We start from the raw sequence: 72089 nt of genomic DNA on the forward strand, positions 1-72089 counted from the left end.
CAGATGTCAAAATACATAACTTGAGCAGGGTCAGTAACGCATAGTTGTATAAGTAAGAGAAAGATGGAAACTGAGAGGAGTCACATTTTGAAAATAAATTGGAACTGGAAAACAATCCTAGAAACAATGCGATAAATACTTGTGAATCAATACTTGTCAACATGTTGTTTGTGCACATTGTGATTTCATTATTCAGCCAGCCGTGAGTAAAGCTCCATCTAAAGCTAGTGGTTATTTTCCTGCACTTTCCATAATCAAAGACTGTTGAAATTAAACGCGTGCGGAGTTAATGAGTGTTTTAGTTACCACTTCTGTTCAGATCTGCACCAGTAGTGTCTGGGGAACACAAACAGTAGTAGACTCAGAGCACCTGTAATTATTACTGCAAATTACTAAATTGACCTTGCCAGAAAAAATGGAGCAAAAATTCTCTTGTTAATTAATTTTCTCAAATGCTTTTGTAACTTGCTTTTATAGTATGGAGATAGGCCAGACAAAGAAAAGGCAGGCACTGGAGAGATGCACTTAGGGTGGTAAATGATGGATGAAGTATCGTTAGCCATTTGGGCATTGCATTTTTACATGTACTAACCTGAGGAATGCCACAATTATTAGCTGCTGATGTCTTAAGAGAATTGGTTAAAATGTTCTAAAAATGTTTAAAAATGATGGTAATTAAACAGGACTTATTTCTTTGTAACAGTCTGCAAGCGAGGGTTCTGGGTTCTGCTCTGGTGGCAAGCAACTTGTGGAATATTCGTGTTTGAGTTGGTTGATCTTGGAACAGAGCAGCTTCCCTTATTTGCCACTGGCTTGCAGATGACAGCACAGGTTTGAAAGCAGCATCTGCAGGTAATATGTGTCCTGGGGGAAGCAAACTTCCACTGCTTTGGGCCTTAGCCAGCACAGCTAAACGTAAAGGGACAAAAGCTTCACAAAGCAAGAGAAGAAAGGGTCACCAGATTGTGCTTCTGACCTGCTGTTCGGTTTCTGTTCTGCTTGCAGAGTTCCACAGCTATGCACTGCTGTGTGCAGGACAGTTTGCGAGATACTATGTTGATAAACTATGAAGTCAAGTTGCTGATAACATCCCGGGTGTGTTTGGAAATGCCAAAGGTTCAAAGGATCTTCAGGTATCAGAAAAGATGGACTGATGAGATTTTTTTTTTTTTTAATTGGCATTTCTTATAATCCCAACGGTCGCTGTGTTCAGTAATTTAATTTCTGGGGCCACAGGACTATGGGACCCTTTGGCTGGGCTATGGACAAGGCAAGTGCTGGTGGTTTGGCTGGGTCTGGAAAGGAGAAGGAAGAGGAAAAGCACTTCTTTCATCCTTTAAATCAAAGCCAATGGCAACCATTGATTTCATCAGGAAATTACTGCTACTGTCAGGAGGAACTCTAGGGCCATTCCTTCCCAAAAGCTCCTGTGCTCTAGAAGGGTGAAGGAACTGCTTCGTTTCACAAAGTTTCTTGTGTTTAATTTTCTGCTCTGCCTTCATTTATTCAGTGGAGACTATTGAACGGCTGTCCCTGCTCTTCCATACTGCAGTCATGCTGCCTCCTTGGCACGACTAGGAAAGGGTAAGCTCACCTGAGCCCTGCCTGCTACTGTCTGGGGCAGAACTGAGGCGAGGAGCTGCCCAGGGGCATGCTGGAGCTGGTTTATGCTTGCAGCAGAGTCCTCCTCTTGGCAGAGATTTCTAGTGCTTTATCAAACTGTCTGGCTGCATCAGTTAATTGCTTGTTACAAAGTCATATCAGAGTGCTTAAAGATTGCAATGCACTTGTTAATTTGATTCTTTGAATAGTTTAGGAGAGCTCAGCTGTGCTGGGGTAACACAAAGGCAATCTTACGAGGTACCTGCAGCATGCATGCCTGCCAACGGCAAGGGTAATCAATCAGCGTGTTGCCACCACTATTGATGTAGTCTGAGATGGAGTTTGACTTGAAAGATGAAGAGGAAATTAAGCATAACAGAGTGATAATAGAATGATCAATGCTGCTTGCTGCAGACTTTGCATGTGTATTGAAAAGGAAGATATTTTGTCAATGCTAGCCACAGATGTGTAAATGAGGTGATAAGTCTTATCTGAAATACAAAGCTAAATAGAAGTGCCTAGTGTGGTAGAGTTAACGTTGGTACTTTACTAACAAAGCAAGAAAAACAAGAAGGATGAAATGATATCCCAAACTTTCTCTTTCAAGAAAGCATAGATAGTTCTGGTCGTTGTCATGAAATTCCTTTTTCTCAGTATTTGAATCATGGTTCTGTTTTCTCTCATAAGCATTGAGTGTAAAGAAGGGATTAGGGGAGAAGTCATTTTCCTCTAGCACTTGAGTAGCCTGGGTTGTGAACTAGAAACCTGTTATCATAAAAACTCTTTCTTGTTATTGAAAGACTGCTCTCAATGGCAATAAAGTCATCAGTTTGGAACAAAATTTTTCTCTTCAATGGGATATTCTGTAGAAGGAGCCTTCGTTCAACAGCAAAAGTGGTGCTGAGTATCACGGGCCTCAGGTTCAGCTGTACCAAGCCTTTTGTTCACCAGAGTGTTCCTGAATGCTGATATGGGGAGGAACACATTTGGAAGTGTCTCACCTTCGGAGTCCTCCGCAGTCAATAGGCTTGGTCTCTGTAGCAGGCATATTTGCAAAATTCTGTTTGTGTAATGCCATTTTGATTTTTTTTACTATGTTGATAGTTCCCATAAGGGAAAATGAGATTTCTGAATGTCTGATTGCTTATAGGATCTAGCATTTATTATTTATTCTGCATGCTTTTATTGATGGTTGTTGCTAAAGAGGTATCCTCATCCTCGTGGGTTTTCTAGTGCTTTTGTAGAATGTCAAGTTCTCAGGAAGTCATTAGGGAAATCATTACGGATCGTCATCTATTTCCCATCCTTCCATGCATGTAAGAGGTTCAGTGTCACCCCAATTGTGTTATTTTCAGCCTTCTGACTTGCCGCAAAGACTAAGGGATGCATTTCCACACCCTGGCCTTTTTTCACAGCCTCTAATCCACTGTCTGAAATGTTCTTAGCTACTTTCCTCAATAATATCAGATGATGAACCAGATAATGGGATTACCATATCCCAATCATATGCTTTAAAATATCTTGTGGGGTCAAAATTTCATTAGTTTAATCTTCCATTGACCACCATATGAACTCTTTCAATTCACTGTGGCTTTTCTACAAAATTACATTACCTAGCAGTGGCTTGTATGAAATCTTTTTTTAATATTCTCGAATAGTCAGTAGGTTTTTAATACAAGATTTTATTCTAAAATTCCTTTTCCATGTAGTAAACTTTTACTTCTTGGCATTACCGTCCATTCAAATGTCGTGTCATTTACCTTTGTTTTTCATTTAATGTTAACCTCAGGTTAAACCCCATCACACGTCAGTCGCCGCTTAGCTTTAAATCTGTGTAGATACATTCTATAGAACTTGTAATTAATTGAATAGATATCCATAGTGAATCATAGCGGTCTTCGAATCCAGAATGACTGTAGCAGTCTGACCGCCACCTGAGCAATTCTATTTATGGTTTAGATGATGGCAATCACTGCCTCGTTGTTGGTGCTCTGAAATTGGCAGTCTTTGTCAAACCAGGAAGTTTTGAAGCAAACAGGAGAGAACTGAATTGATATTTGGGTAATCATTTGAATACGGAGGCCAATCACCAGTTCCAGAGATCATTTGAGTTTTAAAAGCCTTGGATGAATAGGAATTTTTCAGAGTACTCTATAGTGAATTAGGCATTCGGAGAGAAACTCAGCCTTGAGCAAGAGCTTGTCGTGAAGCCTCTGCTCCATCAGTGTCCTTCTTAGGTTCTGTTTTCAGCCCACTGTGAGTAAATGTCAATCTCTCAGTATATGACCGCGTAGTTCTTTGAAATTCATTGCATTCAAAATTAGTATTGTTGGGGATTTTCTTCTTTTTCCTTTACTTTTGTGAAAGGTGATTTTTAACTATATACATTTTCAAATTGGATGCAACCTGAGCCAAAACTCTGGAGTGTTTTCACCTGATATCTGGATTTGGCCAAATGCATTATTTTATATCTGAATTTAGAGATTCGTATAACAGATATTAGACTTGAGCTTTAGAGCTTTGAATGCATTTGGATCCTCTTTTTTTTTTGACAGATCACGCTTTTCCTAAACTTTTGTCTTCCTTCCAGGACATTTCAGTTGAGCCAATGCCAGTGCAGAGCAAGATCTGTTGCGATGATCAGCATGATCTTGCCTGCACCAGGTGATGTCTTCTGATAAGTGCAGCTAGAAAGGAGACTCCCTGCAGCACAGAGGCAAGAGTTCACCTTCTCTCCCACAGTGATCAGGCCAACGTGCCCCTGTCTTGTATCAACTGAGATATTCAATCTCTTGTGTTTGTGAAGGATGTGGGCTCCATACCCCTAATTTTTAGCATACCTTCCCCTCTTGAAGCATCGATGGTTGGTAATAACAGTCTCACAGAGCTGCTCTAACAATCCCGTATCTTTGAAATGAGCAAGAAATAAAGTACCACAGGAATCACATTAGGTAGATGACAGGCTTTAACTGAGCTGAGTCCTTGAAGAATTAGTGTGGTGATTATGGGAAGACTACAGCTGAGTGTCTTTTTAAATCAGGTAATTTGAAATTAACTCTCTTTTCCTTATCTAGTTAGTACAGTCCATTGTTCTGAATTTATGGCTCAGGTTGCTATCTGATGTTTAAAACGTAGCATTTCCCAGAGCGTCTCCTGATGAGTTTAATGTAATTTGAGACCCTCTCATTCTTGGATGCTACAATTGCAATGAGATTAGGAAGCAGAGTGGTTAAAATGAGTTTCCATTGCTGAAAAAGATATTGGTAGATAATTCAGAACTTCTCAAAAGAGAAAAAAATGTTAAAGATTAGAAGGCTGAAAGGAATCCATATTGAGAGACTACCTGCTGTCCAGAGCAAGCAGGGACTCCAGCTTCTTCAAGTTGCAGTTCCCTTTGCTTTCTGATAATATGCCAGATGTAACATGAACGTCTCCCAGATCAAGTGTTGCTTGATTAAAATGGGTTAGAGAAAAGAAATGCAGTGAGCACTTGCCACTTTCTCCTCGGTGGGACTCACCCTGCCTGCCAGGCACAAACAGGCAGCAGAGCTATTATCATTCAAATAGCAATGAGATGTGTGATTTAGGTTTTTCAGGTCTCTGCCTTTTATACTCTCATAATAGAAATCATTAGGGATCCACTGAAATATTCCATTTATCACAGTAAATTTAGATGACTGGTGACATTAAGTGCTGTTATGGGTCTGGGTCATGATTACTGCCAAGCAGAGTCTTGTTCCGGCTGAGTGAGTATGCATTAACTCGAATGGCTAGATTGTTATCCATCATGGCTGTTGAATAAGGCCCAGTTTTTCTAGCAGCAGGATGGGTAGGAAAGTGTCCAAGAGAAGTATCTGCCTCTTGTATCTGAGGATGAATTCAGAATCACGTCTTCATGCTTTTGCTTGGGTAAATCAAAAGTGTTTGAGCTAATTCAGCCTTTCCAAATTGCACTTTTCTGCTTCTGCATGCTGACTGAGGCCAACTCCTATTTATGCACTGGAGGAGAGTTATTACCTATGTGCCTAAGAAAAGGAAAGGAAGAGGCAGGCATCTCTGAAGCTAGGCAGTGATGAGGTTACAAGGAAATTACACTCCCAACTACAAACATACAGAATTATCACATACGATTAAGTGGTTTTCTCTTCTGTCATGCAGTTTATGTCCAATCTGTCATGGCAGCCTTGCTCTGGAATTTGAGTGAATCTCAGCCTTTGACTTCCATCCTCTCCAGACAGGTTTTTAGCTTGACAGCCAAAAATCAGGTAGCTTACAACATAAATTGACTATCTTGAGTTCCAAACACTGGCTTTACAAATTGCACTTTCATTATGTAAAATAAAGCAATTTATATCCATTGACAGTAGATACAATGCTTCAGTGCACGCTGTTTGGCTTGATGTATTTGATAGCTTGAAACTAGCTGCCTTCCAAACGGACAAGTGCTTGTCCTGCTGCATGATCCTTGTGTCTATAAGCACTAGCCTGCTCATCTTCCAGAATGAAGTAGGTTGGTTTTAAATTCTGAGTTTAGCCATTTTAATCTGGAATGAAATGCATGGATAAAAGAAGTTAATTTGTTTGTCTTACTGGTAAGCCTCAGGCTTCTGTTATTATAAGACTGCTTATCCGAAATAATAAATTCATCCACTTTTTTCCCTCTGAAACACTGGCAAGGTATAATTATATTATGATTTATTTTACAACCTCAAGACCAGAACCTGAAATATTTACTCGGGCAAAATTAGAAATCAAGGAGAGTAATCAATCGTTCACAACTAGGGAACTGTAATTCTTTCTGTGTCCATTTAGCAGACTGAGTACAGAATAACCCTGGTGTTAGGACATCTGACAAATGCAAAGAATAAAAGTCAGGTTTCTTGATTTCTAGTGCCCTTTCACTCTGAGCCTTATTAATACATCTCACCCTGAGTAACAGTCAAAAACAGTAGTTCAGCCTTTTTGGTACCAAGGATAGAAGATACTAGTGGAAATGGTGATAATTTGGGACCCCAGTGTCGTGGTTTAACCCCAGCCAGCAACTAAGCACCACACAGCCGCTCGCTCACTCCCCCCCGGTGGGATGGGGGAGAGAATCGGAAGAGTAAAAGTGAGAAAACCCATGGGTTGAGATAAAGACAGTTTAATAGGTAAAGCAAAAGCCGCGCGCACAAGCAAAGCAAAGCAAGGAATTCATTCACTACTTCCCAGCGGCAGGCAGGTGTTCAGCCATCTCCAGGAAAGCAGGGCTCCATCACGCGTAACGGTTACTTGGGAAGACAAACGCCATCACTCCAAACGTCCCCCCCTTCCTTCTTCTTCCCCCAGCTTATATACTGAGCATGATGTCATATGGTATGGAATAGCCCTTTGGCCAGTCTGGGTCAGCTGTCCTAGCTATGCTCCCTCCCAGCTTCTTATGCACCTGGCAGAGCACAAGAAGCTAAAAAGTCCTTGACTAGTGTAAACTCTACTCAGCAAGAACCAAAACATCAGTGTCTTATCAACATTATCCTCATCCTAAATCCAAAACACAGCACTCTACCAGCTACTAAGAAGAAAATTAACTCTATCCCAGCTGAAACCAGGACAGTATCCACCCCTTATTCCATACCATTTACGTCATGCTCAGGTCCCACATTATCCAATACATCCTCATTAACCACCACCCCACTTATTCTATGGACCACTCCTGTAAAATGTCTGTAAAATGTCCATAAACATCCACAAATGTCCACATAATGTCCATTGGGTTCATTTAGTCCGTGACTGGGCTCCATCGGTGATGGTGATCACTCAGGACAGGAGAGGTGGTGTGTTGCGTGGAGTTATTGGGCACCAAAGCCAGCTCAGGTCGGGTTACTGCTGCACTTGCACTGCTTCTTGTAAGGCTTCTCCTCCATTTGTTCAGGTGGTTCCTGCTATGGTAATTCCTATAACATGCAACTCAGATCATGGGTTACAACAATTTAAAGGTATTTCCATTACAATCTCCACCCCTGGCCCCTTTGGACCAGACCATTGGGTTTAACACTGCAATGGACTCCTCCCCTTGCCCCTGCTTCGGCTTGGACTTATCCACAGACTGTAGTCCCTTAGGGGTTTACCTGCTCCAAGCAGAGCCTTGTCTATGAGCCACAGTCTCTCCAGGGGTATACCTGCTGTGGCATGGATTTATCCACAGCCACAGTCACTTAGAGGTGCACCTGTTCGCACATGACCTTCTCCATGGGCCACAATGCTTTCAGAGATATACCTGCTCCAGCGTGGCCTTGCCCGCAGCCACAGTCTCTTCAGAAGTAAACTTGCTCCACCATGGCCTTACCCGCAGCCACAGTCTCTTCAGAAGTAAACTTGCTCCACCATGGCCTTACCCATGGCCACACGCTTTGAGGTGCTCCAGCATGACCTCATGCACAGCCACTGATGCTTCAAGGTGTACCTGCTGCAGCACGGACTTATCCACAGCCACAGATGCTTCGAGGTGTACCCTCTCCAGCGTGGACTTATCCTTGGGCCACAATCCCTTCAAGAAGTATACCTGCTGTGGCACAGACATAACCATGGCCACAGACTCTTCGAGACATACCTGCTCTGGTATGGGCTTATCCACGTCCACAGGCGCTTCGGGGTGTCCTGCTCCCACATGGACTCATCCACAGGTCACAGTCCCTTTGACTCGAGTTCACGCTGGAGTTCCAGCCTGTCCAGTACAGCAGTGCAGAAACAGCAGCGATGCCCTGGCCATCTGCCAGCCCAGGGCATGGCCGTTGTTGTTATCAAAATGTTCCCAGGCACAGCACAGTAAGATGATAAGCAGTTCAGCAAGTAGCAAAAGCAAAAAGCAGCCACTAACGAGCACTATACTCTAATATACAGTAAGGCAAGCAAGCCCCATGGCAAGTACAGAAGCCTGCTGATTAATACCTAAACAGCACTAACAGCTATAAATTCAGTCTAGCACATTCCAATTAAATCTGTCATTATCTCGAACCCTTCGAGCCCCACGTTGGGCGCCAAAAAGGACTGTCGTGGTTTAACCCCAGCCAGCAACTAAGCACCACACAGCCGCTCGCTCACTCCCCCCCGGTGGGATGGGGGAGAGAATCGGAAGAGTAAAAGTGAGAAAACCCATGGGTTGAGATAAAGACAGTTTAATAGGTAAAGCAAAAGCCGCGCGCACAAGCAAAGCAAAGCAAGGAATTCATTCACTACTTCCCAGCGGCAGGCAGGTGTTCAGCCATCTCCAGGAAAGCAGGGCTCCATCACGCGTAACGGTTACTTGGGAAGACAAACGCCATCACTCCAAACGTCCCCCCCTTCCTTCTTCTTCCCCCAGCTTATATACTGAGCATGATGTCATATGGTATGGAATAGCCCTTTGGCCAGTCTGGGTCAGCTGTCCTAGCTATGCTCCCTCCCAGCTTCTTATGCACCTGGCAGAGCACAAGAAGCTAAAAAGTCCTTGACTAGTGTAAACTCTACTCAGCAAGAACCAAAACATCAGTGTCTTATCAACATTATCCTCATCCTAAATCCAAAACACAGCACTCTACCAGCTACTAAGAAGAAAATTAACTCTATCCCAGCTGAAACCAGGACACCCAGTTACCTAGCTAATTGGGAGCACTGGACAAGGCGTCTTCCAACTTTACCATTTCCTTCCATGTGGATACGGCATATTGGTGGGATTTCTCTCACTGGTCAGATCTACTCCAAAAGCTACCGGTTGTGTAAGAGTGCGCTTGGTTTTGGGGGGAGGGATGTGTTACTGGGTTTTGCCCGTGATATTTTCCTCTTCCCCAGGCCATGCTAGGCATTCCTGATGGATAGCTGTCCTACTGTGTGTTTTAAGATCCCAACCAGTCACTACAACTTTGGATGTAAACGGAAAAACTTCTTATGGCATTTAACTGTATGAAGATACAAAAGTAGATTACAAATCAGCAATGTGTTCAGGGTAAGAAACTGCCCACCAAGGAACTGTTAATGTATGAGGAAACAAGCTGATTTGAGAAAGAAAAATGAGTATGTCTCTGAAAGACACTTTAAGAATTATCCCTATTTTCAAGTCTGAATCTTCAGTAACTGTAAATCAGTATGTAGCAAATGGTTTGTCATGTCTAATTCATGCTTAGTAAAAAGATCATAAAAGTCTCCAGATTCTGCATTCTTTTAATTTCCTTTTGTCTCAGGAAAACTAAGAACCGTCACCATAACTCTAAGTCTTGACATGTGTTTAGTTAACAAAACACTGTGTAACGTCAGTCCATAAGTCTTGCCATGAATAGTCAATTTTTCAGCTTCTTTCTTCAAGTGAATGATGAGCCTAGAATAATAAAATACGATGGAATCGATGTCAACCAAAATGATTATTCAATGAAAATTTAAGTAACTGAGTGGTCAGGTAACCGCACGTGAATTGCAGAATGAGGTCAGCTGCTGAGTTGTCAGTCATCGGTGTTTCATAATTTTGATAGGTGCTTAGGGTTCATTTTGTGGCCGGTTAAAAATGAGACATCATTGTGTCATCTTTCTTGTCCCGTAGAAATGAATTGCACAGATGCAATCTTGTACAGTTCATTTAAGAAATTATTAACTGAATCTGTTAGAAGTTGGTTTTATTTATTTCAGCAGAGTTACGCTAGTTTACATCAGCTGAGGTTATGATGAATATTTCCTTGGATCTTCCACAAATCACTGCACATACAGTATTTTGGGAATACATACCTGTGAATGTGAATAACAATTTCTGACTGTGTGGTTTTTGAGATATGCTGTGTGCGGCAGGACTCTAGACCCTACCTGTCAAATACATGCAGGTACATTTTGGCCAAAACACCCTGGAAATGGTGCTGTTCATACCTTTGATTTTGAAGTGGAACATTCACTGAAATTAGAATGATGCATGTGAAATTCTGAGCAGATCTTCTGCCTTCTGATTTTGGGTCTGTTAGGAAAGTTATTTTCCAGTGGGAAAAAAAACAACTATGCCATTTTATTCAGGCTACAGGAGCTATTAATCCTCAAAAATGGCTGTTTGCAAACAGTACTGTCTGGTAAATTCTTCCTTACAGCTTTTTTCAGCTGGCCTGCACAGAATACGGGTATAGATGCGCTCATCCCTTACGCTTTTACAGATGCTGCTCTGGCAAGTGTCATTGCAGCATTGTCCATCAAAAATGTCACTCAAGGGAAACATCTGCCACATCTGCCTGCCGGCATGAGCTAAATCATCTCACCGTGGATCGACTGTAGTTCATCCTTGCCTCTCCCTCTCTAAGAAAATCGTTAGGGAGCCACAGAAGTGCCGATAACTCGCCGTCAGTGACTTGCAGCAGGTGCTAAATACTGTAACTCTGATAACAGTTAATTTTTCACTGAGATCTGAAACTCTAGCAACTTTAGTCGTTGCTGAGGAATGGTTCCTCTGATTTTAAGGGATTGGATAGAGGAACTTGTGGGAACAGAACAAGTTAGGAAGTGAATATATGATTAATAAACATTCCATACTAGCCCTTAGCCTGGAGTATCTTGAGTTTAAACCTAGCTCACACTCTCACTTTTTTATGAAATGATGCTTAACACATGGACCTCACTGAAATTACGCATCAGTAAGAGGCCTCCCATGGCTTCACTGAACACTGCTTTGGTTCACGTTTCCTGAGAGAGGTACAAGGCAACGGTAAGTCGGGTACCGTAAATGGGATACGTAGGAGATGGAGAGCAAAGCAAAATAGAGATAAAAGGAACAAGGACTTTTAAGCTTGTAATTTGCCTAATCCCATTGAGATGAATGTTTCATGTACTTTATTTCTGATAAGTAGTCTTAACATTTTTCTCCTGCAGATTACCACTTTCTGTGGCTTGTCAGTCTATGCTGAGTTTCAGTCTGAAAGGATAGACAGTTGTGTGCTGCAAGACTGACATGAAATGTTAAAATTAATTAATTCAAGAAGTCAAAGTTGGTTCTTACATTTTCCTACACAGTCCAACTGCAGGGATGTACTGTGCAGACCTAAGACCCCAGTCCTGCTGCTGCCAATTTCTTAGCAGATCACTGCACCTGTGTCAGAACTTTCTTGAAGGCAAAAAGTGCCAACTGCTGGGTCCAGACCTTGCCCTGGGAAAGATCTGGCCCTGGAGCAGATGAGCAGGAACTTCCCAGGTGACCTTCCCCACTGCCAGAGAGTCGCTCCCGCTGAGGTGCCTTCGATCCCAAGGAGAGGCATGAACCGATGCATCGCTGTTCAGGTCACTAACGTTAGCGGCTTTGTCTGTTTAATTGGGACTCTCAGCAGAATGTGACTGCAGAGGGAGCCTGGAGGAAAGTAAGAGATCACTCGGGGGTGAATTGCAAATGTTTGAAAGCTTCACTCTCCCCTGGATAAATCCTCTCAGGAACTGCGACATTTGTGCTACTGCCGTTCCTGGCCAGTCATCTCCTGCACTGGGATGGGAAGTTTCTTCCAGTGCAGGAGAATATTTAATAGAAGTATACAAGAGATCTACTTAATATGTGGCATTTCTCTGTCATACAGCATGATACTAAATATTTTCCAGAGCTACTGAAGATATTTGGACATTTCAAAGGCTATTTTAGACCGTTTTCATAATTTTCTGCATGAGTTGAGTGCTAAACTCCCTAATTTTCTGTTGATAGCTGTCAAAGGTCCCTTACATACTAAAAATCTCTTTAAAATGTCCAGAACCTAAGCTACCATTGAAAGTCTTAAGTATTGTGTAGGAGGCATATCAGTTGCGCTCTGTTCGTGCCTTACGTTACCAAGAACTGTGTCTGTCATTGTTATCTTTTACCTGTTTATCAGAGTCCTGAATGCCACTGGTATTTCCAGTAGAGAACTTGGTGAGAGGTGCTGCTGAAAATGTAATACTTAAATATAAAAGGAAAACCTGATGTAGAATTGTATTAGGAGGTTGGCTCTAAATTCACCATCTTTCTCATATAAAAAATTAACATTATTTCAATATCATGCTAAATGAAAATTTATCTATTTCATTGTTCTTTTGAAGAATGTGACATTGCTGCCTAGTCAAGAACTGGATATAAGATTTCCATCAATATGTCAATAGTACATTGTTTCTACATTTAGAAACAGAGTGCCAAAAGCAAAGACTTGAACATGCATCTGCTTTGGATTAGGTTTACAGGCCATCATGGAAACACAAGGAAAGAATAAAGAGGCATTGCTTATAACCCAGAATAATTTGATTTCAGGTTTTGCATCCAAAACTCAGATCGTTACTCTCTTTTGAAAATAATTAAAGGTTGGCAGCACTCACAGTTATGCGAGAGTGACAATATCCTTTGTAGTAAGGGACTTTTGGTAGAACACGATGTGTCAAACTGATCTCGTTGTTCTCTTAGAAGATGGATCCTGCAGCTGGTAAGTCAGGGACAAGAACTTGAAATATGCTTTATTCTGTGCATTCAAGTTAAAATAAATGTTGAGTCTGCCAACAGTGTTCTTTAAAACACACATAAACACTTTTCACAGCATTTTTTTTATCAGTGGTTTGCTGAGTATCTCTGCAAACTTTGCGGCAATCTGATGTGTCAGCCTTTTCCAGTTGTGTCAGACTCTGGCCACCAGTGCAACAAGAGAGGTGCTTGATTTATAGAAAAATCCATTATTGTTAGCGCTAAGCTGTCAAAAAAATGAATAACACTGGTGCTTCCTGATCCCTGATGTCCTGTTGGAAGCTGCATTCCTCTGGGAGAGGTGGATGGGAAAGTATTGCTGTTGAGAAAAACTTTGTCTTACCGAGACAGCAAGTGGGAAGCCAGCTTTTGAGAACCTGCAAGCTGTGAATTCTTTTTCCTGAAAAAGAAACAAAGGATTTTGCCCTACTTTTCTAGAGATTAGCTTTTGTTTAATCTTCCAGTCTTCTGGCGTACTGAATCACTGACTACTCTAATAACAACATACTAGTTAATCCGTATGAAACATGTAGTGATAATTCAGCCTAAGAAACAATTCATGTTTTACTGCTGCCAGCTAAAAGCTTATGTTAAAATTTCTGCTGTTACAGAAAAAAAAGAAATGTGATTTTTTTTTTCTCCTCAATTTTCTTTTCTTTTTTCCAGTGAACTCTCAAATCACGGTATTCTCAGTTATTTCAGGCATCCTCATCATAGCTCGTCAGTTCTTACCGGGTTTCATTTTATATTCTTTTAGAGCAGACCAGAAGTCCACCCTTCCACTTCATCAGTAAACAAGTAAGAAAAGAAAACCTGTTAATTACACGTGGTGTTCGTGTCTGAAGATCTGATCTAGTTTCACATAAATCAACAATTCTAATTGTCTTGGGAAGAAAAACAGCTGTTTGGTAAAAAGAAAAAAAATCTATAAATAGAAAAAAATGTGCAAAATGTCTTTTTTGTTGATATGAGGAAATTTTTTTTTTTTTTAAAAAAGGACAGTTTGAGACCAAAATGTCATATCAACAATTTCTCTTAAGGACATTTCAGCAGTATTATGCTAGTTCAAAAGATATATATTCCTAATCTCCTGCTCTGTGCTCATTTTCTGCGTAAAACAGTCCTCCTAAGACTCCAGGTTCCACAACAGCAATCATACAAGCTGGCAAAAAGATAACTTTAAGTAAGTTTAAAAACTACCAGGCCAACAGCAAAATGTCTGAGCAGGCTGAGATGCACACTTCAAGCTGCTCTTCACGGACCTGCGCTGCTGCTTCACACTTGGCATGAGATACTTAAACAGCCGAGGGGCTTTTTCAGTACATTAATATGTAAGGGGCAGAAAAGTCGAGAATTGGGTCAGCAATGAGCTTTGTAACTTTAAGTCAGGTGTCAGCTTTGGTTTTCAGCTGGAATTTGTGAAAACCTTGTGTGGTGCTCTCCCAGGATTTGAATCTTCACATATTGTCAATAACGTAAGTAATGATCTTGCACCGTTCTTGAAATAGGGAAAATCTACTTGTTAAATAGTACTAACGATCATCCTGCTTCTACTGTTAACCTTACTGCGTATTTACTGCTGTCATGTGGGAGGGGAAATGGTCACATTTTTATGGTTGGGGACATGCCACACAAAAGGCAGGCTTGACAGTGCTTCACAGACAAGTCAGTAGTACAGTGAAAATCAGTGAGACCTGGTGATGACAAGCTTTAGGACTACGATTAAAGCCCCATATCCAAATGTGCTATTATGAGTGAGACATAGTGAGACAGCTCTCCTATATTGTACGTGTTCCACCCCAATTCCCTGTGCGTGGACTTGCCTTCTAACCTTCTCCGTTGTGCTTCATTTTTCTCTTTTTAATTTGCCTCCTTCAGATCTTCCCACTGACTCACTCACTAGCACATCCTTCTGAGACGTTTTAAAAATAGATGGCTGAAAATAAGAACATAAAATATAGAACATAAAACATAAGAACATAAAAATGTGGAACCACTAAGGCACATGGAAAATGTTCATAATAAATTGCCCTCCCTCCTTTACCTTTTGTATCGACTGTGAACTGAGCAGACGTCTTAATTCTCTCTACAGGTAAGACACTCAGCATACAGTGTTGCTGGACCTACGGAGAATTAGCGCTGAGTAACCCTGTGTCAGACTTCGATTCAGTCATTTCAGGGGCTTAATGTGAAGGCAAAGTCTGTAGGCCAGACTGGATGATCAAAATCATATTTTTGGGCTTCCACTTCAATGAAAGCGCATTTGGAGGTGCTTGTCAATGTAACGTGGTACAGTGATAACCACTGTGGTCAAGAATAATTGTTTTAAGAATTTCATGCTGTACTTCAAATAGCATTGGATATCACTACTCAGTGTAAAACCAAACCATTGTCAAAAATATGGCAATTATTGATAAAATAAATTTAATGTAATATAAAAACACGATGAAGGAATTTAAAAATCTTTTAAACACGGCATCTAATCTTTTGCCAATATAACGATGTGAGTTCATTTTCAATATTCCGTATTTTCCTATTGCTCTTACATTACTAACTCAAATTCTCTTTTGGTTTTGTAGTTAGATTTTTTTAATCTGGCTTACTTGTGTTTAGCTTCAACAGAGATTTATCTGCAGAGAAAAGGCTGAGGTCTAAAGATCAATTCATTTTGTTATGTTTTCTTCCCACCCACCTTTTCAAGTTTCAGAGGGATAGGGAGTAATTCGTTTGCTTTTCTGTATGCCTCCACACGTTGTATTTGCATTTGTAAATGACAAACTGCTAGCCTGATTTTTAATACTTCTGTAATTTGGTCCACTTGCTCTGATACATTGAAAAAAGAAGTAATTTGTTTCACAGGGAGCTCCCAGGTAGCTTTTGAGCTACTAGCTGGAGCTTCCATTCTGGAAAGGTACACATCGGTAATCAAGTTTATTTACTTCTTTCAGTGTGAATGCACTGTGGAGGAGGGCTGGTCCTGAGACCTGTCTGTGATTGATGCCTCTGGGCTGTGAAAGGAGCTAGTATAAAGTCTGTGACAAAACCCCCTGCCTTTTTTAAGAGGGGCAAAAAGGCTGAAAGTGAATTTCTCAGCGAGCGCATAACGCAGCATTCTTTTGCCGCACTATGGCCTGGGAAACTTACGGTGCCATTTTTTCCTCCCTAAGGGTATTATCTTCCACATAAAGATATATGTTTGGATGAGCGCCAGCTAAAGCTTTTCCCTTTCTCTTCTTCTTCCTTTTGGTTGCTTGCAGGACTTTACAAAGAGAGCTAGAGCCACAGCAAGTGAAGAAGCCTCTCTGTGTTCATTAATCAGGCTGGGGGATGAGTGCCAGCTGGGGATGGTTATAAATTGCTCGGAGCAGCATAGGAAGTTTGGGCAGCTGGGGCTGGGTGGTCGGTGTGGTGGCAGGCAGAAGGGAAAGCTCTTCTTTTCTGTAAAGAATTCAGGCTGGAGGAAAGAAGGGGGGCTTTCTCTGTCAATATTTAAAGTTAGAGCTAGTTTCTCTTGCATTATTTATTGGTTGTAGGGTTTCACGTATCCCTTCTGAGAGCTGGAGGAAAACATTGCATACAATTTCTCTACAAGGCATCTCTGCTGAGGTAAGCTAAGCTGAGGGTATTAATTAAGTTAGGGCTTGAATGTCTTGAAGGTAGAAGAAAAGCAAGCCTGAAGTCCAGTACACTGAGATCTGCCAATATCCTTATCTTAGTAGCTGACCAGGGCTCACATTCCTCTAAATCCTATTTCCAACATTTCTTTCTAGTAGAAACCCTGGGCTGAGTAATCTGCCCGATGCCGCTCGGATAGTAGTTTGACTAGCTACTGTATTCTGGAGGCAAATCATGCTTTTGGCAATGGGGCGTTCCCCTGAACCATGTTAGTCTGTCTACTGTGAATTAACCCCTACGTGTACAGCTAAAGGCAAACAACGGGGGCGGTTGGTTTTCTTTGGGTTGCTTGTAATATATGGAATAATCACACCTGACTCTGAATACTCATGCTGACTCTTTAAATCTTCTTTTTCCTTTTTTATTTCCCTTAACACTAGAATATGTTCCTGCCCTCTGGGTAAACCTGAATAAAACTTAACATTCATTTGCAGTCTTCTTGCCTTCGCGCTAAGCTACCCAAGATATTTTATTATTAATTTCAGTTTTCAGAACCTCAAGGCAATGCAGCACCTGTAAAGTCTCAAAACTAGCGAACGATGCCTATAGTTAGGAATGAGTGCGATGGTCTGCTGAGCTTAGAAATGTGCACAGCATTACATGGGTTTCTGTGACTTTGTCATGCAAAGTATCTTGTAGATTTGTTCTAGTTCTCGTTGCTTCCACTGGGGACAGTGCCGACCAGCTGAAGTAAAAGGAGGTTACAGAAGGGGATGTGTGAAGACAAAAGCATGACAAAGATCTCTAGGTGGTTCTGGGCAGGTGGTGTAAATCTGAGCATTTAGAATACAAAAGGATGCAAGTGGTAACTGAGGAAGAAACTAGAAAAGCTCACGTTGTATTTGTTGCAGTGGGCAGGATGTCCTTTGAGTCAACTGGAAATTGCTGTAGCAAGGAGCTCAGTCTGCAGAAGGAATCTGCCAACTTCTAATTGAATTGCACAAGATGCATGCTTGAAAGCCGGGGAGAGAGAAGAGGGGCACCGAGGAGGGGTATGCAGCAGCTCAAGGCAGCCACAAGAATCACTGTAACAAAAACCTTTCGGCAAGAGTTTCAAAGAGGCTAGAGTGGTATCTTCAGTGCCTGTGTCCGTGGTTGAACCACTTGTATACCTTGTATATGTCCTGGAGCAATCACCCATCGGGCAGCAGCGCAGGAAGAAAGCAGGAATACCCCTTGCTTGGTTTCCCCCTGGCGAGGCAGCGAGGCCTGGCTGCAGGAAGGAGGGAGGTCTTGCACCAACGTTTGTTTGAAGGAAGAAGCTGTGCTAGCCCTGTTACCCGTTATCTTGTCTCACCTCGGGGGCAGGATGAGAGTACAGTTGGCAACCATAAAACGTTGACAGCCACAAACAGCATTGTGGTGATGTGTCTAATGTGTTATACATAGTAATTTTTTTATAGGATAATGGCAAATAAAAAAAGTGACATAAATATAAAGTATACATTCCATCCTCCCAGAACAGCTTCTGGTTCTAACAGGGGAGGACCCATCCATCTGAGCACTGAGGTAGCTGCTCCTTTACCTTGCTAAGTGGTGCAGGTGCCACTAGATGGCTGTCAGACAGAAGGTGTGAGGACCTCTGGGAGAGCATCCAGGGCAGATCAGGATTCAATGCAGAGCGTTTACAAAGTGGTTTTGAGGTGGGGTCTGAACTATCAGAAAGCTTTGGAGGTGGGGAGAGACTTAATCATGCTGAATTGTGTTTGTATGATGCGAGTTGTCACTGTTAATTAGAAATGAACTGATGTTTTGGCTTGGAAAGCATCATTCAGAGGAAGGGTGCTAATGGTAGAGCACAAGTCTTGTGAGGAGCGGCTGAGGGAACTGGGGTTGTTTAGTCTGGAGAAGAGGAGGCTGAGGGGAGACCGTATTGCTCTCTACAACTGCCTGAAAGGAGGTTGTAGTGAGGTGGGGGTCGGTCTCTTCTCCCAAGTAGCAAGCGATAGGATGAGGGGAAATGGCCTCAAGTTGCACCAGGGGAAGTTTAGGTTGGATATTAGAAAAAACTTCTTCCCCCAAAGGGCTGTCAGGCACTGGCACAGGCTGCCCAGGGAAGTGGTTGAGTCCCCATCCCTGGAGGTATTTAAAAAACAGGTAGACGTGGTGCTTGGGGACATGGTGGGCTTGGCAGTGTTAGGTTAATGGTTGGACTTGATGATCTAAGGGTCTTTTCCAACCTTAATGATTCTATGGTCTGCTATGGGGTTTCATAGGCTGGAGGCATCTCTGTGAGCCACCGGTGTCAGGTTAAGTGAACTCTGATTTGGTTGTTCAGATGTTGAAGAGACAGAAGGTCCCAGAGGCAAAAAGGGCTGAATCACTGGAGCATTTTCGTGGTTTCAACTTAGTGTTATAATTTGTGTAACAGCATTGGAAGTGTATCTTAAAGCTGCCTTGTGATAATACAAAGTGTTTGTCTCAGAAGGCAGTAACAAAATTGAGAAGATGTTGAATAAGAAGGGGACAAGCACAGTGACTTGACTGTGGGGGTCCTATTTGGCCCCTAGTCTTAGGCTGAGATCTGGCTGGAACAGAGCTGGAACGGAGCCCCTGAAGAGTGAGGACATCATCCATCCATGTGTGCTTCACTTCTTGATGGACTGGAAGAGTAGGAGAAAATCCTGAACACTGATGTCTTAATATTGGCTCAACACCAAAGCAGTGTTCCTGCCGATTCAGTTACGCTTATCTGGACATTTGGCGCACACGTTAAGATGCTTCTTCGATAATTTTCTTCAGTCAGTAAAAGTACACCGAGTGGCTGTATTGGGAGGGAGGCCAATGCAATGTTACAAAGATAAACTCCACTGCTCAGATGTGCTACTGCAGGTCACAGCTGGGGAGATGGTAGCTTAAAAACGGACTGCCGTGGCACAGCGTATTTACTGATCCTCCAAAACCCTATGAATAAAAAATGGATTGCCCCCGTGCAGCACAAAAGGCATGAATGGAAAGAAAGAAAGAGGAAACTCTATATCTGTGGCAACCAGTGAGCTGTGGAAATTGGAGTCATTTCTTACAGGCAAACTCACTGGTTTCCTGAGGGAAAAACCTCCATTAGTACCTGTTGCTGTAGACCTGCTTTGCTGCTCTCTCATGAGACTCGGTCATGCAATTACAGTTCCTTGGGACAATTCCCAAGCATAAATTTTGGCAGGGTTAAGCTCTGCGCAGAGTCTTCAGCTTAGAAGGCACTTGACTTACCCACTGCGTCTTGGAAGAGGAAAACTTCCAAAACTAATATAAGCTTGATTATTCAACAGAAAAGCAGTTAGGAGAAATGAGTGCTATTGCTGTCTTGTTATGTTCAGGGTGCTCCAAGACATTTTGGCTGGTTGTTCTTGCTCTCTGAATAAAATGAGAGAATCGCATAAATATTGGCAGTCCTCAGTGCTGCTTTTAAAGCCAAAGTTGAACAAGCAAACAGCTATGACTATGCCAGCTTTTCTCTCAAATAAGCGTGCCCTTAAGGAGCAGGTTCAGCACCTCCTTGTAGTTAACATTGGAGTGTGTCCTCTCCCATGCACAGGAACCCAATGATTGTCTGACAGTGGTTTACAGGTTGGGATATTCTCTGCTCTTAGAGACCCTTTGGTAGCCCCTCTTCTCTGTTGGAAATGCGATGAATCAAGAATTGCATCCCTTTTCTTCCAGTTTCCCACCCAGAATCAGCCCCAGTGGACATCTTTGAAGGTTTTATGAAACTCCCTTTTGGAAATGTTTGGGAGCATTCGGTGTAGCCGTTTCAGAGTGTATGGTCTGTGATTTTTAGGAAGATCACCATATGTATAAAACCACAGCACGCAGCGGTAGGAGTGTAGATAAGAATGGAAATACAAAGGCTTGTGTTTGTGTCTGGGCTTGCAATTCTTGTCAACAGCTTGCAGGGGTCACAGTCCAACAAAACTTGTAAAGCCTGAAGTGTTGATCACAGTTGGTGGTAAAAGGAAGGTTGATCTTTCTCTTCAGCTTTCTGATTGACTTTTTTACATTTCAGAGTCACTTGATGGAGGAAGAGAATGACAGCGAACATACTGCAGCAATGTAGAAGTGGTTACAGCCTTATTCTCAGCTGTGGTAAGTTGGATTAAGTCTATGGATTTTAAGCGTGATACTGATTTATACCACATCAAGGCTGCTTTTCTTCTTTTCTTTGGTATCCCAAGCTGAGATACAGAAGCTGGCAGTGTGAAACACGGAGGTCTTTTCTAAAACCAGTCAGAATTTGTGTTACTTCAATGAAATAAAGTATAGTCAAGTATAAAATTCAGCTACCTTATTGTAATATTTAGTTGCACTTCTTAGAGTTTTCAGGTGATTCAAACTCTCTAGACTTTCACAAATACAAAGGCACTTGGCAGCTCACAGGAATTATCCGACAACCTGCAAAAATGGGCCTTTAATTTGCTGTTATTTCAACAAACAGTGATTAAGGGCCAGCAAACCTGTTATCCTGTACTGCTGACATATTTTGCTCTTTTGGGAGATAATCTGAAACTGATTTATCTGTTCTGTGTAGCGTTCCCTCCAATGTTCTTGCTCTTGAAATGCATCTCTGTGTTTGGTTGGTTGGTTTTTTTAATGCCACTTGTGTAATAACTCTGAGGAATGGACCCTTGGTTACAGTTTTGTTCAGAAATGCAGAATTCTGTAGACAAAATGCATTTTTAAGTTCTGTTAGAACATTTCACAATCTCTGAATCACTTATGGCATAAAGCTATTTGACCTTCAATTTCCCTTAGGTATCTTTGTATCAGTATGAAATTAGTTTAATTTGTTTAAGCATGCATGCTTACACCTTAATGAGCTGATAGCATTATCTTCATTAACTCTGGAAGTGACTGTACTAAATCCTGCTGACTGGAAGCACCATTCAGGGTATCAACCTATGTATCAGACTTGGAATTACAGATAGAGCTGGTTTCAATCTGTATGGTTTCACCCTCTCTTTCCTAAAAATATTCTGTAAAAAACATCATAATTGTGTTGTATGAGTCTATTAATGTACCTTTGCTGAACTGTGTAATGTTTTTTTTCTTTAATCATGAGTAGCTCATAGCTTTTCGTCTCTGAAGCTTTGAAATTTCCCGGAGTTTGTTGTCTTTGAGCTGAGATGATTTTTGTGAAACTCTCATATAAAAGTCTCTCAGAGGCAGAAAAGCTCTAACTAATTTGGTGTGGAACTAGGCAGTTAGGAAAGCTTCAGGATAGCTAGATAAAAGTGAAACATCAGACTAATGAAAACTTGTATAATTTGGAGAAGTAGATCCTCAAGGCATAAAGTTTTATGATTGTTACCTGCTTTGTTGTTTTGGTGAAGATATTTCAAGAACAGTGATTTGCAAGTGAAATTGTAATTAGAAAATTTTAACAGATATTTTCCTAAAAGACAGTGGAAGACACTTGAAGGACGGTACGAGACCTGTTGATTGAAGGGCATAAAAGCACCTCCTTTGTTTTATTAGTATTCTCTGTTCATGAGTGCAATCCAATTATCTTTAGTATTTGTCACACGGCACCTTTAGGGGTTATGAATTTTAATAAGAAAATTCTTCAACAAGATGGCTTTTCATATAGCAGATGAACAATTCCTGATGTGGGGTTCCAAAGTGGGCAGGCAAAACCAAAGGGAGCTGTGGAACTAGGAAGGTACCTGGTCAGCGTCCTGTCTGCGTGGGAAGTGATGCGGGCCTGGGTGCGGAGGTAAAGCAAATGGTGGAACATCAGCAAACGATCGTGCGGTTTGTCTGAAATTAAGTGAAACATCATTGGATTCTCACCGAGGCATCGTGAGGGCTTCAGTGCCCTGCAAGGTCAATATAAATTGTACCATATCTATTTTATCTTTAGGCAGAAGAAAGATTCTGCACCACTCCATTTGTTCTTACTGAGAATAGTCACGGTTTCTTGAAAGCTGATGGAAAGAAATTATTTTGAAGAAGCAGAGATAAAACCTGTTGACTCGTAGTTAGTGTCTAACTGACTAATATTTGGCTGAATGCTAGAACTGGCAAGCAGGAAATTTTGGAAGGTATTATGACTTTATTGTATGCATGTATAGAGTTCTATGCTCATACGTTAAATCCTAAAGGATTTTTTTTAAACAAAATTGTCAGGTATGAAGAAGTAGACCTTTTCATTTAAGATTTTAAAAATTTTAAATGTTGTTTCAGGATGATTAAGTTTTATTACTTAGTTATGGTACTTATTACTGGTGATATAACAGACTATAACATTCAGAAGAGAAACACCCGAAGGGTCTTCTACAGCCCTTCCCTTTTAGACGTACGCTTGATTTTGACAACTGGTGCAGTTATGGCAGGGATCAAGTACGGAAATAATGAAATCTGAGCTGGATTTTTATCCCTCTTGCTGAATCTACTGTAATATTCTGCTAAGGTGCTCCTTAAGCATTTCTACTTTGTGCTGACAATGCAGGCCTGCAATTTTTACACGAGTTTCCTTGGTACTATTCTGAATGCAGATCTCTCTTACAGTGAAGTAGCTTTGGGTTAGGTTTTTTTCCCCCTCTATGTGAGCTTTTCATGGTGATCAGATACAGGCATAAGGGAACTACAGGAACACTAAACTTTGGGGAAAAGAAGTTTTTGAGAACTAGCTTCTATTGGAAGTAAAATGGTAAAGACAGGAGGACGGGGGAAGGGAAACAGCTTAGTTCTTTCTCATCATCTTTTCCTTGTGAGTATCATTTTAGTCATCCACAAAAAAAAAATTAAAGTGACCTAGAGTATTAGGTTTCATCCTAATATTGCAAATTAAGAACCGCGCAGGTCGGTCTGTTGTTCCTAACAAGATCTGCACCCCATATGCAACAACGGGTCTGCCCAAACTAGTCGGAGAGTTCTGCAAACCTCGGTTGAGCTAAATGCTGGGGTCCTGTAAGGAGAGAGGAGTTTTCAGCTCAGTCTCTGTGCTTTGCCTGCTGGGAAACTCCGGTTTAATGCCCCATGCCCGAGGCTCGCAGAGAACCCAGCGTGCATATTGAGTACCTGAGATGTTCATAGCCTTGTCCCATTTCGTAGGGCTTTGCCAGGTACTGGTGTGTGGCTAGGGCTCGGGGAAGGGATGAAAGCCCCATTTAGCTCAGATAAGCCATTGCTGCAGAAGCAAAATAGTTCACAGGAAGGAATTCAATAATTTCAGTAAAATGTGCTAGAATATTTAGCTTTTTACTATGCAGAAACCAGACTCCATTTAGGTAACGTGAGTATTATATCATCTTTTTATCAGTTTTAACTTTAACATGTGGCTAATAATTTATTACTTGTAGAAGTACAAACTTTCTAATGCTCCTTCAGGGAATGTGCTGTGCTTTTCATTTCCTTGACCTTCTAGGTTTTCATCATTATTTATAGATTACTGCGATGTATTAAAATAATTTTTTGAACAAAAAAAAAGGGGGAAAAATCTTTCATTAGGAATAAAATCAGAGGGGGCATGCAGAGTGTAATTTTTTTTATCAGCAGATGTGCTTAATTGTTCAAAATAACTTCAGAATACTGTTTGGGTGTGTTTGAAATAAAAATATTGACCAATATAAGTTTTAAATAGTTCTGCTGTAATTCATGCATAGGGTATGCAGTACACTTAGTGAATTCTTTTGCAATTTACTCCTAAAATAATGTACTATTCCCTTCAATGAATTTAGGTGACTTAAATAATAAACCTGGTAACTTTAATTATATTATGAATACTAGTGGCTGGATGCAAACTTCAGATTGCCAAAGACAGATGAAAAGCAAATTTCAGGAGATCTAATACTAGGTTGAAATAATAAAATACTGAGCCTACGAAACTAATGGGAGTTCATTACTGAAATAATAATATGTCTTATGCTTCTCTACCAGAGGAACTGATGAAAGTCAAAGAGGAGAAACAGCTGGGGAATAGCTGGGAGGTACGAGGGCTGCAGTGAGAATTTGAAACAATCTGCAGAATCCCTGAAGAAAGGAGAGTTAGGTCAAAGCACAGGTCTTAGCCCGTCAGTGCTATTTCAACATCATAGAAAATTCGCATTTAGTCCGTGATCAAAACCCATTCACTGTGTTTTGGTTCCAAGTCGGACCACTGATTGGAAGGGCCCTGTGTTGCATTTTCACGTGGTTCTGTCACTCTCTGGTGTCCCCGGCTGGTTTGCAGAGCAGGGTAGCTATCAACCAGCACGGTGGGGAGTTTTGTGGGTCCTTTTGTTATCCAGTAGAGTTGTTGCTATATCAGCATACCAATTAGAAGCTTCAAACGAGATATAAAGGATTTGGTGAGGGCAACAACATATTTTTCTCTGGATGATGGGTGCTGTTCCTCTGCTGCTTCTAGGATTTAGATTCAGGGAAAAGGCTTTGAACTAAGAGAAGCTGGATGCCAGGCACCTAAACTGCTCTTTTAATTAAGTCTGGTTATGAAATGATATGATCTTGGCAACAACAGTATCTGCTAATTGTAACTGCTTGTTCTGAATTTGTTACTCAGTTGAGTTACTCAGGAACTAAATGTTCCTCCCAACATATTTTTCCCTCCCTGGTAACACAATGAATCATGAAGGACATTTTCTGTGAAAGCTGGTGCAGCCCAGACCAAGCTATAGGAAGAGATTAAGTTAGAAATAGAAATATATGTTATAGTTCCGATTCTGCTGAAAGTACAAGCACTTACTTCACTGTTAAACACTGATTTTTTGTTTGTTTTACCTCCACGTTTCAGCACATTCTTCCATTGTGTTTTGGAAGAACTTACACAAGCTTAAAGGCTTGACTGAGTCAGGATTTGGATGGCTGTGAATGTGGATGCATGCGATGTCCACAACCCCACCGACATCACAGAACCTGTTGGACATTAAGCTGTTATAATTACTCAGGCAGTAAAAGCTCCGATATTTTTTCAGCTGTCTGGATGTTTAGAGCAATGTGGCTGGGCTAATTTTCCGTGGGACCGTGTTGATCTAACTCCTGAACTAGCAAGAAAACTGTCAATTAGAAAAAGCAAATCAGTTGCACTACGTAATTGTTTGTATTTCCAAAGAGCATGTCAGTGGGGAGAAATGTCTTTTTAAAGAGGTGGCTATTCTGCGTCAGGGTACGTGTCCTAGCAGGGCTCAGTCAGCAAGGAGCAAGCACTGTCTTGGGCTCTGCCAGAGCAGAGGGGCAGAAGTGGGCTCTGCTGGGTGTTGTGGCAGCGCGCCATTGTTTTTCCTAAGAAACTGGGATAACGGTTAAGAAATATAGACTCTCCCAGAGAAATACAGGTAGCATCACCACGCGTAGGACCCCGGAGAGGTCTGGGTCACGGTCCAGATTGGGGTTGGATTTTATCTGGTTTACCGTGTAAGTAGTCCTGTTGTAGAGAATTGCTGGCAAAAAATAAATGCTAACTGTGAAAAATAAAAAATCAGATGGACCTATGCATTAACCAGCAGAAATGCCACCATTTATGTGGCAAATATAAATGCCTGTCATCTGGTGTCGACTTGTTCCAGTTGTGTTGGAACATCCCATCTATAATCCGCTACAGTGTCTCTGATTTAAATCATAGGGTCAATAGCAAGATAAATCCAAGAGATTAATTTGAGTCACGTGATCCAAATTGTGCCAACAACTGTGCTTTTCTGTACTTAAGCTATGCAGCACAGCGAGGACAGTATCTAAAACCCAAAACTCCCCAACGCCTGCATGAAGTTGCGTAACTCTGCAAGTGGCCGTGTTTGTGTGTCCGCGTGGGAGACAGGTCACAGCGCCTGGAGGTAACCCCGGAGCTCCAAACCGCACCGTGCTGGGAAAGAATGGTGCCTGCTGAAAACTGGAACCGAATCGTCACTTCACTGAGCTTTGCTCCATCACAAGGTCAGGGGGACCTTGGTAAGATTTAAGAAATGGAGTAATGAAAGCTGAAAATCTGATTAAAAAATAATTTAGGCCTTGATTCATCTCAGCACTTAAATATCTGCCCAGCATTCAGCGTGTCAAAGTTCTGCGGGTGTCAACAGGGCTGCTTACAAACTGAGGACCTGTGAGCTGACGCAGGCCCTAAACACACAGGTGCGTGCACAGACCTGGCCTTCGTGGCTCGGTATCAGTCTTCACTAACTGCATTCACAGCATCTAAAAGGTCAAATTGTAAAAGATCATCTAGACTATCCCATGAAGTAGCGTTGTTGACTTCTGTGTAGTCCTGTTGCTTTCTTCTGGCTATACTTGGACATCCCAAAAGGGACGTCTGCCATTTGCATTAGGAAATCACTCCCACTGCCTCTCCAGCAATCATTCACCTCATTCTTTACTAGTTACACTTTTGGATATTTCTGAGCTGTCATCTTATTTTCAATAACTCTGGGTTTTATCTTTCCTCCAGAGAAGCCATCACCATTCAATAAAAAAGATAACACCAACTCTTTTTAATATGGTCAATAAGCTTGGGTTTTTTATTCCTCGTTATTATTTTAAATAAATATATGAAAAAGAAATTTGAAAACTTTTGCTGTCTAGTATGAAATGTTTACAGTTCGCAGACCGCAACTGCATTTCAAGCAAATTCTCTTGCAAACACTGTGTATTTCATACAATAGCAGTGCCATTTGTTATTTATAGATTGATCGTCTGGCTACAGGCAAACTTTGAAAGCTTTCACATACAGTGCTTTTATTTTAAGCTTATTGGTAGCTTTAGATACAGAATTCAGATTTGTATCGAGGCTTATTCTGTATGCCTGGTGGATGAGCATTGTATAAACAACACTGGTGCGTAGCCCTGAAAGAATCCATTCTAATGCTTGACTCAAGATGTTAATTGCAAGAACACTGGAAACTCAAAGGCAAACAAAATAACAAGTGTATTTGTGCCAACAGAAGCAGTTTTGTTTGTTACTTGTTCAATATTAGGTATTCAGCAGGATACAAGACTGGCAGAGACAAGGTTTATTCTTATTAGTCATAGAGAAGAATGAGTATTATTGAATAAACTCTGACTTTTGACATTCTCAAGACCTCCAGCTCCGTAATGATGTGTTGGAACTAGCTGCGTTGGCTTGACTGCTTATCATACCTATGCTGGCAGAGAAAATTAGCATCGTAACCTATGTTGTTGCTTTGCTTTGTGTATTATGTTGACATACGTATGTGTATATTTCTATTTGTGTTCTTGGGAACGTTTTACAACCAGGCTTAGTTCCCTGTGTAAATGTATTTGATTGGTGATGCTTGATCCTCCAGGATCAAGCTGTCTGTCTCATTGAAGGTGTCGCTCTCACCAGAGTGGTTGGCATTTTTTACTCTGTTTAGCCGAGACTGCAGTCGTTCATGTTCTTTTCTCAACTCTGAGTAGGAATGGGAAAAAGTGTGGAATATTGATGTTGCAGGAAAAGACATGATGAGAATCCCACTGAGGATGCTGCTCAGAGCCACCATCTGGCCTGGGACGCTCCGTGGTACCATATCTCCGTACCCCACAGTGGTCATTGAAATGATAGCCCACCAGTAAGAAGCGGGTATGCTTGTAAATTCAAGCACCTTCCCAGATTCGTTCTCAGCGAGATAGACCAAAGGAGAAAACAGAGTGACAGCCACGCATAGGAAGAGTAAAAGCAGGCCAAATTCCCGTGTGCATCTCCGAACTGTGAGGCCCAAAGTCTGCAAGCCCAAGGAGTGTCGGGCAAGGCGCATTACATACAAGATCCTCAAGGCACGTAAAACCCGTAGCACCAAACCAACCTTCTCCAAATATGTGTTGCTGCTTGGCCTGTCATCCTCCTCATTTGAGTCATCCTCTGAGAAGATGAGGGAAACGTAATAGGGGGAAATAGCCAAGAAGTCAATGATGTTTAGGGGTCCTTTGAAGAACTGACACTTGCTCCTTGCCTGAATGAATCGGAGGCAGAACTCCAGGGAAAACCAAGCCACACAGATGGTCTCTATGATGAAGATGTAATAGCACTTCTGGGAACACTCGCCCTGACACAAAACAAAAAGAGAATTAAATAAAAGAACAGTCTGTGAACCAGCATCCAAAACCACTAAGGAAGACGCAATATATATCTGCTTGAGTCACTGGTATCAGAACTGAACAAATCCCAGCTAGCAGGTGGTCGAATGGCTGCCATCTTTCAATGGTGTACAGACGGTAACGAGCACGTGAAATATCGGAATGAACAGATAGAGCTACCTGCTTATTTTTATGATGTTGCTTCTTCCAGTCTAAATGAATGAAACTCGTTTCTGTATTCTGTTTTTTTTGGCATGCAGCCTGTAATTCCCAAATAAGTCCCACTTTCTGCTCTCAAAGAGAAATTAATTTAAACTTGACTGGTTTATAAGCCTGTACAAAAATCAGTTTCTCTTCAAAAGAAAGATTAATGTTTGAATGTCTCTGTAAACTTCAGGTGCTGCTCGGTGCGTGGTGCTTTCACAAATGCTGTGTACTCTGGGGCAATTGAAAGTGGTTCAGAGATGTTCATTAAGTCATCTGGATCCTTGGCTCAGTTATGCCACCTATAAATCATGTTTCTTTCTGTACATGCAAATGTTTTAATCTAAAGGAAAATAAATATTCACCGAGTAGGTGAAACTTGCCTTGAAGAATCCTCTCCCAGTATTGAGGCCACATGCTACAAGCAGTATTTTCTCAGTTTTGGTATCAAAAAACTTTGGCTTTAGTTGAACTACCTTGGATTCACATTTTTTATTTTCCTGAGCTGAGCCTAAAAAATTATACTTTTGGTTTATTCCAGTGAAATGAAGAGGCAAATGTAAATTAACTTGTAATTATTTGGGTAAGCAAGAGACTACATTGAGCTTTGTCTGTTAGTGATGGGCAGCCACTAGGTTACATCCATCCAAAGAGCGAGCTAACAGAGGGACACATCGGTTGCAGGGACTGAGGTGTACGTACGGCCTCCTTCATATGCACAAGTGTCTGCTGACTGTATTTCACCTGGCAGAAAACAAATCAGGTCCCACCACCACTTTTTGCTTTATAGAAGGTAAGAAATAGCAATGAAAGCAGCATGTACTGCTTGGCAGCCGGACACCTCCCCCTGAAAGGAACACATTGGCTTTCAGTACTGGTGTCACTGCTTTCTTACACACCCTGTATATCCTATTGATAAATACATTCCCGTACCTGTACAGAGAATTAATATGTTCTTAAGAAACCTAGTCTTGTGATTGGACTAATGCTGGGTTTTCTGCTTTTAAGCATTGTGAATAAGTTTACTGAAGAATTCCACCCAGCAGGGACTTGTGTGCTATTTTCACAGTGGCATGCTGCTGTTTACATTAAGTTCTTGCATCGGTGCAAATATTTGGATTATAGCTTTAATCCAAAACCAGTTCAAGTGAACTGAAGTCTTTCATGGACTTTGGCTGACTTTGAGGCATCCTTGTGTGCTTTTCTTTGCTGAGCACACTATCGAAACAGTGGGATATGAAGTGTACGGGGTTTGAGTTTTTGGTGAAGGTGAGAAATTTCAGCTATAACTGGGAACGGGATTGACTAATGTCGCAACCCTTTGAAATTCCGGGCTGGACTCAGAATCTGGGTTGTCACTGCATGTTCCAGAAAACCCAAATGTAGAAGGCGGTAATTTCATTTTAGATTTTTAAGCTCCTTGAAAATTAATATTTAGCAAATGGCTTTTTCCAGCTACGGCTTTGGTACATGAAGGCTTAGCAAGCTTAAAGAGTCTTCTCCATGTATTCTTGCTGAACAGGGATTTGCCTCTCTGAGATGTTCACACTGTGGAAGATCAAGCAGAACTAGGGATGACGAAGGAGGATCTGGGCAGAGAAAGAACCTCCTTTTGGGGAGGCAGAGCGGCCACGTGTTATTCAGGAATAACTGTAGATTCTCGGTTCGTGAAAGGCTTTTTTGTAACCTCTGTAGAATGAAGTCAGGGCTGCTGTGTGCATCTTTCCTGATAGCCTGTCTCTGAAATTAAGCAATTTAGAGGAACAGTTCCTCATACAGTGTTATCCATTCTCAGCCAAATTTCCTGAGCAATATTGATTAAAAACGCCATGGGAAACACATACCCCTACTATTAATTAAACTTATTACCAATGTTCAGTTACCATCTGCATTGCAATGCAACGTAGGTTTGTTAGAATGTCCCTTGTGATAGAATTACTGCTGTTCTTGGGATTAACAAGTCTTTTTGTTTGGGTGGCGTTTATATCATTGGCTATCTGAGGCTCCCCAGGTAAAATGGTAACATATCCCTTACGTACGTGTTTTACTGTGTCTAACCCTCAGAACAATTTAGCTCTGTAGCACCGTTTGGGGATTTTTCCTCTTTCTGAACAGTAGACTGTCAAGGTCATAATTTATCTCTTAAAGTAAACATCGCAAAAGGTAATGAAGACTTGGCCCTGCTAGAGTTACGCGTACAGGATCAGGTTATAGCCCCACTTGAAGTCATTGCCATGGCATTGCCTAGAGTGCATTGATGCTTGCAGAGCTGCTGACTTGGCTTGATGAGATGGCTTGCAATCAGCAGTTGTGTTATGCAGTGTTCACTTTTTCCAAGTTGTAAATTATTTGTGCAGTGCTGCCTGGACTCTGCACAGACCTGCCTGTGGTCACTCCGGTGATGTGGCCTGTGAATTATTCAGTGTTCCCATCAAGATTTATTTTATTTTTTGTTAACTGGGCTGAATTTCCAGTGTATCTGTTATTTACCTTTATACATTTACAGGTGACATTGCTCTCAGATCATCATGTAGCTTTCACTATTCCTTCTTTGGAAAATACAAGAAAAGCAATTTTGTTTGCTGGAAGTTTTAACCATTAAGCTCTAGGGCGTCTTTTGAATTGAGTGTGAAATTTCAAGGTGTAGCATTGTAAGGACTGGTTGGGAGATTTTTTTTCTTCTCACCATCCTCGGTTGCCTCAGTATTCCCCATGGAAAGTTATATATATTTAAAGAAAGCAATTTGTGCAGTCAGCTTCCTAAATGTGTATCTCATTTTTCAGAAGAGCACCCTTCAAATCAAACTTTTCAGGAATGTTGCTGTGCATTTTATTTCTCCTTTGTGCATAGTTGTGGATGTAGAGGACGGTGAGTTCTCCCCTGTTCGCACACTTTGTCTTTTTTATGTACTTTGCAAAAGACATTTCAGAAGTGTTTGCATATGATTCAAACCACGGTCCCATCTTCTGCTGCAGCAAACAAGAGTGACAGTATCACACTCTCTGACACTGTGACTAATGCAGAGAATTCTATGCTTCATTTTTTTCAGAAGAGACAGAAAAAGAAGGATTTGTTTGCTTCAGACATGCCTACACTACGTGAAGGCCTGCAGCAAAACCAGCCCCGTTTCTCTCAGAGGGAACTGATTTATCCATGCGGCAGAGTAGTTCTGTGTGGAGGTGACTAACTCGAGCCCTAGAAATAATGCAGCTGAGCTACCCTCTCGCAGCAGGGCCATTTCACTCCATTACATAGTGTAGACGTACCGTGATTGAGTCAGTCCCTATACAACATCTGCCAGAAACTTCCAAGCCTCTTTCTCTGCCTGTCTTTATTTCTCTGTCACCAGTGTCTGGAAAGAGAGTCTAAGACCTTGGCTCTATGGGATTTGATAAGAATATGCTCAGTGATTTCACATTGGGAGATAGATTTCATCCAGTGAGTTTGTATGTGAATGTTTTATATATTAAGAATATTTGTATATATTATGTAATATATGTGATATGGGTTATATAGACTATCCCTCTCTAATGTCAGTCTCCTTGAAGATTCTTGATCCTTTTGAACATCCTGTTCAAAAGCGGGGAATATTGGAATAAGAGGGAAAAAGAGGAAATATTAAGTACCAAAGCCAATATTCTCCCAGTATTTTTGATGATTTTTAGATCTGAGTGCTTTATGTTCCACTTACAGCTGTTGTCCAAAGAGCAGGCAGAATAACATGCTGTGTTATTCAAATACTATGTTCTCACCAAAATATGGGTGCCTCTATGTCAGTGGTAGATTTTAGATTTGCTGTTGTCATCAGATTCCTGTTAGATGTTAGTTACTTTCAGTGAACTGTCAAATTATGGCCCAAATACTCTGATCCATGAAAGGATTTTTTTGCATAAATAGCCAATAAAGGAATTTCTGTGCTACAATGACTTCTATATAGTTCCTCTTTCTGAACAAAGCAAACACATTTGGGAAATTCTAGTGATCAGTGCCTGCCAACACAAAACCCAACAAACGGCTCCCTCTCTTGACCTTGCCATTAACTAGAGCAGAATTCTGAGCTGAGCTTTTCAGGTCTTTGAGTAAAATTTGTCACTGACTCCGTTTTCCTCCTGTCTGCATTTTTGCACCTGAAGTACCATTCAAAACTGTCCTTGCTAGGATGATCTTGGGAGGTGGTTGAGTCCCCATCCCTGGAGGTATTTGAAAGACGTGTAGATATGGTTCTTAGGGACATGGTTTAGTGGTGGACTTGGCAGCGCTAGGTTAACGGTTGGACTCGATGATTTTCCAACATGTCTTTTCCAACCTAGATGATTCTATGATTCTATAAAAGTTCCGAGCCAGTATGGTGTTGACTATGAATATGAGGGGAAGATGAAGTTTTACTTACAACTGACCACAACATATTTTGGGTGGGCTTTTTCCCCTCTGATATGTCTTACACTACTGTAGCGTCAGTCAGTACTCAAGCTATCATTGACTCTGACGGGAGAAGAGTTATCACAGATCCAGTGGTGAGTGAGTACCTAACTCTTTATGCTCTATTCATCCTGCAGATTTACTTTTGAACAATGCAAGAATTTATCAGGATTTATGGAACTTGTCTCAAGTTGAAATTCTACAACATATAATATAAATGCAATAAAATAAGTGCCTGGTATTGATCTTACTTATGAAAAAAGCATTTGGCTCAGCAATGAAGGAAGCAATCTTTTGTATGTAAAAAGGCATATACTGAGCCTGGTGCCTGAAATATTGAGTGATCTCTTAAATTTATAAACCACCTCAAAGAAGCAAAGTGGCTGTTTCAAACTTCTGTACCACTGGAGATAATACGCAATTTGTGCTTCCTTTTCATTATCGCCTTCCGCTGTGTAAGGCAACGGCTCATTTTCTGGGTTCTCTTATGCGTTGGAATGTTTATAGTGTTACAGTAAAATTGCTCGTTTTAGGGTACTTCTATTAACTTTTCTTTAGATATGAAAAAATAGGTTCATAATAAAATATAAGAACGGCAGTACTGAGTACAGTTAGCCCAGTGCCCTGTTCCAACAGCCTGAGAAAACAGATGCCCAAGGCCAATCGCCCAGCTTCTATTTTCCACTCCAGAGCTTCCTGAGCTGAAGGTCGTGTTCGTGTAAGCAAACCGGATTGCTCTTCTATAAAATTTGGCCTTTCTTTTGTCTGCTGCCTGTCGCATGGAGAGTCACCTCTTTGCTTTGAAGTAGGTTCCCCTTAGTTTCATCCGATGCCCCTAAGCTCTGCCACTGGAAGGGACACTGGTTGCTCGATTGACATCTACTCGTTTCCTGGCATTTGCGATTTTTGTAGACCTCTGTTGCAGTCACTGTCGTAGCTTGTTCCCATCCTGAGGAATTCTGCCTGCCTCAGTCTTTGCATGAAGTCGTTCCATCCTTGCCTTTCTTTGGCCCTTGTCTGTTTTGAGGTGTAAGGGACTGGGGCTGCAGTTTTAAAGCGTGGGTGAACTGTAGGTTTATATAGTCAAATTTATATATTTTTATAATCAAGAATTCAATAAATTTTGCTTTTTATTGCGCACTCCTTACAAAAACTAAAGCAAGTTGGATTTCTGTAGGGACAATGCTTGCAATGTAATATTTCTAATGGTGAGAAATTGTGTAACTCTGGGAAGTGTTACTGCAGCTTTCTTGCAGCACCTTTTTCCAGAGGATCTGAGGTTCAGGAATTCGGCACCTCTGAGGCCAGGACTGGCCAAGGTAACGTGTGGTGGCTAAATCTCAGACCTCAGTTGCACAGGTGAGTTTACAGAAGAGAAATTTATTCACTAACTGTGAATTCAAGCTAAATGAACTTGAGATATGTGCCACTCACAAGATAAGATAAATAAGATAAAGTTCCTGGCCAAGGGCCCTCTTAGTTTACCAGAAACATTAGTTAAAGCATAATGACATCTAGGATAATAAACAAAACGAGATCTCAGAGTTATGCTGCACTAGCCTATCTTACAAGAGATATAAGTCTCATCTAGTGAAAATAATATCTTTACATGTGTGAATAATTGTAGCAATGCCCAGGGAGACTGAATCAGAATTTCCCCTGTGGAATATATATATATTTTGTCAGTCCACCTTGTTTTTCAGATGCAACACGCTTTGTTACATTTTCTAGACAAGGAAAAAAATTATTATTTATAGATAACTGGATGAGAACACCAAGGAACTATTCTTATGCCTTCAGGGTCAGCTCTGTGCTGACCATTTGTGTCCCACTTGGTTGCACTCTAAGACACTTCATAAATAAAATATGCTCTGGAAAACTTCTTCTGAATCATTACCTGATCTGCCCATTAATTTCCTACTGCCAAAGATTTACCCCAATACCTTTTGCAGTGGATATTTACCCTTTAGTCCATTGCAAGGTGTTTTTCCGTAAATGCTGAAGGAAACACAAAACAGGGTGATAATCTGTATTTTGCAAATTGTACACTTTGGTATGCTCCTCTTATAAAGCTGTTTGAGGATTCCGGGCATTTGAACCTCGGTCTGTCTGGCCTGTTAGCAGCTGAAGGCTGTGTTGTATGTTGATAGAAAGGGTGCCAGGTTTTACCTTTGCTCCCCTCACCAGTATCAACTGGAACAGATCTGTTCTTTCTAATCCTCTGCAGAGCACCGTGGAGATCAGTGGCACAATTTTGATGGCAAGGTAGTGGCTGACTACTTACCAGCAGGCTAGCAAAGCTTGGCCCTTTTCTGAAAAGGGTGTTATATCCCCGCCAGCTCTATGTTGTGGCAATGGACTCTTCGTGTTTTGTTACTGATTCTTAAAAACAATAAAACCCCCAAAGAATCCTTTTTAAGCAATTTCCAGAGTGTGAGAAAGGGAACTGAAACTATCGGAAAACATCAGGAGGCACGCAAATTTTCTCTTAATCTCAGGAAAAATGAGGAAAGAAATCCTTTTATTCCCATTACATTGGAAGTGCTGTGCTGCAGCTGTACTGGGGTGGGAATTGGATAGGTACCAACTTTCTGCCCTCGCTGTGACTGACCAAGTGGAGGTTCGCTGGCAGCAATCTGAAGCAGGTTTCTGTGGCGTGTCATTTGGGATTTCACACAATCTGTGAGTAGGGAGGAGTCTGAGATGTAAGACAGGCAAACCTGCAGCATTCCTCATGATCTCCTTGCTATGCTTGCCGGTTAACCCTGTTCATGATGACGTTAGTGATTTTAAGCATTTCCTGGGTCAAATAACCTATTTCCTAGTTAAACGGTGAAAGTTGCACCGATGCTTGTAGAACACTTCGCTAAGTACTGCTAGATCAGTATTTGGATTATTTCAGAATCACGTCATCCTTACAGAGATTAATATTTTCAAAGCTTTAGAGCAGAAATCAATATGTACATCAGCAATATGTATATACGTTGCTTATACAGCATACTTGTGAGAAAGACAACTAATATTATTTATGAAGCCAAGTTGATAAAAGTCCTTGAACGCAGCTAGAAGAACTTATTTAACCACTGTATGCAAACACTGTTATTCCCAGGGTACACTTATGGAAACCAGCTGGCTCATCATCATACAGCAAATGAGTGATGGACAGAAAGGATTTGAAACCTCTTCCCAGCTAGATCCACCCTAGCTGCGGTAGTGATTGCTTCTGAGTAAAGGCTGTTTTGGTGTTCAGTCACCCATACTAAACAAATAGTCTCAAAACAAAGCAGGGGAGGAGCTCATAAAGCAATACGCTTGACTCTTCTTGATTCAGGCTCCTGTTGGAGTCCTAAAGGAGAGTTTCCCTAAAATAGGACCTGGACGTGCTTAGCATTCTGCAGGCGAAGGAGAGGCTGCCAGAACATCATCTTTCACACCAGAAACGTGCCTGGCTCCATGGCTGATGCAAGGTCACAATTCTCGTCTGCTAAAGCTACCCTGGCAGGTCCGGGTTTTGTTTGGCACATTCAAGTAGAGGCAGATCCTTCCCTCTGATCTGCAGCCTGTTTTGTGGCCAGAGGCCAGTGTCCACTGAAGTGGTAGCAGATGGGATCGGTCTGCATTGTGGCTATCAACCTGCCTTCTGCCCGCTTGTGCTGTCCAACACTTAGTAGAGAGGCTTATCTCGGCAAGACTGCTCTTCTTGCAGTCTGGCCTCTTGGCCCACTCAGAGAAAAAACATTCAGCCCTCTATGTGGAGGATTTAGAAGCAAAACTCGCAGGAATTTTCCTTTCTATGCCCAAGGTTGACGTTTCCTGGGCAGGGTGCTGTTTTCCAGCCTTTTGCACTTCTCTCAAGGTTATACATGGGCACTGCATCCTGGGCTACAGCTTCTCCCCAGGCAATTCCCTCTGTGGAAAAAAATACAAGCTAACGTAATAGTGAAAAAATAAGCTTTGGTTCTTGCTCTTGCCTGTCCACAGATCCGAGGCGGTGTGTCTACAGTGTGAGGCTACAAGTCTAGAGAGTGGTTAGGGAGGAGCAGAGGCAGATCAAGACCTCGGTGCAGGGAACCGAGATACCTGACCGGTCTAAGTGGTTCTTATCCCAGTCCACAGCAGGAGATGGACAGATGCAGGGGAGAGATCCCTTTTGGTTGTAAAATGATGATTCGGTTAGTAAGTGCTGTGCCAGTCTGTGTTCCCTGCGTACCTGGAGCTGTGGGATCCGCTGCAGTGCTGCAGGTACTGCTGAATCACTGCGACCGCATTGCTGCTGTTATTTGAATAATTAAACCATGCTCTGCTGAATCAAAAGATGGTTAGGGAGAACTTGAAAACCCTATGTTATGGATCACTTCAGTACTTGGATTTATGGTTACAGACTGATGCAATAAAATCAAAAGGTTTACAGCTTGCTGAGAAAGAGACTGTAACCCGATTTACAGAATGATGAGCTTGTTAAATGAGTGCTGCGTATTCTGCTCAAAGAGTGATTTCCCACTCGCTTTGCTTTATGGGAAAGAAGCCTGGACTTCTGAACACATTTACTACAACTAGTACGTTTGAGGAAACTAAGCTAATATTGGGATTATATTAATGTGGACATTAGAAGGGACATAGAAGGAAATTATCTCTGTATCCAACACATAATTATCTCGACCGGGACAGAAGTGTAACTAAAATAAAATATTTCAATTAACTATTAAGCCTGGGTCCTTATTCTGTAAACACCATGAGAATCAGTCTGAAGAATTTGAATTTGATGTAAACGAGCTGGTGACCCCGGAGCGTTTGTGTTAGCAGAAGGATGTGGAAGTAGTATCTTTTTCTTGTTTTTCCAGTAAACTTTAACAGACTGCGTTTTGTAACTGTGAAGAACAATATAGTCAAAATGACAAGGTATTTAGCTGAGACTTAGGAGGATGACCTGCCATTTCCAGTTTTGCTGCTGGTCAAGTCATTTGCCTTGTTACTGTTTCTTCTCTGCTCCCTTCCTCACTGCGTTCAAAGTTCTTTGGAGCAAAAACTACTTGTTATTGTACCTGTGTAGTACAGGGTCTACAGCGGGGTCCCAAATAAGGTGGAATGTGTTATAAGGGAAAATACTAGTGCTAACAGGAGGTGCTGACACGGTGGGAATAAACACAACATATGCAGTTCATAGCCCTGGTGCTGCAATGCAATTAGCAATTAGATTTGCTCAGAATTAAAATACCAGATTGTGAATTTGACTGCAGCAGTAGACTGAAGAGTCCTCAAAGATTTCCATCCTATTCAAAGAGGAATTTCTAAAACACATACAAATTTGGGTGGTGGTTTATTTTTAATACTTGATGCATTAGTGCTATGAGCTTGGAGGATGCATTGATTTCAAAGAGCGCTTTCCAAAGATAGAGTGCCTCCCTCAGAGGAAATACCCATCTTCCCAAAGAAGGCATTTATTAAGCAATCATTTGTGCTGAACCCCTTGAGATGAGTCAAGTGAGGAAAGTAAACAGGATTTTTTCCTATTGTAAATATTACAAACTTGAAAGCAGCAGAAGGGAAAAGAAAGCCTGGTTCCCAGTGAGGAACACATGTGCTGGCACATTGGCTAGGAGTTGATTGACTGCCCGCTGCAGAGCGGCTGGAACAGCTGGGTGTCCCCCCAGGATGGCGTGCAAAGCCAGGAGACTTACTGCCGTTGGGATACAGCCAAAACTGGATGAACGTAAGGCAAACTAATAATGTCTAATTGTGCTTTCTGAACATTGGACCTTGTACTGGCAGAGCCAGCTTTAGGAAACCATGCAGAATCCATTTACTCATTGAAGTGGAGTGTCCAGACTCCCTAAAGAAAATTATTTTCCATGGCAGCGAGGGTAAGTTGAGAAGCAGATATTGAGCAGCGGCTACCCCTCACTGGTGCCCCTCTTTGGTTGTGTAGAGCAGGGCTTAAGCCATGTGAACTTCACCGATGTTGTACATATTAGATCGAATGCTGAAATGTGCCGTTCTGTTTGCAGATGCTTGGAAAACAGTTACTCATAAAATGGAACTATGAAATCAGAGTCTCAGCATGGGGCAATTGCAAGGTCAAAGCTTTTGATGTTACTGAACGGATATGCAAACCTCAAAAAAAGGCAGATCCCTTAAAGCAATAGTTTCTATATATATCAAAGTCCCAGGCTTGAATATTCTGATTTCTGTTGTTTCGCGGCTTCTTATTTCATATCTTTCCTCAATTGTTATTAGTTTAACTAATTCAGTCCACGAAGCAAGTAAGTTAGCTGGATTCTACTGTGCTGAGTACACCTAGCAGACTGGGAGTTTTTCGGTACTTCGGTGAAGCACGTTCTCCTACTATAAAATGCTGCAATACTTTCATTGTTGATCAAAATGGTCAGAAGAAATCAGAATTGTACTAGATGACTGGATAATTTAGGAGAGTGAGTGTCCGCAGTAAGTGTCCTGATAAGAAGCCTGAAAAATGTACTGAGCAGATGCAATAAAACCAAAGCACATCCAGCTTTATTTTGTTCCAAATACTTTCAAGTCATATGTATATACCAATATATTTATAGTCATGTACACATCACCTTTGTAGTCTTACGCTTTTATATGAGCATTAGAAGTGTTCCTGAAAGTCAGGATTTCATTAATCTCTTTGCAATAGAGCAAGTCGTTCTGGGCTGTGCTTTGTGTGATGTATGCTTGTGTTGAAAGGTGAGTTTGAACACTGAGTTCCTGTGAAATACCCTGGCTTTTCAGGTATATTCTGAATAGTGCTCCGCTTCATTAGTAGTACTCTGTACTAGTCATTGAAAAAGATATTTTTCAGCAGGAATCATTTTGCCCTGGCTAATCAGCTAGAAAATTCGTTTTTGATCAATATTTAGACCACTTATTTAAAAGCGATAAAAATGGTAGCCAGCAGTATCTGTCAAAATCTAGCTGTCATATTCAATTTACCAAAGGTGATTGCTTCTAACAGTTGGCCAAATTACACTTTGATGAAGAGTCTTATCTTTGCAGACCACGTGAGCAGCAGAACTAGGTTTATACTCCCCTCGTTGACACTCTCCATATGGATTATTATCTCCTCCAGTCACTCTGAAGTTCTTTGGGTTTTCCTTTAATAAGTTCACTAGAGATATTTAATGCTATCTGCAGGTTATGGGCAGGGTTGGAGCTTTACGTTCTAATGCTTTTGTAACGGCTTTAATAGCTTGAATACTCAGGATATACCTCTTGCAAGCGTATCTTCACATACTGCACTGGCTAGATGCAAGTCAGTGTGAATTTTTATAATTAATACATTTAGATGTGGCAGTGGTAACCCTGATGAAACAAATACTTGTTTGATTTTCCTTCTCTTCATTGTAAGACCAATAAATTCTTTTTTCCCCTATAAAGTAAAATTACTTTACTTTTAAAGAAAAATGTGTTTCTCGGCAGTTTCCACTGGCGTACAACCTAAATATACTGGTTTTAGTATCGTACAGACAACATCAGCAACATCAAACGTTGAAAAACATAAGTCAGGGCCTCCAGAATGATGGTGTAGAATGAAAAAAACATTTTAAATGGTTCTATGTATTAAGTACTGGGTTCTTTTCCTGAGTTCATGTTTTCTGGATTCTCAGTGCAACCAGAGACTAAAAATTTGCTCTTTCAAAAGGAATTAGATTTTCACATAATCAAACGACCCCAGGAATGGAAGCTTTAAAAAAATGAATATTCTAAGCTTCAAGATAAAATCCTTAGATCTGACAATACTGGTTGCAGCTTATGCCGGCTCTGTTTCCTTCGGTTATATACAATACATAAAGCAATTACAAGCTTCTCAAGGTCAGTTAAGAACAAATACGAAAATGAGTAGTAACAAAGTCTGACCGGTCACTGATCACCAGAGAAGGAGAACAGAGAATAGACATTTCCTTCTCTCTTAAACCACACTTCCATACGACATCATGTAAGTGTGATTTGTTGGGAGCCATCTACGCTCGGAGAAGATGTTTTGGTTGTTACCGGTGCTGAGGGACAGGGAATGGAAATGTCTGGGGTTTCTTCTTCTCCCCCCCCCCCCCCCCCCGACCTTAATTTGCTTGCCTTCCTGAAGAAAAGACCTGGCCGTATCCTTTCTGCCGAGTCATTTCTCTAGAGGACACGGATTTTAGGGGCTCATTAAAAGAAATACCTCTTCCTAAAGAAAATCCGAGGAGTGCTTCAAAGCAGTCTCCCTGTCCAAGCTCGTCTGCGGCGGTTTTATTCTGTAGTTCTCTGGTATAATTATGTTTTTTCCTTTGGGTTGGATGTGCTGAGCAGTGACTGTTTCAGTTGCACCTCTTGGATCCTGATTGTATCTCTTAGGTGGGACTGGGACTTTTGGGGGACTTTGATGGGACTTCTGCCTTGTCTGTAGTGGGATAATCTTAATTTCTTCCTTTGAGGGAAATACTGGTAGATTTTGTCACTTCAGCTGTCTTACCCTACATGCATGGTCTCTGGTTCAGATCTGTAGTTCTCTCAGGCTTCCCGTTAAGATCAGTGATAAACAGAGTTCCTCACCTCCAAATATGCCTTTTTTTCTATCTCTATGTACACACATGCCTCAATTACTGCATTTTGGTGACACTACGTTTGCTTCCTTACTGAAGACAGTTTGGTCTCCGTAAAGACCAGATGCAAATCTCCTAGGTAAGCATCTATTGCCATTGGAGGATGTGACATTTCAGTTGTTTTATGCCCAGATAACATAATTTGTTACTAATGAGTCCTCTTCCCTTAGCATCATGTATGATAAATCCTTTTGTAGATCTGTTTCATGGTCAGACTTAAACTTGAGATCACTAGAGCTATACATTTACTGCTCTAGAGTCTTCCTGAACTCTTGGCCTCCTTCTCCTGGGGCTGTTCCCTCTGGGTTGGGGTCGGTGGCGGGTGCTTATGTGATATATAGTTACAGAATTGTTTGCCCATCTCTCTGTGTTTTAATTTCATATCTAATGAGGAGGTTCCTAAATGGCATTTGACATTTTCTGGAGTGTGTGCATGGTATCAATTATAACAACTCATTCTTTATTTTACTTTCGGCTGTATTCCTACCTTTAAGCTATCCCTCCCCTCCCTTTTCTGCTGCCCATAGAGATGGCTCCTTCCCTCCCCTCTGGTTGCCAGGGTGACTGGGCTTCCCTGATGCGGATGCTCTTGCCTTGGCTCCTTGCCATCCCTCTCCCAGAGACTGGAGTTTTTACTTTCCCTCGGATGGCGAGGACTCCTGTTTGCTATTCTCCCTTCTAAGCAGACGTGGTTTAACAACTGCTAAAAGGACAAGTGATTTTGTATGCCTGCAGGGTGGGATCAGCCAAGCCTCTGAGCGAAGTGGAAGTCACCTTGTATTATTTTTCCTTTTTTTTTGACTCTGATCCTCCTTGAGCTGGAGTCCAGCCAGTTGTCACTCTCTTAATGTGGCTGTGATGATGAGAAAAAGGACCCTAGAGTGGTACATATGCAGCAGAGGTAAAGCCTTTTTTATTTGTATTTCAGAATGGATAAATTCAATTTCCAGTGTTAGTGACACTGGAAAACGGATCCTTGCAGTACTTGTAAGCACATTTATGCATAGAGGTTTTACCAAACTTTAACTCCGAAATGAATAAACCTCAGAATAGGGCATCTTTGAATTCAGGTGTGGAATTGCAGGTTGTTCAGAAACTTTATTGAAGGAATTTGACTGGTTTTTTTGTCACTGAGCAAATAGATATCGTGTGATCTTTCTGTTTAGCCCAAAGAGTCAAAATTTCAGATTCTGCATGCCTGTCCCAGGTTGCTGGTAAGTGTGGCCCCATCTTGGAATCACGTTCAGAGGTCAGCCCGTGAGCAATTTTGAGGTACAGATCAACGGAGAGTTGCAGTTTGCCTGGGTATGACTCAGCCGCAACCAAGAAGCAGTATTTTTAGTCAATTAAGTTCTCTGAGTTATTTGTCCAGTTCTAGCTAAAATGCTCTTTTGAGATCCCAGTAAGAAAGTCTTGGGTGATGCAGGCTTAGAATTTAGGGATGGAAAAACTACTATTTAGTAGATCATATGCTCTGCTTTTCCACAGGCATGAGTATTTTGTCTCGTATATTCCCCTGTGTTTTCTCTGGCATAATTTTAAACAATTCAAATAATAGGACTTTTAATACTCTGCTCTGTGCTTCTGGGACACAATGACAAAGTGCATTAGACTGTAAGTGTGCTGTAAGTGTAAATTATGTAAGGTTTCCAAATATTTGGACAAATGTGGTCCTTTGCTCAAGTTCATCCTTCATCCTCTCCTCTGCGCTTTAAACATTCCATCTTTTGAGCTTGTTTGCATCCAGTTTGCTTGTTTTTAAAGTAGTGATATATATGCAAATCTCAAAGTAGGAATGTCATCTGTGTTTTATAGGAGATCCAGGAACAGCAGCAGCACTGCAGCTACCAGATATACTTATAACCCTCAACATGCTTCCCTTTCTAACATACGGTTAATTATTTTTAAAACACACAACATATTACATCTAGCTGAGCTCTGAAACATTATGTGCTTGTTCTTTTGCATGAAAAGTATTTATAAAAGCTTTTTCTGCAGTGGTTGGGAAATTAAGATAAAATGCATGGGGCTACTTCCATTAAGAAAGTTCGTAGGAAGCACTTGCTGGAGCAGCGTTTGTAATGTTTTCACATCTCGCTGCAAGAAGGATGTTCTATATTTAAAGCACTTCCTTGGAAGAAGCATTGGAACAGTGTTAGAGTTTTTCCTGCCAAAAGTAATAGCTGTGGAAGGCTGCAAGAATACCAGACTTATTACTGAAAGGTAGTGGTCTTCCTATGCAAATGTAAGTTAACGTTCAAGGAGTTAAATGGAACAGGGAATGACCTTAAGTTTCAGCCTTCTGTGCAGTCCTTAGTTTTATTCAAAGACATTGAATATCATGACATATCTTCACCATGACTGTACTGCTTTGACTTCCTGCTTGAGCAATGAAATATATACAGATTTTTGTATTGTGCACGCCATGCTGTGCTATAAATGTAAAAATGACTTTATTCATCAATATACAATGCTCTGAGGAGTATCTTATCTCACAGCAGTGGTTGGGGCAGGGAGTTTATTTGACCCGGGTTTCCTCAACTCTTTTGGAAGGGCAGTTTGCAAATGAAGTGCAGGATTCATTAAAGAGATTAGTCAAGGTTATTTGATGAATTTGGACATTGCTACATCTGAAATAACTTTGGATTGTTACTTTCCTCTGTTTTATTATTAGAATAACAAATCTTTAAAATGCTGAAATATTCACAACAATGTTATAGAGAAGATCCTTCATGTATGATACAGGCTTGGTTTAGTTGCCCTGAATTAATGTGGATGACTTATTTGAAAAGGGATTAAATGCAGTTAGCAGTTCAGCTAGTATTTGGCATTACTCCTACAATATGTACATATATATGTGAGCAAATACAGAATTCTGTTAGCACGGAATTACGATTTTTGGAGGTGCAGCTTTTAAGTATCAGTATCTGTGAAAATACTTCATCTGTCTCTCATCCTTTAATCTTTATGCAACTATTGAAGTGTAACATTATAACATTATAAAAATTAATGAATATTTCTTCCTCTTCAAATATTTGACTGTAGTATCACAAGGGAAGATAACCTGGCTATTTTAAAAGTAAAGATATCAGAGGAAAATATTTGTTTGGCTGATGTGTCCAAACAAGAGATTGCTTGTAACTAGAGAGTAAAGTATATTGAAGAGAAAACTCCACAATGTCCGTTTGAGAGTCTCAGTGCTAACAAGTTAACATAACTTAGACGAGCAACTGCTTCTTAAGAAGGAAAAACAGTGCTGTATTAGAGAGCTGCAATATCTATTCTGTCCAGAAGCTTTTTCCTATATTTTAGCTAACAATTAGTAAAATATTTTGTTCACATTATTCTTAATTGAATATCACTTTGAAAACGATAGAACTAATTTAAGCCATTGTTGCATTTTCTGTTATAGACCGTTTCATTACCAGCGACAGTTTTGAACCTCATCGCTATGGATTTTCTGTATCTTTTTTATCCTTTTAATGATGTATGCCTAGCAAGACAGACACATTTCTTTTAATTCTGTAGTTAGACCAGTTAAAAAGGACTGACTTACCCTGTCTTCTTCAGCTCTTAAGTCTGGCATTGTGCTAACACAAAGGCTTATAGCTGTGGTGGCCACAAAGAGAATGGAGAGACAAGCAAAGACTTTGCCCGGGAGTCCTGACTGGGGATTTTCTACCATATCTCTGAGTCTGTTCATGAACTGTCCAAATTTGGTTTTCTCATCCAAGACACATGTAGCTTCTTTGCTCCTCCGAAGCTCCTCTTCTTTGCGTACCTCGGCCAACTCCTGCAGTTTTTGAAATAGTTTTCGAAAGCAGCAGTTCTCCAGGTTGGATTCCTCAATCCCCCAGTACCTCAGCTCCTCCTGAAAAGACAAGGCACACATGTCTCTTAAGAGCATCAGCTTCCCTGCTGCTAGAAAGCTGACAATCATCCCAAAAGCATTGGGGTTCCTGTCAAAGAAGAACTCATGGGTGTCTTCATCGTAATCGTCACACAGCTGAATTATTTCTTCGTAGCTGCTGCAAAACTTAAGTTTGCTCAGTCTGGTCAGGGGAAATTCATCTAAAGTACTCCAAGGTAGCAGGTACTTGATGCCTCCAACATTTATCATGATCTCTGTCTTTAGATCGACTGCGGAGACTTGATCAGGATGGTAAATCCTCCTGGCTCTTTGGTAATGGACCCCTTTGACAGAAGGGGTTTCAACGGAGACAGGAAAGAAGTGGCTCAAGGAATTACAAGAAGTGTAGCTAATGTTACTATAGTCTTGATCACTGCCTCCGGAGAGAATAGGCATCTCTAAGAGTTCTCACTGGGACATCCGAAATGGCATCAGAGCAGGGTTATCTGTCAGCCAAAAGATACAGGAAGGAGGAGAAAACACAGTAGAGGTTATTGCAAAAGAAAAGGTGTTTCAGGCTACTTTCCCAAATCACAAAATCAATAAGTGCCTGTTTTGTAAGTAAAAGTCACCTCTGTGCTTCTTCCCGAAATCTGCAGCCTGTGAATGCGATTTGCTGTGCAGCCTCCTTGGTTGTCTGGCAACACACAGGCACAGAGGAGAGCTAAAGCCTCATTCATAATTATCGTGAAGGGTCGGATGCCTGCAAATCCAAATGTGAACAGATCGGTCTCTTCTCCGAGCAGATCTCGGTCATCGTTAGATTGTTGCATTTTCCGGGGGTTGTTGCGTTGCTTCCTTATTTCTATAAACCCGTAAATACACGCTAACTCAACTAAGCTGCTTAATAGTTATTAGAGTGGTGAATTACCTGCCATCAGCTGGATGTGAAGTTCTTAATTGCTTTAACTTGAATGCCCAGATTGCAATTCCTCTTCCTTTCGCTGCACGCCTGTTTTGCCTGCCTCTCAGGGGTGTTGCAAGGATTAGCTAGTAGATGTTTGTAAAATGCTTTAGGAGGCAAAGTGCTGTATAAATGACGACTATTCTTATCAACCTGGTCTCATGTCACTGCAAATTACTGAGAAGATATAGGGAACGTTTGCCCACCCTGGAGAAAACTTTGTCACACAGACAGAAAGCAAAGTATTATCAGCTCGGGGCGGGGGGAGCAATTGAAAGACGACCCCCCTCACTTCCCTCTTTCAGGAACAAAACCCTGGTTTTGTTCATAATCCCTAAAGATTCAAAGGCATTTATTACCCCAAGTCAATGAACTGCAATAATTGCAAGGAAACTTCCCCGAAGTTACTTACCACTGTGCCACGGGCTGCTGCCCGGTGCCTGGCTTCCCTGCAGGTGAAGTCCACATGCCGCAAACTGATCGGCTGTCCTCTGAGTTGCAATCCAGCGGAAAGACCTGGGGATATTTTACAGTATTGATTACACGAAAAATCACTGTAGCACTCTGGAGATCGCAGTCTCTTTCCTCTTTCTCTTTCTCTCCTTCTTCCCTGGAAGGGGAAAATATTCGTATGTGTTCATAGAATATATCTTGTACTAATAGATCCTTTGCAAAGGAGACAGTGTCCTAAGTGGCAGCTCCTCTTCGGACGCCTGGGGCTTCCTGGTGAGCTATGCTGAGGGAGAGCTGGTGGATCCTGCCCTCTCCCTGCCTCTCCTCTGTTTCCCTTGGGACTGTCAGTGTGGTCCTGGGAGAGGAGGGGAGAGGGAAGGGGGAAGGGCTTAGAAATAATCTCTCCAGCATCATTCCATCTATTCAGCAGGCAGCAGGCAGCAACTGGGTAAGAACATGGAGTACAAGGACAGTCTCCGACTAATGAGGTTTAATAATGAGTAAATTCTGGCAAACCTACTTAATAAAACAATTTCAATGTCTATTAACTCCTTCCATCGTAGTCATACCACAGTTGCTTGCACTGGAGACACCAGTCAAATTCCTCAGGAGCAGTTGCCGTGTCCTGCATCCCTCTTGAAATTGGGGTTTGCTCTTAGATATCCCTAGGTGGAGAGGGAAATTTGTTGGGTCCATGGATGCTGGGCCTCAGCATTCCTTCAGCTACTATGGATGTGCTTTCCTCCCATAAAAGAACAGGTCTCTGGCATGCAAAGAATTGCTGCTGAGCACTCTCTTTTCCAGATCTGCAGTGCTTTTCCAGCAGCCAAGAACCTTCTCCTCTCTTCATTACAGATGATGGGAAATCAAACATAATCCTTCTCTCACTTTTCTCATACATGGCTGTAAAAGGGGTGAGCTTGCTGTAATGCCTTTGGGTTCTGTACTGCCAGGTCTTGGGCTGCCTCAGTCTAAAATTGGGTTTATATGCATTTGACCCATATTCTACTTGCTTGGCCTCAGTCAGTGGGTTCAGGAAGCCTACGATCAGATCCTATTGACAAATACCCTCTGTGGTGCTCCCAAATGCAGTAAGAAATGCATTAGCTTATGTTTATCCCCAGTGTGGCTCAAAGCACTGAACCTGAATGTTATTATTAGAGAGGTGCGTGAATCCGTAGGATTTACGTGTCCCACCGTGAGTACGAAGGTCGCGTGGAGAAGTGTTAGGAGCTTGGATCACAGAGCTACTTTTCTGCAGGTGCCCTTTGCTGGTGCTGTGCCGCTTACCCTTGCGCTGCATGCGGGACCTGCGCGCTGCTGGCCTGCTGCACCTCGCAAGCGGCTGCTGCCGCTCTTTATCAGCGCTGAGCAATGCTACGGCGCAGTCTAGGACGGGAAGCCTTTGCTAATTGGACTTTTTGGCACATCTTTCTTGGCCCATGTGGTGCCCAGAAGATTAACTTCTTATCAGGCTTCACCACTGGGGGTTTCACTCAAGTCCTAATTATGCCATCCACAGAGAAAGACCAGATAGATGCCTGAAGGCAACTGAATTCTGGGAGCATAGCTCAAAATCACTTAAATCCTGCCACCTTTGTGCAAGATGCAGTTTGCTCTGCCTATCAGTCTTTCTTATGGATTATTTTTGCAAAGAAAAAGCAAACCTATTCTAATTAACTCTGGATGGATTGTTTCACAAAAGGATAAAACCAATTAGCATTTCCTTCTTACCTTGTGAAGCCCTTGCGTGGTGTTTTTAAAGGTTGTATTTCTGAAACCAGCTGACAAGAAGGTGAATAAATCCAAAACAATGAGTAAATATTGTATCTAATGGAGTAATTTGAGCGTTATACTTATTTATTATTTATTATTTTATCAAGAAATACATATATTTTCATTTTGAAGACTTCACTTCCAACACTGGGTACTCTAATATTTGCTTTATTGGGATCTGCAGCTGTGTCTGTAGCTAGATCAGGGCCTCACTGCCAGCTAGAAACGTACAAGTATCTGTCAGTCAGCTCTTAAGAGTCGTCTGTCTTCACAAATGAGACAGAGAAAGGATAGAAATATTTTCATCTGCATTTTATTAATGGGAGTTGAAGGCACAAAAAAGAGAAATACTTTCTTTGGTGTCTGAGGAAGCCGAGCCCTGAACCCAGCTCTGAAGGTCCTGACCATCCATCCTTCCACCCGGGCCACTCTCTGCCTTCTGCCCTCCTGGACCCTGCTACCACGTCTGTATGAGATCCTCCTTAGTGGGGGGGTATCTAAAACTATTAATGCTGCCACCACAAAACTGAAATCTCTCCCCAGGTGGGAAAGGCATATTCCTGGCTCAATTCTAACCTCTGCTGACTTGTTTTTTCACTTTTTTTTTTTGCTTTTCATAACTGCTGCTGTAGTTTTCCTATTAAATTCCCTTTGGATTTGCCCTATTCAGTATGAAGTTCATAACCTTTATTTTCTTTTTCTGTTTTCTATTTCCCTTACAATTTCTGGAATTGCTCTCTCCTTGCTCCGCATCCATCTGGTCATATCAACTTCTTTTACATGCCCTTTAGGCCTTAAATGCAGTCTCCGTATGCTTCATTTATTTGTTGACATGAATGACATTCCTCTCTCCTCCCTGTTGTGTCCCCCCTTTTGTTGTGTTGCCATTCTACTGTAATTTGTTTTAGGCCTGCCTCTCACATCCCCTTTGCACAACAAGGGCAACATGCTACGGCTGAGAAGAAAGCCGAGCAGAAGAGGTAGTTCGTACCCAGGTGGCTCCAGGGACAAAGCAATTGCACGCTGTTGTACAGCTCTCTCGGCTGGACTAAGCCTAGCCCTATGTAAACCAAGGTTAAAGCCTCAATCTAGGCTGTGTTAAAATTGATAGTGTAACTCTTACTGAATGCAGATCCAAACACCCACACCAGAGGTCTAGTAGGCTGGCTTGAAACCTTGTGGGTACGACGGTGCAGTTATCATCATGTCCCTGTGGCACGCACAGGAGAATCTGGTAAGAGACGTCCGTTATGGTGAGCAGAATTTTCTTACATAGTTCAATAATGAAATCATTCACAGGACTAGGAGTTAGGTATTGATGATAGTTAAATGCTGTAGAAGATGCGAAAGCCAGTGACGTTCACTGTCATGTGCTTACCTGTGATTTCATCTCCTGTATTTTATTCTCTGCAATTATGCCGGAATCCTGTATCAAGCAGCAGATACATACAGAATATAGATATACAGAAGCAAGCACTTTTTTCACAAAGCCCGTAATAAAACTGTAGAATTTATTGGCACATGATGTTGTGGTGGCCAAAAGTGTAAAGTATTCAGAAAAGGACTAAGCAAATTTATGCAAGGAAGGTCCGCCAGGTAGACCCAACATCTGGCACAGAAAGTCAGTAACCCACGTATTGCTGGGCAGCGGGGAGATATTTTGCCACAATGCCATGTGCTTGCCCTGTTCTGGTTTTCCCTACATTTTTGATAGATGATGTACATGGGGGCTGCACAGCCCCTGGTGTGACCTGGTGGAGATGATGTTCTGCTGAGAAACCTGAGGAGGGTGGCCTGGGCTCCACTAGTTGGGTCACGCACTTCTGGGTTGATCGTGCGCTACTTACCTGAGAGTATTTTCTCTGAACAGCAAAAAAGAGCTGAAGACAAAACTCTGATTATATACGTATGTGCATGTATATATATTCAAGACTAATGATGTCTGTATACAACGGGCAATCTCACAGAGGGGCAGAGTGTACGCTCTGAAATTTTATGTGCTTACAGGTCTTCTAATCATTCTGCAGGGAGCAGGCATGTAATTTAATAAAGGCACTGTTGTCAATCTTCCTTCCTTCCCAACTGCGCTTTTTGTAACGCTTGAATATAATACAAAGATAATTACTTTGCCTGGCATCTATAACAGGAGATGCATTTCAGGCTTTTAAAGTCAGAGAGAAAACAAAAGTGTAAATCAAAATAATTATTTAAGGAAATATGAATGCACTGAAAAAGAGGAGAAAAAGTAAGAAAGAAAGAAAGAAATTCATTTGAAAAACCTGTACTGCCTTCATTCCTTGGCTTAGAAACTAGCCCAGTAATGAATCTTCAGTTGGTGCAACTCCTCACAAAATTATTGGATGTTGTTTCTTTTATCAATTGAGTGTACAGCCTTTTGTCTGGGAGGGCTAATTCTTCTCTGAGCCTCACCCAATGTATAGACCTGGCCTTTCCCAGGTTCTTTATGTTTGTGCCGTGTGAACTCTTACGATAAATAAAATAATTTTTCATTTATTTGCAAAATAATTGACATGGGATTGAAAAGAGCATTTTAACACTCAAACATTAGTTTAAATGCTTCCATTGTGTTCACGGGTGGTTAACACTTTGGGAAGTAATTGGATTTAGATAGCCTTGTTACATGGAAATTCAACATCTTTTCAGATCCTCGTATTACTCATTGGGCATAAAGAATAGCTTAGCCTTCTTTTCTTAGTTTAATTATGACATTACGCATTGCAAGGTAAACTTTCAGGATTTATGCCAACATTTTATTCAGTCCAGCAATGTTAGCTTCATGTTCCTGTTTATTTCCTCATAATTTGTCTTTATGGAGCAACAGAAATACCCTTTCTTGCCAAATGCCTGGTTTGTATGGATAATTAAACTGACAGTAAAGGGCTAGATTCACCTCTTCATTATTCAAGTCTTACCGAGTTGCAGCATTATTGATTCCAGTAGAATAATGCTGCAATCACCCAGGAATATGTGGTAAATCAGGCAATGGGTACCCTTGATTTGTAAGCACTTTCATAATATATTGCTCGTTCATCCGAGCCCTTAGAAACCCCAGCCATGATCCATGCTCCTGTTGTGCCACAAACTGTCTTGGAAGACTGAGTCACATATTGTTGGCAGTGTTTTATTCCTTATTTCCATCCTTGTCTTTGTAAAAGTTGTTTCTTTTTCCTGTCGAGTTTGATGAAAGCCAAAAGGGGCCACTTGTCATTAGGCGAAATACCACTAAAGCAAATGAACTATTTAGAGCATTTCTTTGCTATGTAAATGTAAAATAAGGTTCATGAGATGTAACGCACAAATTTCTGTGTTCTTTCACTCTTCTCCCTGCATGAAGACTGAACCTAGGAATTAACTTCAGCTAAGTTTCCCAAAGTTTTCTGTGCTCATTTCCTCTGGACTGTCTAGAAAATGATACCTGTTAATGGGCAGTACCCAAGGAAACTGATTTCAAATGGATAATCGTTCCTATGTTGATCCAAATGAATTTTACATAAGGGCTCAATCACTTAGGTTTAAAAGGTTTTAGGGTACTAAAATGTTGTGTGGCATGGGTGGAGGAAACAGGGCGCTGAATGCCATGGCTTAGAGCTGAGTGCTATTACCTCTCCACAGAGCGAGAGATTGCTTAAGTGAGATATGCCCAGGTAATGTGAGCATCACACTTTAGAGGAAGACCATCTCAAGTCTTTCATAACCTGATCTGGAGAATAATTCCCTCCTGATTGCAGTTCTGGTGAGCAGTCTCACCCTGAGCACCACACACTTCTTGAAGAAGAAGTTTCTCTGCCACCTCTGAGCACTGGTCCATTCAGAGGTGCCAAAACATTTTTTGGGAAACACATGCAACCTTCCCTTCCTTGAGTCCCAACCAAAGGGCACATCTGTCTAACTGCATGCACATCAGGAAAAAAATGTGGTCAGCATTTTTGAACTCACCGAGAGCCCAGCAACTGAGGGAATGAAAACAGAGTCCGTGGTGATCATCAGCATGAGGCTGTTTCTGATAAATGGAAGTTTTCTTCAAGAGTACAAACTTCCATTTTCTCTCTTACTCTGCAGGGAGATTTGGACTGTGCATTTTGATGTTTCTGTCAAAGTTGAAAACATCTTGACGCTATAAACCTTTGGTGAGATAAAAATTGGAAATGATATAAATATTTTTCTCTCCAAGTGCTTTTCATTTCAAAAGCATTTATGAATCACGCCATTTTCAGGACTGGTATTAAAAGAGTCATTTCAGTGATCCAGCTCAGGATCATTGAAATACCACAAATACCCGATATATAGTACTGGGTACAGCTATACACATATAACTTCCACTGTTTCTGAAGACCCTCTAAAACCTGATATTTGACTGCCATTTGAGTGTCTAGGTTGGGGTTATTTTACCGTTTTCATGCATTTCTACAGTCAGTAACAAGAGACACGATTAAGAAAGAGAAAGCTTTGCTTCAAAGAGAAGCTATCTGAAGGGTATCTGCACAGGGATAGGTAACAGAGAAATTGTATCTGTGCCACCAAGTGTTAGGGAAAAATAACACCCATTTCAGAATTTGAAGAGGGAAATGGGCAGAAGAAGGTGTTGCAAATTTGCTAGGAAGAAAAACTGAAGAAACACTTAACCAGGTGTTTCAAGTAGCATGAGCACTGTTGTTACGTGCTGAGGAGAGCGCTCACGCGGGGGATATGTATGTCTATAAGTACCATTGACTTTGGAGATGCCAGGGTAGCGGGTATCTGTCTGTATACACAGACACACACCTGACGTACTGTGCACACTGAAATGTCTGCCCTCGGGCGATGCAGTGTTGAAAGAGAAAAGGTAATATTGTGGATACAATCCAGAAGTTCTTTGTTTATCTCTCACCGTTGTAAAAGTCTTTCTTTGTCATCCCAAGCATATCACTTAATATCTCTGTGCCTTGGTTTCCTAGTCATAAGTCAAATAAATATATAACCACCGTGGTCTTGTAAGGAGAACTCTGTTTATAATACTAAGATAGACAGCAAGCTCCCATTTGGGGAGAAGGACAGGAGGTATTAAAAAGTTGATCTTCAACTAACTATGCTGGAGAAGACTGTTTTTTAATAGGTGAATAAGTTACTAGTAAGACTGATTATCTAAAGTTATATAGCTCAAGAATAAAATACAGCAATGCTTTCAGTTCTCAAATAGAAAGCAGAAACAGTGTTAAAATTACATTAGCTGCTGTGACGAACTGCCAGATTAAAATGTGAATTGCTAAGCAGGTGAGGTGGATTTGAATACTGAATGTTGTTGAATTTTTTTTCTCCCCTCTCCTGTTAGGATTTATTTCTTGAATCATTTAAAACTAGTGAAGGAAGGTCTGAGAATTTTTTTATAGTGGTTACTGGTGAGATTGATTACTTCATCTTGTTTTTTCTAATACCATACCGTTCAAATGAATTACCATACAAATCCAGTTCTCCATTTATGATGCATTAAATGTCAAAAAAAAAGAATCATTCCAACTATATTTATTCCCAAGTCTTGAGACCTTGTGTTAAAAAGCAATATACATGAAAAACAGTGTTTTGCATATAGTACCACCCAGTTCTTAAAAAGTACCTTTAAGCTCTTCTTAACAATTTAGCTAGTTCCTCATTGAGATCTGTATCTATTTTAATCAATGAAATGTTCGCCTCATTCAGGCTAAAATACAAAGATGTTATGATGTGATCATACTGGTATGAAACTAGTAGAAAGAGACTATGTGCTTGCATCGCAGTCTCTGCAAACCCGTGGGAAGATCCCCATCCACTGAGCTCTGAGTAACTGTTTCACTTCTCCCTTTGAGAGGAAAGGGGAGAATTTTGCCTCCTTGCGCTGGTGCTGGGAGTTCCACCATCTGCTTTGGAGACAACTTTATTAGGCTGACACTGAACACTTTTTAAAAGCCCACCGTCAGGTGAGAAACCAAGCTCTTCCCTTGAACTCCCTCGGCAGACCCATTTTTCAATCCATCTGACAACGCCTACTCTTTGCAGGTTGTATTTCAACAGTGAATTAAGAGCTGCCTAGCCATTTTTAAAAGTAAGCCCTTGGTTTGCACTTTCCTCCCTACAAACTCTTTCCCCTCCCTACAAACGTTCTTTGTTTGGAAATTCGCATTAGCAACCCGGGGACAGACCCCTCTCAGCATGCAGGGCTGCAAGGCTTCATCACTGAAAAGCTTCAGTACTGCAAAACCTAAAGGATTGCTCAAGTTCCTGTCCCGCTGTCGATAGGTAAGTATTTTCCACTTTTCCCTGATCTCTGGCTGCTTTGTCAGCCTTTCATGTAGAGGAACTTTTGGACTGCTTTAAGGTACGCTGGAGAGCTGGCTTGGCATGCAACAGCACGAGGATTAGGAAGGTACCAGTGCCCCTTGTGAGCCTCCCCGCCCGAAGCTGACGTTCTGGGCCATCACCTTTGCAAAGTGATCACTCTGTTCTCAATCTGTATTCCCTACCTCCTCCTAGCCTACAAAGTCGGGAGGACTCATTAGCTGTGAGTGCTGAAATACTGGAGGGGAAAATTAATCAGAAAGTGTTTCATTCACTGTCATCTTAGTATTATCAGCATACTGTTTGGGAAAAGGTGTGACTCGGAGTGGCTGGGCAATGAATGGATATGTGATCCACTTTTATAACCCAGCTTTTGTTGTAAACACTCCAAAGATGCATTAATTAATGATAAAATCAAGGGAAATGTCTGGCAGGATAGATAGAGAGACAGAGACGGAGCTAGAGAGATTAGAGAAAAGGTAGGCATTCATAAAATTAGGCTGAACCTGGGGAAAAACAGACTAATATGTCCACTGTGGGGGACTAATCTAAAGGAAAACAGCCATAAAGTAGGAAGAGAGATGGTTGCAGTGAAAAGCAAGTGTCTGGAGAGCAGAAATGCCGTTTGGTTTTATACTATGATGGGTAGCATAAAGCAAAACATAAAATTACTCCACTCATGTAGTCCATCCACCAAATTAATCATAAGATGCTTGTAGAGATTTAAAAAGATGATGCTATGGGTCATGGAGTAAATGGAAGTAGTGTTAAGTTTTCAGTTCCTATGGCTTTGGATTTCATTGTTCGAAAAAGATTTGCAGAATTTGAAAGGAGTGGGGTTGGCAAAGTCATTTAAAGACATGAAAGTTTTGTCTTATGAAAAAAAGGCAATAAAAAAAGGAGAACTTAAAATATTACCAGGGACGTGACAACCATCCACAGTTGTCGAATGGGTGTTAACATGAAGTGAAAGGAAATATTGCTTTGAATGATTCAGGTAAAGACACAAAATTTCAGTCTGAATGCTTGGCTAGGCAATAGAAAATGTCTTAAATAAAAAGGTCACTTAGGCTCCTGAAGGGAGGGGAGCTTTTCCAGTGAAGCTGCTTTTCTCCCCAGAGGCTTTGTCCTGCCAGGAGGTGTTCGCAGCCAGCGGCTGGTCTGGATGAGTGCAAGCCGCTGGTGTGAGCAGGCGAGAATGTTGTTTGAGAGAATGATTTTTACCCTTGGGCCAAGTAAGGGCAAGGTACACTGCTGTAAACTGTAAAAGTAATGGTCCTGAAGGGCTGGTCAGACAGAGAGGAGGCGTTGGAAAATGCCAGTATCCCCCAGTCCTTCACTGGGGTGCCTCCTGAAGCTGTGATGACAGGAGGTAGTCGTGTAGAAGCTGGCTGCACATGTTGGGTACTGTTGGGTGTTCCCCCGGTATTGGACCTCCCCGTGCTGTGGAGAGGTACGTTGTGTGGCAACTCAGACACCCCCTACTCTCTATTCAGCCGTACAAACACCGGTCAGAGCATTTTCACATTCACTGCTCTCATTTGTGCTTTAAAACCTCTTAACGTGGAGCTTAAATGACAGATACTCCTGTTTCTGCAGCGCTTTCTTCCTAGTCCCTTTCAATAATTCATATTCATCTACACCTCATTCCCGTGCTCCTTTTCATTGCTCCTTTGATAATTAAACAACAGGACATGAAGGGTATGTGAGATGCTGAGATACTACCACAGCTCAAAATACACCTGACGTTTGAGTGAGGTAACTTAATTACCACTTGGTCTCTTATTGCTTGCCTGGGAAATAACCAGTACCGTTGTCTTACATATAAATGTATGGCAGCAAGCAAGAGGGAAAAGAGAATTTGAAGGCTCGTTGTGGCTGTGATGTTTCTTCATGTATTGAAGGCAGAATTCCTGTAGTTCATTTTAACCATTTCACGTAGAAAAACACAATAAACATGTCTCCGTGCACCCCTTTTCTTGAGGTAAGCAGAAATGATCATCAGATTTAGTTGAAGTGTTTTCACCCTCAGTAAAAATTCCTTGGTTTAGACATGGGCTGCAGAAACTTTAAATCCTTGATAATTTTACATTAGTGCGTATGTTTTTTTCACAGACTGTGCACAGGACGAATCCTGTCTCCAAGATGTCGCTGTTTAGAACTTCCCTTTTTAACAGTGTTGTAGAAGGACTTAAGTAAATGGCAGCACTTGGCATAGATCCATCCCACTTAACGAAGGAGACTAATTTGAAATGTATTCATTCCAGACTATTTATTTGGCTAGCCAAAACCAAGAAACTACTTAGAGGATGATAGAGATCTCAGAAAGGCTGACTCTCGTGTTGCTTGTCCTTCTCTGCTGGGTATAGAGCTGGCCAAAAGGGACGGTCTTTCAACCTTAACGACCTCAATTAGATACTAAACTCAATGGATGAGTCCAGGCTTTGTGCGTGGGTGTCGATTTTCCTTCTAGCAATATTTAATCTGCTAAAGGGATTAGAAATATGAAAAGAATTTGATTAGAATGAAATAACCCAAATTGTCATAAGCTCGTAAAGTAATGCAGGCAGCAGAAGTATCAGTAAGCTTTCTCTAGTATCACGCTTGATGGGCTCCTTCAGCTCCCTGGTTCTTAATTATACACCCAATGAGTTTTCATAACCCTCCACACTTTGATTGCTGCCGTGGTTTGTTGGTGCTGCCATTTCGTACTACTACTGCAGTAACTGTCCTTCTCAGAGGAACTGTCACCAGCCTGTTTTCCTCTCAGGAGTCATCTCCGTATATCAGTCTGTGTTGATGGAACCAGGGAATATAGTGCATGTTTTCATGCATTAGGTGACAGTATAGTGTATTACTGCTTGTATTTTCCTCTGCGCCCAACTGATCCTATGCTACTGCAAAAGCTTCTAAAATCAATGCAGATACTTACTCCTTTCATCTGTCAGTGCATCAGCAGATAGAAACAGGGAGCGTGCTTGAGGTGACGTGATCTAAACACAAGATTAGCAGAGGGCATCAGTTGAAAGCACCGTCTACTCTGAAGAGTGACTAAGGAGAAAATTGTACTGCTTTACTCAGCACCTCCAGTTCCCTGCTTGAACTCAGAGGCAGAACTGGTACTGCCAGAGGCTGCTGGTACTGATGATGCTGCTCTCCTCCAGCTTCGGGAAGGCAATCCCGTTAGCAGAAAAGCAGCTAAACCATGTTCCTTTTTGTGCATCGTCAACAGAATTGGTCGCTAAGTTCAGGCAGAGTTCAGTGATGAACGAGAGCTAAAAAGGGACCCAAGGGCACAGAGGGCATAGCTGGGACTGCAAGTTCTGCGTTACCGGTGATATGAGAAGGAAAAAACTAAAGCTGATTAGAAAAAAACAAAAGTGGTGTGATGTTCTCCTGGTTTTAGGAGGAGATCTTAATTTTAAGAAATAGCTTTGTGAAGCTTCATATTCCAACATATTTTGGCTGGCTGCAGGACTTTGGAAGGACTAGTGGATTCCAGGTTCACGTTCTGGTAGTGCTGATAATTACTGTTACAGAAGTGTTATTATTTTCATGTAAACTGATATTATCTTATAATTTATATTCCAACTCAAAGGAAGAAGTGTTTCAGGGTATTGGAATACAACCGCCCCTGTAGCACGTCTACCTTGCCATGTACTTTCTATGATGTTTTTGTTGTATTATGGCTCTATGATTTCCAGCAAAAAACAAAGTTTTGTTACATGAATATTGTCTAGAAATCAATGCTGGCTCTCTGGTATCTGAGACAAGATTGGTTTTGCTCTTACTTGGTCATTAGTGGTGTTGCAGGAGAGCTTAAGAATCCAAGGAATAGACTTGAACACCCTCTTGTTTGGTACAAACACAGGACAAACAGATGGTTGTTGTCTCAGAAAGCTCACCCTTGAAATAGATGCAAGAAACTAAGCCAGGCACTGTGGATTTGTTTGGACTTCAGTATCATATGAAAACATTTACCGTTTTCAAGGAAAAATTGGGTCTCCGGTTTCACGGAGAGACTCTTGAGTGAATTCCCATAATTGTCATTAACTGGCCAATTGCCTGATACGTAGAATTTAAAGGCCAAATCCTGTTTGCCTGTCTCCCAGGATTATTCTGTTCAGTTCAGTCATACTGGATGCTGTCCTGTTAATCGTGAGTAGAAAATGTTCATATGGACATGACAAGCAAAATCTGCCAGCACTTGTTTGAGAAAAAGAAGGACCATATGTTTTCAGGCCAAGGCCAAAGCTGAATGTTTTAGACTACAGTAGATCCTGTGCAGAAAAGTCTGCAGAGAAGTGTTAGTATCATTCATATCTTCAACTTTAAATTCACTTCAGGCAGTAAAAGAGTCTTTGGCTGATATTAGCACATCTTAAGCTAATGAGTCCTCTGAATTGTAGTCCCTTCCAGAATCTATTTACAATGGACATAATTCACTAATGGTTATATATTTGAACTTCATCCTTTAATAATAAATTCCACTGGTAATTCTTTGCTTTTCTGAAACTTTGTCCCGTTAGATTCACACCATGTATCTCTCCTAGGGTGTCTTTATAGTAAGAGCAGATTGCAGTTACGTGAAGCTACACACCTTAATAGAAGTTTGAGTAGTCAAAATACCTTGTTTTAAGAAGATTTTAATTCCATTACAAGTCTAATAAAAATTTTTGTGCAAGCCTTACTGTTTGTTCGATAAGTGTTTTGATTTTATGTTCCCAGTATATGGGAGCTGGAGTGAATTTGTTATAAGGGGCAAACTCTTCTGGTTGGAGATGCAATATGGAGTTACAAGCCTTCCCATATCCTTGTATTCCCATTAAATTCAAGTTTTTAAAAATCAATTTTTAATTACTGGTGCCAAGCATGCCCAGAATACAGAATGATGATTTACTAATGGCCCTTTTAGTGTTGTTAGCATAGCAAAGTGCTTGTGGCCATCTCACGCAGCCCCACTGCCCTGCATGTTCCTGAATTCAAGATTGTCCTTTACCATGCCCTTCATAGGACGAGGCTGTGGGAGACATGTCACGGTATCAGCAAATGTTCTCCTTCTTTTCTCCAGATATGCTTGGCTACAGTTAAGTTTGTTTAGGCTGACTTAAAGACAAAAGTAGAACCTATCCATCCTTTTGATTTTGCTAAGAGTTATATCATCTTTTAGTATGAATGTGGACTCTTAAAAATACAGTCTCATGACTAACTCATTTAAGATGCTCTATTTATTAGAAAGCCCCCAAAAGTGCCAGTTGGCTTATTATTAACATTTTCATTACATTACTCATAAAAAAATTCACAAAGCATTTTTTTTTTAGTTATTATGCTTGATAATTTTTATGCAGAAGCCATAACCTCCTCACTTAGTTGCCTCACAGTTCAATACATAATTGACAGGAAAGTGATTTTATTGCTGTTCCTTGTAGCATTTGGTTCAAATAAAGACAAAGAGGGGAAAAAAAAGACTTCATTTGTAGATAGATTAGCTTGGAGAGTACATGAGACTATTCCCATAGTTTCATCTTCTTAAAGCAGTTACCTGCTATGCTGTTGATTTGTCTTGTTGGGTGGGTTCAAAGAAACCTGATTTTAATCCCTCAGCGCTTAATCTATGCCATAGCTTTCCTTTGTTACCTGAGGATATCAAATAACGTGTTTGGGCTTAACCTCATTTTTGCTTCCCGAGGCTGCTGCTCCCCCAGGCATGGACTTAAATGGAGATCTGACCCTTTCTACTTTGGTTTTCCAGCTGATGATGTTTCTTCTCTCTGTAGATTTAAAGCCTTTGGGAGAAGATCTCTCTCTCTCAGTATGGCTGCACAAGACCTAGTGCATAAGGGGCTACTTCCACTAGGAAACTCTAGGAGCTCCTCAACAAAGAAATAATAAGAAAATAAGTTTTGGAGAAAATTCTAATATTTATGAAAAGAGGGGGACTCGGTACCTCTGAACTTGTCCAAGCCAGCAGTACAATAAACCAATTAAAGCAACATACAGTGACTTCAATCCAAACAACCTAAAGCAATCAGGTATTAGGGAGGTTTTCTTTTGCTGTATATAGAAAAATGCATGATAAGATTTGGTGCAGAAGCACTCACCGTGCAGAAGCACTCACCCTGCAGTCCAACATTATTTTCTTGTGTAAATTGCCCGATACTTCTCCCACCTCAAACTCTTTCCATAGTGGAGCAGGAAATACTGGGTTTACACTAGTGACACCAGTATTTGTTTTTTACACTAGTGTTCACTGCTGAATCTTCTCTATGCTGGTAGGTAGTATGCTCATTTTAAGAAATTCATGCTGCATGAATAGATGAACTGCAGTCTGATCAAAGACTGAACTCTCATGCAAAGCAGCTGCAGAATGACAGTAACATTCTTCGTTTAAGAAAGCCAGTTTCACGGATCTTGTAAAAGGGTGATTTTTCTAGGGTGCTGGTCTCTCTTCCTTGAACTTATATTCCATGTTGTTCTTCCAGATCAACGTTTGTGTTGTAATAATGCTGGATGTGGAAATGATAGGGATTAACAAATTCTTCCTTTTTCTCAGCCTGCTTCAGTGAATAAACTTTCAGTGCCTTTGATATCCTGGCATTTAGAATTTCATTTTTTAAGGGACATAAATGGTTTAATACCTATATGAGTAAGGAATAAGTCCACTCATGTATTTGAAGTTGCAGAGTCTGGAATGTCTGGCCCACGCTGGAGGTAAAACAAAGGCACATATTGAAGGATAGTGAATCATGATATTTTGCTTGGGTATTTCTGGATTTTAGATATTAATTTCTTGGTCACTTCTTTCTGGGAGTATTCAAATGGTGTTGTCTAATGCTGATTAACATGACCGTTAATTTTTGCCTATTCATTTGTCTTCTTACGTAGACAAAAATATAGACACATGATTTCTGCTAGTTTCTGACTTTGTCTGACACCTTGCACAGGGGAGCAAGTTACGTTGTGACTTTTTGGAATCATTTCCAGTTGTAACTTCATTTCTGCATTTGATTTTATCCCCTCAAGAGCAAAGCTATTATATTCCATCGGATTACACCAGCTAAGAGAGATTTAAGAGAGTAGAAAATAAGGCCAGGGATGTTGAAATGTATTTATTGCATTCACACATTTTCATTAAACCGTGTATTTAATGTTCTTTTTGAAATTGTTCACTTATGCAAAATAATGTTATTGCAAAACAAATGGAGTCATCACGTTTATGAATGAACCTTTATCGTCTGTATTTCTGCCTTTAATGCTGTCATTGATAGCATCTAAAGAGGATGCTACCGTCAATATTTTTCATTGCTTCATCCTTTTGCAGTTTGGTTCCACTGTTGCTAATCTTATTGTTTTTAAGGAAAAGTTGCTTCTTACTTATCTGTTATTAAAGTTGATTCTGGGCCATTTGACCCATGACAGACTCTTTCAGAGGGGGAAAGCTGGGCTCCTAAAATCATAGAATCATAGAATGTCCTGAGTTGGAAGGGACGCACAAGGATCATTGAGTCCAACTCTTGTCCCTGCATAGGACAACCCCAAAAATCATACCCTATGTCTGAGGGCATTGTCCAAATGCTTCTTGAATGTTGTCAGGCTTGGCGCCGTGACTACCTCCCGGGGGAGCCTGTTCCAGTGCTCCACCACCCTCTGGGTGAAGAACCTTTTCCTAATGTCCAACTTAAACCTCCCCTGGCAGATCTTCCTGCCGTCCCCTCGAGTCCTATCATTGGTCATCAGGGAGAAGAGATCAGCACCTGCCCCTCCTCTTCCCCTTGTGAGGAAGCTGTAGACCACGATGAGGTCTCCCCTCAGCCTCCTCTTCTCCAGGCTGAACAGACCAAGTGACTTCAGCCGCTCCTCATACGGCTTCCCCTCTAAACCCTTCACCCTCTTCGTGGCTCTCCTCTGGACACCCTCTAGTGGCTTCGTATCCTTTTTGTACTCTGGCACCCAAAACTGCACACAGTGCTCAAGGTGAGGCCGCACCAGTGCAGAGTAGAGCGGGACAATCCCCTCCCTCGACTGGCTGGCGATGCAGTGCTTGATGCATGTGCATCATGTGCATCATGTGCTTGACACGGTTGGGCCTCCTGGCTGCCAGGGCACCCTGTCAGCTCATGTTCAATGACCTAATCCAGTGAGTTATCCAGCAGGAACCAAGCGGGAATGCTTCCAAAGCGTCTGGGAGGCGATCAGCTGCTGAGCCGCACCAGTAGCCACTCTTGGGTTGTGCCAGCTGTGGACAGGTACCTTCTCTGGCAGGAGTTAGCTCTCGTCTCTGGCAAACAGCAAGAGGAGAGAAGGCCAGAAATTTGGGGTTACCTCAAACACCTGTTAAAGCATCCCATTCTGTGAATTTGCCATTTTTGTTTGGAATCGGTAGAGCTGCATGGCAGGATTAGTTTTCTTCATTGGCAAGTCTTGGTTTTGCTCATTTTTTGGAACTGTTCTCCTCTGACATTTAATGAAAGAAAATACCTCTCTTCCCAAAGGCTGTTTATCCTCCTTTTAATATACAGTCCTGCTGTTGTCAAATATCTGATTAATGGTTTAATCAAACAGCAGTGGTTTGATTAAGGTCTTCTCCTGGGTCATGAGCAGCGGGAGATCATCATTAAAATCAGTGACTCAGTCATGGAAAGAATCATTCCGGGAGAGGAGGTTTAGAAGTCTGTTGTCAAAGAGCCCCTCTCTTCACTGGTATCGTGTTTGTTCTGGAACCGGCCTGTTTGGTGGTGTTTGCTAGCAGATGACCTCGCTCTTCTGCCGTGCCCTGGCGTCCCTGCTGCCTGCCTTTGTGCTCCTGACAATGCCGAAACCCGAGGCCGGGCCTTCCTTCGCGCCCTGGCAGTGCACCAGCAGCGCGAGGGCACGGATCGCGGCCGCCTGGTTTGCAGGAGAGCGGCACTGGGGTTTGATAGCAGTCACAAAATATAGCCAAGGGAAACATGCGAAGAAGCATTTTGTTAGGAATGAAAGTATTTTTCCTGCATTGGCAAGGATCAGTTATTTACTGAGAGAGGAATATGACAAATACTCAAATTTGTGTCATTTCAAAAGCATTTTATTTTCATGCACTGTATATGCAGAAGATGAAGTACAAAGTCCAAAGAACGTTTCCTCACAGCCATTTTTGCATGGATCGCTTTCATGCATGTTTTATACGCATCCTTGTTTACCTCTACTGTGTAGCGCTGCCCGACTTTATTTTCTTAATTCTTATTACTTGTGTTGAACATATTTGTATGTGTGTGTAAGTAAATATCCATATGCATACCCACTGTAGGATATAGACATGCCACAAATGATGAATGATATATCATACCGGATTTTGACAAATGCAGGAGGCAATATCGCTGCTCCGTCTCCTTTAAGAAATCTTTGGGCTCTCACTGGACAGGAATGGGGAGATTTCTCTTTAACATATCCACAGGACTGATTCACAAAATGCAGAAATGATTTTCTGCATAATATTTCAGTGTTATAATTTCCTGTAAAGAGATTTAACATACTTCACAACATTTTCTATTTCAATACAATTATTTTGAAAGAGCTAATGCTCTTCTATTAGCAAGAGAAATCATGGGCAAATTATTTAAATGGCTGATGGATTATTCACATCAGCTTCTCTGTTGCTAACAATCAAAAGGCTTGTACTGGCTGTGGACTCGGAGCTCACAAGCAGCAGATTTCAGGCTCAGTCCTAATTTTGTCCTTTCAACTTGCATCTTCAATGAAGAGTTCAAAGTTCCTTACAAAATTATGTCTGAACTTGACTAGTTTAGCCGTGCTAGCAAAACACCAGCCACTGCGATTGGTGAGGCTATGGCTTATGGCTAATATTAATATCTCATTCAGTAATTATCTTCTGAAACAAGCAGATTAAGCAATCATATGGCCTCACAGATGCAGAGCACTGTCATGTGGGTGACATTGGCAGATTGCGTGCATATTAAGCATTTGTCTAAGGAAAGGTGAGGAGGGAGAGTCGTGCAACATGGCTCCTCACCCCTTTTGCTTTCCTGTGCTCGTAGCTCTGGGGCAGAGTGTGGAAAAGTTTGGAAAATTGCATAGAAAGTCCTAGCGAACTAACTGACGGTGTAAAAGCTAAAGCTTATCTTTGATAGAAAAGGAAGTAAAGAGGGATTGCTGTCTAGAAATGACATTCTTCAGTCTCAGTTGCTTGTACGGGTCCGTTATCGCAGGATCTGAGTATCTCGCCAGCTTTAATGCAAGTACCTCTGCAATCTCAGGATGGGTAAGGAACTCCTATCCCGATTTTTTGGATAGAGGATAGAGGTGTGGAGGTTACACCTTTCCTTGCCTACTGGAGTGACCTATGGTGTGCTCCAGGATCCCCATCCCCTCACTATCCAGACCACAAACCCGGTGTAGAACATGCTGTACCTCCTGCACACACAGTTTTCCTTCCTCGGGAGCCATGGTGTGAGGAGGAGTCCGCCACGTCGCCGGACCTTGCTGCGGTGTGGGATCACAGCGCAGCCAAAGGGAATACCTGGATCAAGGAACGTGGAAGTGCTCCTGCAGTCTGTGCAACGGGCAGAGCCAGGGTAAGAAAGGATGATATTGATACTGAAAATGAGACTGAGGTGGCAGGGATGGATGGTGGATGATGGAATTACAATCCTAAAAACGCACGCTCAGTTTCCGTCCCCATTTGGAGGTAGATATTTGCCCTCCATAGATATTTGAGTTCTTAAGTCTCCCGAGGAGCCCAGTGCTTTGCTTCTGCTTCTTCACCCCGTGCCAATGCCCAACAGGGCCCCAGGAATGAGATGCACCTTCTGCATGCCTCTCTGTGGAGCATTTCTGGGTTCAAAACATGCACGTGAACCATCCAGTTCAAACCCATCACAAAGTGTAAGGATGGAAATCACCTTTTTTATGCAAAGGGTGAGAATCACTTTTTTTTCCTCCTGTTTTTTTGTTTTTGGTTTTGGTTTTTTTATTGTTGTTGTTGATGCAAACGAGCTGTGCTCAGAAACAAAGCCATGTCCAGTGGTGCAGGTTGCTGCCATCATGTTTCAGTAGGGTCCGAGCTGAACGTGTGGCTGCTTGCCACAATCAGAGCTGCTTTTCAGGATGCTGCTTATCCCATCAGCTTTTTCAAAGATCAATCTGTTGTTTGGCAAAAGCTGATTTCCTGCCTACGCCCTACTGGTCAGAGGGAAAGCAGTTCCAGCAGACCAAATTAAGCAAAAGAACAAAAAGCTTCATGTAGGCATGAATACCGCTCGCGCCAGCGCAAAGGTCAGTCCTCCCTCCTTGCCACAGCTCCTTGCTCGCACCGAGCGCATGGGTGCTCTGAGGCAATATGGGTGCAACTGTGAAGCACGTGGCACCACAGGGCTGTGCAGAGAAAAAAAAAAAATCACCATATTCAATGTAACTGTGTCTATCTGCGTATTTTATACGTTTTATAATGGTGTATAAATGTACTCTAAACATTTCATGAAATACATGGGTTTTAAAATTGCTAAATATTTAGCTTTAAAAGTTGGTAATGAAATTTCCAAGAACCCTGTATCATGTTCATAGAAAATCTTAAAAATGAAATTATTTCTGAAATGTCATAACTTGGGGCAATTTGCCCCCAGTGAGTTCAAATTCTAAGAATTGTATTTTCAAACCATTCTGGAAAATAACTTACTCTTGATTAATTCTTCCCTACAAGCTCTGAATTCTTGTTGCTGATCACAGTGTAATGAGTAATAGTACAAATTTTTGGTATTGCAATAAAGTGACCTGGTGCTGTGGTTGCAGCGTTATCAAGGTGAATAAAACCTTGAAGATCTAAAGGATTAAAGTACCTCGTATACCTCAGGATTATAGAAAAGAGAATGGGAGAAAGAAATAAGGAACAAAAAATTGTGTTCGAAGGCCTAATGTTGGAGCAAAGGCTTTCAAATGCGACCTATATATTAATTCAGCATCACTCACGTGGCTGGAAATGAAAGAAATGCTCCATTTGTTTTGAATGCTCGGGGTTTGCATTTGAAAGTCAAACTGCCAAGGTTAAACTAGCCTTTTATTTGCTTGGCTTTTTTGTGTCTTTATCTCTTCAGAGTTGGATAATCTTTATTACTTTAGTTTTAATAACATATCTGGAAGATGTTTGCTCATGTGTTTTCTATATTCGGCATACCGACATCAACATTTTTTCACGGATTTGTGGATAATTCTGGCTCCCATGTTTCTGGAAAACATAAAGGCTGACCAGTAAAAATCAAGCGTGAGAGGGGATCTGGATGTCTCAGTTAATAAGTATCTAAAGAGAAGGGGTGATTTTGGACTCAACCTAGCGGTTCTTAAAATGTATTTCATGAAGTAAGCGCTCCCTGGTCACCCACCCTTCGTGGCTGAGAGAGGGGCAGTTGCCTTCAGAAGCAAGTGCTCCCTCGCCTGAAACCCCGCAGGTTCGCGGAAGCCTGGTTTGAAGCCTGCTCCTGGGATGTGGCAGTCACCAGTACCTGGCTTGGCGATTCCCATCGAGGAGGGCTTTCTCTATCTGGGTTCTCCAGGAGTATCTGTTTGAATGCGTTGTCTCACACCCCTCTCTCCCCTCTCCACTTTCTGTGAACAGATATTTCTTTCCACTTTCTGAGATAGATATTAAAAAAAAGGGAAAGCTGTCTCACCTGAGGATCTGTAGCTTTATATTTTCAATAGATCTGCCCCCTAGTCAAACCCAAACGTGACTGGCCCGTTGCCTATTTGTGAGTTTAACTAATGCCTTCCATCCCCACGTTTGGATATTCTAAGAAAGAGAAGTATGTGTTGTTAATAAAATACAGCAGGCCTCTGGCATTTTGACTGTATGACGCTGAAGTTTGACGAGCTCTAGAATCAAATCTGCAGCTACGTTTTAAATCTAACCCTTAAGGTCTGTAAAATGAGCTGACCCTTAGTTCTCTGTGTCCACTGTACAGTGAGAAAGGTAATTTCTTATTGTCGTGCCTTTGTAATATATTCATCTCTATTTCATAGGGAACGCTTTATCACCATGGGACTAAAGCTGTTATTTCCCAAATACCTGTGTTTGCTGAACACACTTTTCTGTTTAGCTTTTTATATATGGTTTTTGCATATGTTAGAACTCTCTTTTTTTCTCTCTTTTGTGGTGAATGTAGAAGTATCCAGGCCAGCAGGGTGGAAGAATTTAAATATTTAGTATCATGAATATTTTAATATCGTCAGGATTATATTTGAGTTTGAAAGGAATGAAAAGGAACATGTACTTCTGCTCATCTCTCAGACTGTTATGAGCCTGGGCCCAGCAGCTATGGACTTGCTTAGCAAAATAATCAACATTTTAGAGATTATACTATGAAGGGATGTTTATTTAACTGTAAGGAGTTTTAGTCATGTAAGCCATAGTGTCTAAGATTGCGTAACAATGTGTATGTCACATATGTGAATGTGTTATGTATATGCGTGTTTTTTAAACCGTAAGCCCAATAAAGCCGATGGAAAACTTTTATTGACTTCAGGACCACTGAGAAACTGGAGGTGACTTTGTGGCGCTTCTTGGGTGGGTTTCCCTGACCAGGGCACAGCCTCACTTTGTACTGGTGTTCCTGCCGTTTTTCACCCTGTTACCGAAAATGTGTGGAAGAAGGTATTTCACCTTCCAGACCTCCCTCCCACCACAGTTAGCAGTAGCCTAGGGCTTCACTAGGTTGAAGATATGCTTTTTGGGGTACTCCTCTTGCCCCATCCCTACCGGGGACCTCAGTGGGGGTGCTCTGAGCGTGTCGTGGTGACCGCAGGTGTGAGCCAGCACCTCCAGGACCCTGCGCTGCACCCGCATTATCCAGCACCGATCAAAACAAAAAACATTTTGAGGAACTTTAAAACATTCCCCGCGGTTTTTATTATGTAGCTTTTGTAGCTGTCTCTCTTTAAGACACAGAACACATTGGTCACAGGTTTTAAATTTTAAAACAAATTCAATAACTTCTTTATTAAAAAAAGTGTCATCTGGTATATTATCATTTTGAGGGTTAGAAGCGAGTTAATTGCGAGAAAATCTCCGCTCCTCTAAAGCTGTTGTTCAACCCAAGAAGGACTGCAATAACGAGACACTTCAGAGACAGGTTGTTGTTCCAAGCGTGGATATTAGTCAAGCTGCCATCCTCTTAAGTGGGGTTGTCTAAGTATTCAGAGGAGAAACAAACTTTACTGGTGCATTTATTCTGATTTATAGTGCTCTGAGATTTCTAATGATGGTAGCAGTCTCAGGAACAGCAGAATAGTAAGCAAGGCAGAAGTTAATTAATGAAATTACTCTGTCAGGTTCATCAAACTGCTACAACTGTCATCTCTCTCTTACAATAAGTGACATAATGAAACACGGCTTCTGGTCTGAATTCAGAGTTCTGAGCAGCATTGCAGTCCATTTATGTGGTAGCTATAATACTAAAAGAAATACTAAAAAAATACTAAAATACTAAAAAAAGCCTTTGCGATAACTTAAGAATACGTTTTATTTCTTAGGGGTAATTTTTGTTTGCAATTGGGAGAAGGGGGTATATTTTTAACTGTTACTGTCCGCTTAAGATCTGTAAAGGAAAAAGGAAAAGCAGATGTACAAGCAAACTCTAGCTTTCGAAGCAGGGAACAAGACAAGCTGTGACTGCACCGCTAAGTCCCACAACTGCTCAGCTGCAGCCTGGCTTTACGGGGCAGGGAGCTGCCTTCACGTTACTTGCTGCCTTCTGGTGACCCGGGCTGTGTGTGGAGCTGATCTCTGGATCGGTTTTCTGTGTACCTGACACTGGCAACACAGTGCTCATTAAGCAAAAAGAAACTAACTGTTACCTTTCTCTGTGTCTGACGTTCTTCTGACAGTTCTCTGCCATAATTAAATACAAAAGCATTTGTTTCAATGACAAGGAATAATAAGGGTGCCCAGGCATTCATTTGCAGTTCCGTATATCCACAGGCAACACTTACTGCAGGTTTTTGAATGGAGTTGTGTGACTACAGCTTACTCTAAGTAGTATAATTACATCTGATACCTGATTATGCCACTTTCTTACCTGTCAGCAGGCTTCTGCAGAGCATGATTCAGCCAACGCTTTTCATCTCAAGTACATGGTGTTCTTGCAGCATACTAGGATTTAAGTACTTACAATACAGGGTATGTAACAGTCTCCCAGCACTAGTACTACTGCAAGCATCCATACTGCTCTGTCCTTAATAACTCTCTTCTGAAAGACCAACTGAGAAACTTCAGCTTGCTCCATTAACAGAACCGTGAAATACCTGTCTGTGCCTCTGTGCATACGTGGGTACCGCAGAGAGTTTTACAACCAAAGCCATCTGTAGCATCCATTCTGATCTGTGTAACAGGGGCACAAAACTGGTTCCAGTGGTCTTGTGTCGATCCCGCTAGCTTACGGCCACCCAAAGCATTCACTTCTCTCACGGCAAGTTTGCAGTGAGATTGGATTTTGTTGCGTCTGTTCGTGTATTATATCAAGAGTAAATAATGAAATTGTAAAACAGAAAGAAAGAAGCAGGCAGATCAAAAGTACGTTGTCTGCTCCAGTAATGTGCTCCAAATAACAGAAAATAATTGGTTTTTTTTTCCCCCCTCTTTCGTTGGATGGCTTTCTAAAATAAGTGACATAATGGAGCAAAACAAAATACCTAGATTATAATTTCAGCCTAATGTGAGTACCTCCGAGGGACAGAACAAGGGGAATGTGATAAATTTTGAAATGCCAGCAGTCTGGCAAGTACCTAGATCATAAGCTACACGCTGGCAAAAGACACACAAGCTGGGGAAAAATGTGCATGTACTGCAGTTGTTTTCATTAGGATGGGGGACAGTGTGACTGTGGAGGTTTATAAACATCAGGTGGGACTGAAAATTATTTGTGGATTGAAAGAAGTAGGAGATAAGTCTAATTGTAAAGCATTTTAGTTTTAGACTGTCCCACAGACCCCTGAGTACCTAACAGTTTGCTTTTACCACAGCCATTTTTATTAAGAAACGAAGGGAGGAGGTACTTAATGCTGCATTTTACATGAATTACTTCCTTGAGGAACGCAGGAGTAGTTAACACAACCCATAGATCCCCTGTTGCTGGGTGAGACCCTCCTTGGGAGAAATACTGTTGCCTTTGAGCAGTCGCAGAATCATCTCTGCCTGCAGGGACTGCAGAAATCTTCCAGCTATACTTACTTAACACAGAGTAATAAAAAATAGGGAGGGAAAGAATTTCTAGAGGCCGCATAAGCCTGGTCTCAAAGCAGGCTTAAACTATTTCTATCCCATTCCTAACAGATGCTTGCCTAAGTTGATCCCCTTGCTGTCCATTCCCTCTCTTGCCATAATGGCAAATTGGGAACGTCCCATCTCGATCCATTCCTGTGCTGCCGGTGCTGAACTCACTCTAATAGCAGAAAGACAGGGTTTTTTTCTAGTTTTCAAACTCCCTTCTGCAATTCAAGCCCGGTCTTTCTTGCCCATCACCAGTGGATATGGAAAACTGCAAAGAGAAGAGCAGTCAGCACAATCATCCCGTGTAGCTTAAGGCTGTTATAACTTCTTCTAGTGTCTGGACTAAACATTCCCAGTTCCACTCTTTCCTTGTAAGTGGTGTTTTCCAGCTCTCCCATCAGCTTTATTGCTCTCCTCTTATTTCAAGGGACACGCTATCATATTCTTTACACCCCTGGGCTACAGATACCAAAATAGTTCAGCTTGTAAAGATGGGAGCTTGTGGTGTTGTGCAGCACCTTGCATAGCAGTCCTATCGGGGGCCCAC

General features: G+C 41.5%; 1 protein-coding gene across 1 annotated transcript; it reads right to left on the minus strand.

Moving 5' to 3' along the window:
- Positions 1-27897: 27897 nt before the first annotated feature.
- On the minus strand, positions 27898-46244 carry KCNG4 (potassium voltage-gated channel modifier subfamily G member 4; the record flags this gene model as incomplete). Its single annotated transcript, XM_082319180.1, has 2 exons — positions 27898-28683; positions 45495-46244. 2 exons carry the CDS (start codon positions 46242-46244, stop codon positions 27898-27900), a joined length of 1536 nt encoding a protein of 511 aa, XP_082175306.1.
- Positions 46245-72089: the final 25845 nt, after the last annotated feature.

Source organism: Platalea leucorodia (genome assembly GCF_965183815.1).
Source record: "Platalea leucorodia genome assembly, chromosome: 8".
NCBI lineage: Eukaryota > Metazoa > Chordata > Aves > Pelecaniformes > Threskiornithidae > Platalea > Platalea leucorodia.